At 45.8% G+C, this 72,089-nt stretch overlaps 1 protein-coding gene across 1 annotated transcript; it reads left to right on the top strand.

Annotated features, from left to right (window-relative positions):
- Positions 1-28,306: 28,306 nt before the first annotated feature.
- Positions 28,307-33,009, top strand: Lrrc55 (leucine rich repeat containing 55). Its single transcript, XM_076844566.2, has 2 exons — positions 28,307-29,006; positions 32,774-33,009. Exons 1-2 carry the CDS (start codon positions 28,307-28,309, stop codon positions 33,007-33,009), a joined length of 936 nt encoding a protein of 311 aa, XP_076700681.1.
- The last annotated feature ends 39,080 nt before the right edge of the window (positions 33,010-72,089 follow it).

The raw sequence follows: 72,089 nt of genomic DNA on the forward strand, positions 1-72,089 counted from the left end.
CTGTTTCTCCCCATATGGAGGGGAAGGATGGGGAGGAGGATCCAGTCCATCCAGCAGCCAGGGCTGGACTCAGAGTCAGGACACCAGCATCACCTCCTCCTCACCACACCCCAGGGTCAGGTCACTTCTCCTCGGGGGGCCTCTGTTTCCTTACCCACAAAAGGAAGAGAAGTGGGCTAGGGGCTCTGGAAGGAGCCAAATCAATTCGTGAAAATCGGCTCATGAATTAATAAACAGAAGAAGTTCATATCTCAAAGAGGGATGGAGGGGGAAGTAATTAGCAAGGCATCTCAGATGCTTTACCCTTCTACTGAAACTGTGTTAGAAAGAGAGAGAGAGGGAAGGAGAGAGAGAGGGAGGGAGGGAGGAAGGACAGGCTGACCCACGCACCTGTCACTTGCATTATTCTCCAGCTGCTCTATGAAGCAGGTACTCCTAAAATGCTCGTTTGTTCTTTGTTGTCGTTGTTGTTATTGGCTTGATTTATTGGTTCTTTTTAGTATACATAACAATAGAATCCATTTTGACATAATTATAAAAGCATGGAATATATCTTGTTCTAATTCAGATCCCAGTACCTCTCCTTCCCCTTCCCTGCCCCCACCCCCTGTGACCTTCCCTCTGTTGATCTTTCTGCCATTTAACCATGGTTATTTTTTTAATTAATTTCTTGTGGATGTACACAATGACGAGATTCACTGTGGTGTATTCATGTATGTACATAGGAAAGTTATATCAGGTTCATTCCAGTGTCTTTCCTTTCCCATCTCCCCCACTTTCCTTAATTCCCCTTTGTCGACACCATTGAACTTTTCTTTTTTTTTTTACCCTCACCCCTTATTGTGGGTGAGCTTCCCCAATACCCCAAACCATATCCCTTTGGTTTGGGGTATAGGATTATTTCACTTAGCATGATAGTCTCCAGTTCCATCCATTTATCAGCAAATGTCACAAAGTCATAGAATGTTCATTTCTAAATCAGGGAACTGAGGCTTAACCTGGTTAGTTGCCCATTGTTTTAATCAGCTTTTTAGCTGCGGACAAGAACAATTAGAAGAAGAAAAGCTTATTTGGGTTTTGGGTTTCAGAGATCTCAGTCCAGAGACAGCCAACTCCCCTGCTCTGGGCCCAAGATGAGGTAGAACATCGTGGAGGAAGGGTGTGGAGAAGGAAAGCAGCTCAGGACATGATACCAGCAAGCAGAGAAAGAGCTCCTCTTACCAAAGACAAAATATATACCTCAAAGGCACCCCCCAGTGACCCACCTCCTTAGCCACAACCGACCTTTTCATGGTTATCACCCAGTTAATCCCTATCAGGAAATTAATACATTGATTAGGTTAAGACCCTCATAGCCCAATCATTTCATCTCTAAGCTTTCTTGCATTATCTCACAGAAAGTGAGCTTTTGGGGGACACCTCCTATCTAAACCATAACACTCATAGTCATGATATTGGAGGAAGAGCTGTGATTTGAACCCAAGAGATCTGAGAGTATAGTTCCCACTACCAACTATTCCACTATACTAATCTGGCAAATGCCTAGACAATGAAAGAGAGCTTGGGCACATAGCTGGGAACCACTTCTCTCTCTCTCTCTTTCCCTTCCTCCCCCCTCTTCTTTTCTCTGCCCTTCTCACTGCACATCGGCTCCATTAACCAGGGGCAAATCATCCTGAGAGGTTGCTCAGGGCTCCTCAGTACCCCTAAACCTTAGGCAAACACACAGCTTTGGTTTATTGTGGTAGGAACTCTGACTTCAATTCTATGTAACTTCTCAGTTCAAAAATCTCTCCATCAACTAACCAGTTTAACCTCAGCATTGCTCAGTCCCACTCCTCCAGAGATGGGATGCTATTTGCCCAGCCCAGTCTGTGGACTAGCTCTTCTTAGATGGCCCCTCAGATGTCCATCCTATTGACCTGGGTTTGGACTGGAGACACAGGGACAAGGAAAACTAACAAGACAATTAGCAGCCACAGGCAAACCAGGAGGGATAGAGGCGTTGGAGGGGAGCAAAGGTTGGCTTCTTCAATAGTGGGGTTCACTCTTAAAGATAGTAACCTCAGTTCAGGGCCACCTTTGCTAAAAGGGAGGGTACAGTGTCCAAGCTTGAGCTCTGCTGAAGAGGGGAGTCATCATGGAAACAGAAGAAGTTCAACAGAAAGAGTAGGAGACTGCACCCTGAGTCCTTTCTGGAAAACATCTCCCCTGCCTAGCTAGTGCCTGAAGAACAGCCATTACAGATGCCTGCAGAGCCTGCATCAGGTCATTGTCCTTCCTCTGTATGAGCAGCATTAAGGGTGAGCCTGGACATTCTGCTCTGGTAAGAGATTAGGGAGATTACTGGTGATTGTGGGGCAAGTATGTGAATGTCGCAGCAGAATCTCTCCTATAAACAGACATTCTATCTGGATTCAGGGCCACCCAGCTAAGCACTGTCTTCCCCAACCTTTGCTGAAGCTCCCTATTGACCAAAGCCAATGAGTCAGGGGCCGAAGCCCTTGGTCAGCCCCTTGAAAGGGAAACAGAACCCTCTCCCTGCTCTGAGTTCCTGCTTACTGGAAGGACCCATGTGGCAGTGGGAATGAATCAGCCGCCTTCACCACAAAATGGGATGTACATCCTGAGGATGGCAGAGCAAGAGGACAAAGTCAGAGGCCCAGGGCCACAGAGCCATCATATCAGCCTGGACCACTCATGTGCACATTGTCACACAGGTGAGGCATAAACTTCCTTCCTAAAGGACAGTGGTATTTGGCTTTCAGCCATATGTTTCCCGGCCGGCCGCAGCTAAAGGTGCCTTTTGTGTTCATTCCCTGGTCATTCAGTAAGCACAGTCGGGTGACCTTCACAGAGAGGAAGAGGGAGCGCTGGGCCCAGGTAGCCTATGGACAGCTCAAACCCCAGCTCATGCTCAAAGCTCTGCTGCCTCTGCTGTGGAGACTTAATTTTCTGATCCCCAAATCAGGATCCTTACTCTGACAAAGGATTTAGAAGGCTCTTTCAGGAACAAGAAGCATTCCAAGGATATAGTCTTAATGACGAAACTTTGGTGTTTGCAGAATATTTCAAACAAGAATAATAACACCAGATTATACTCAAAACCTCAGAATCACAAAACAGTCTACGCTGGCCTAATCCTTCCTTTTGTCTTTTATTTCCTCTCATATTTAGGGTATTTATCTGGACCATAAAGGCATTAAGTTTGTAATCTCTAGCCTAAATGAATTAAAGTAGAAGGCAGCCTGAGGGAGAGATTAGGCTGCAGAAAACACAGCCCTGGCCTTGAGCTTGACTTCTCAGTTTAATTTTCAAAGACAAGTTCTCTAAACACCCCCATGCCTCCAGTCCCAGAGAAGAAGTATCTATTTGCTTAGGGTTAAACATATGCCTACTCATGGCTTTCCCTAAGACTGAAGGGGAAAAGATAGCTGTCCTCCTTGCCTTCCCCAGGAATAAGAGGTGAGCCCTGGGAATCATTTTCCTATCAAATCCCAGATATACAGTGGAGGAGGGCGAGTGTGCCATGAAGATTTTTGAAAATGATCTTTGCAAAGCAATGAATCTTCCAAGCAGCCAAGAAATGGACAAGCACCCACTAGACCTGCCTCACCCTCTCAAGAAGTAAAAAATGAAGTCAAATAAAACAAGGGCAGATGAATGAGGCCCCAGGGAGAAGCTCTGGAGCCAAGGGAATTTCCTTTCCCACAGAGATATTATCACCAGTAGCATAATTTGATATTCTAGCCTGCCTGTGATTCAGCAAATAAGGAGTCAACAGCATTAGAACACAAGTCACAGTGGGGATATCACCAGGATATGAACTCATCGCCATCCCCTGGAGGTGAACCTTGAAGTCCCAGGTGTCATGGCTGGGAAACAGAATTGGTACAGTGGTCTGTCTGTGCTATTTTCCCTAATTTCACACTCTCTGGCAAGATTCCACGGTGCTCTCCTTCCACCTGGATCCAATATGCTGTCTCTAGAAATGCAGTTTATCTTATTACACACCTGAATGCCACTCAGTAGTTCTTGTAGACAGAAGGACCCCTGTTTCTGTCATTACCATCTGGCCACCTATTATGCTTCTCAGCCTTGCTTCCTAAATATACCCCTCTCCAGTATTCCCTGCAAATTTGGCAGAATGAAAAGAGAAATCAAAGTGAATCTATCCATACTGACTTTCCATCAGGGAGTACTTTCATGATTCCCCACAGAGTAGGAAAGCAAAGGTTTTAGAGACATTATTATGATAAATATTTTTATTATTATAGCTAAGATGTATTATTACCAGGCTCTGGCCACTGTTCTATTCACTTTATGTAGATTATCTCATTTAATCTTCTTGATCCTCTGGGTAGGATCACATTAGTGTCCACATTTTTCAGATAAAGAAATGAGACATGAATAATTTGGCCAATATCCCTCAACAAGAAACAGCAGATCCAAGCCTACAATCTCTCTGCAGAACTGCCTCTGAATAAATATGCAGGCTTTTCCCATCCCTCCTATCCTTGGTCCAGACAGGCTCAGGCATAGGCGGAAAAGGGAAGAAAGACTAACGCAGTTTGACAGGACAAAAGATGAGAGACACAGCCTATCTGTGTTGAGGGCTGTCAGATGATAGAAAACTCAGGAACAGAGGCAGCCATCTGGGCAGCTGCAGGTATCCAGGGAAAGCCTATGAGGCAGCAGACTCTCCCCCAGACTACACGGCTCCAAGTATCACGGTTCTGGGTATCGTCAAGGACCAGGCAAAGTGGCAAGTTGTCAGGGATTCAGGAATGGCTCCAACACCAGCATCGGTAGATGGAAGGATGAATGAACAGAGAGAGATGGTACCAGACTGCTATATCAAATGCTTGGCCAATTATGAGGAGGGGGACACACAGGTGGCATGGGCTGGTACACTATTACCAGGCACCAGACCCCCTGCAGAGGGTAGGTCAAGGCAGCTGATAAACCACTTGCCCTGGTCAGAGTGTTCTCTAAACTTGGACTAGGCTGAACTTCTAGACAGGTGCATGGATGAATCAAGACAAGGAGAGGTTAGCTAATGTGAGGTTCCACCTTCTTGCCCCTTCTCAATTCTGCACTCTCTGTAGGGCTTCCAATAACCTGCCTGGTCTTACAAATTATCATTACTGTCATCATTCGCATTTATTGAGCATTAACTTTGTGGCAGGCATGGTCTGAAATGCCTTATTTTTTATTTCCATTAGACTATGACAATAGATATACACAGTCATATGTTGTTTGGGGTTCTCAGGTTGCAAATAACTAACCCATCACCTTGCGCCACTCTCTCCTCTTACCATAGAATCCATGAAGGCCACCTCTTTCAGACAAGGCAGGTAAAAAAAATAATAATAATAATGATCCAAACTCCTTTGCACTTAAAAAAAGTGAGAAATAGATTTTATGGTGTTAAGCCACTAAGTATGCAAGATTAATTTGTTACTGCAGCTTCTCCTAACTAATACACTTCTATTGTATATCTAGGTTTGTTGTAAGAATTAAATTATGCATGCAAATATTTATAATCCTGCCTGATATATAGTAAGCACTCCATAAATGTCATCTGCTGTCATTATCATTGCTAGATGACTGAATATTGAAGCTAATCCCCAGCAGGCTTGAGGCCTGACCAACACTGGCATTTATTGCCCCAGCATGTATATCCATTTGGCTACTGTTTATAACAGCACAGAGCTGGGGCTGGACTGCTTCATATTTACAAAAGGTTTTATTGCTTTCTTTAAGAATTATATAACAACCTCAGACTCTCAGAGTTGAAAAGGATCTTAAAGGTCACCCTGCCTATCCTCCACCTGGGGCTTAAATCTCCACATTCCTACCAAGGGCTTCTTTAGCCTAATCTGAACACCCAAGGGGTGCACCGGAAAGCTTTACTGCTGGAAAGTTTTGCCTTATGATTTTTCTGAATCTATCTCAGCAGCCCAGCTCTGGCCAATATATCTGCCTAGTGCATCCATCTTAAGTTCATCCACTAGCCACAAAATAACATGGGCCATCAGTCAATTCATTTGGTAAGCAGGTACTGAACCTCTGTCAGCCTCACTGCTACTGTGACCTCAGGAATAATTACTTTGAGTTTTCCATACCCTGTCAATGTAATGGGAGTAGTGATAGCACCTAATTCACAGAGTTATTAGATCAAGAAAGATGAATAGGGTTTTGCCTTTATACAGAGCCTAGCATACAGAGAGAGCTCAATAAATATGAGCTTATTAGTTTTCATTGCTACTGTTGTGGTTGCAGAGTATTAGAAAATACAGAAGTTGAGCAAGTATTTACAAGTCTGATATGTACTGCAAAAGAGAAAGGCCAGGATGCTATAGGAACACTGGATGGATTTGTATTGGATTTAAGTGTTTCACATCAAGTGACCTCTTTTCCAGTGTAAGGAGATGCAGTTGGTTATGAGGAGACTGTCAGAAAGGCCTGGGAAATCAAGATGAGAAAAGCACCTTAGAGAAGTTACTAGGTCCTCCTTGAAAGTCTCCAAACAGATAGTAGCAGGGAGCTACTTGTGGGAGTGATATCAGAACAGAGGTGGTCGCATTGGGACCAGGAGAGCAAGGGGCAGCTCAGGATGCAGAGCAAAGGGTGACCCAGCAAGAGGATGCAATGTGGGCCTGAGACCCACTTTTATGTGGCATGGAGCAGTTCCCAGAAACTTAGAGGAATTGGGTAGGTAAGCACAGTGCATAGAAAGCAGATAGGCAGAGATGCTTCGCATCACCTTGAGCCTCCTGACCTTGTCCCTCCTCCAGCACAAGCAAGGGGGACCAGGCCTCCTGGGTGCTATTTGCACACAGCTTCTGAACCACCTCTCCCCATCATGTTGAAGAGGTGGGTGGAGGTAAGGACCGAAGGAGTAGATGCTGGTGCTCAGTCCCACTCCCACCCCCCGCCATTGTGACCCAGCCTCACCATGCTGTCAGACCCACCAAATGGGGTTCATGGAACAGGAAATGATGGGCCTGTTTGCTGCTGTTGTTTTATGGATCTCTTGCATTTTCCTTCTGAGAAGAGCCTAGGACAAAGGCTGCCTGTTCCCTGTTTATTTTCTTGGCCTGCTGGTTCATTGATGGCCCCTCACATGCCCAGGCTGCAGCTGAGATGTGACCAGAAATGCAGGGAGCCCTGGGGTGAGTGGTAGAAGTTCCTCAGAGGGCATCTACCACGCTCCCCCCCGCCCCCCGCTTAATTTCCAATAAAATAGAAAGCACCGCCCTCTCTGGGAAATGGCAAAGAATCCTGATAACCCCTCTTTAAAATATTTGGGTTTTTTTGTGTTTGTTTTCTGTTTGGGATTTTGTCTTCATGATCAAGAAAGAACAATTCCCGTCAAGAGCTAAATCATGAGTGGAAGTTCCCTGACCTGCCAGAAGCCTCTAAGGACATTGGAAGGAGAAGGAATATTTGTGAACTGAGAAGTCTACCCATTGGGCTCCAAGAACTACAAACTGGCACCCCTTTCCAATTGGCCACTGTCCAGCATTCAGGCACAGGATAAGTCTCCATGAGCCTGTTACATGACAGACAACTGGCAGTCCCCATCTAGTAACCAGCATAGCTTGTGCCTCCACCAACTGGCTGGAGTTCTGGGAAAAGCCACTACCTGAGTTTGATTCCCAGCTCCACGAAGCACATCTTGTGACCTTCAGCAAGCCACTGCACCTTTCTGAGTCTCAGTTTTCTCATCTGTAAAGTGGAGTCAATAATAAGGATCTAATAGGATTCCGGGGAACATTAAGTAAGATGCACATATATAAAAGGCCTAAGTGCCAGGCCCACTTTAAGAACTCCAAATGAGCAACTATTTATAGCTCCAGCTATCATGAACCTGCGGCTGGCTATAAAAATAGGTTTGTCCCATCCAAAGGTCAGAAGGGACCCAGGTGTGTGTCACTCACCAGAGTATGATTACTCAGCTCCCAAAATTCCCTTAGGAGGATGACAGCTTTGCCTTTCCATGTTATTAGTTCCTTAGACTTATGATTCTCTGTCAAAATCACTTCGTGTTCCCTTTATCAGTAGAGCCTCAAAGCCTGATACACATCTCCAAAGAGGTGACCCTCTGGCAGGTGGTGCCCTTGCTTCCAGAAGCAGCAGAGAATGTGGGGAGTAAACCATTGTGGAGTGTGTGTGTGTGTGTGTGTGTGTGTGTGTGTGTGTGCATGCATGTGGGCTCTTTTACATATTCTGAAAGATTCAACGGAGAGGGTGTGCAGCATCTCAGCTGACATTTGCAAACAGCTAAAATGAGAGGTGCCACATTCATCAGCAAGGTCAGAGGACTCGTGCCTGCTAACCCAGAGAGGTGGGAATTGCAGGCAGCAAACAAAAAATCACACTGCTACTTGGAAAGCTGCCAACTGCTACAATCAGAGTGAAAATAAATGGAAAAGTAAGTCAGGTGTGAATCAGCTGCTCTGGCACCGTGGGGAGGTATGGAACGCTGTTGTCAGCCCCTCGTCTCTTCCTCCTGAGCCCCCCTCCTGCCCAGGCAGAATTCTCAGATATGGTTTCTGCCCAGGATTCTGCTGGTGTCCAGCCATCCCTACCCCCCGCCCTGGCTTCTCCTTCCTTCTTCTATGCACTAGGGCACGGTCCTGGCTTCTCCTCTCTAATATGTATTCCCTAGGGGGCTCCTGGTTTCTCAGGTGTACCTCCTCCCCCCCACACTCCCTCCAGCCTACCTAGGGATACTCATCAATCTAGAACAGAGGTCTCTCTCTGTCCCCGGTTTCCCATGGCTCACAGGCCACCTTTTCTTGGATACTCTCAGATGAGCCATTCATCCACCAGTTTATGCCAACAAATATCTGATGAGTGCCAACCATATGCCAGGCACTGAGTGAGATGCTAACGATAAAGAAGTGACACAAACCAATGGACATTCAATCGAAAAGAAAGAAAATTGATAGTAAAAATTTTTAAATTGAAATTGTGGTGTTTTTGTCAGCTTTTTCATCGTGGCAACCAAAGACCTGACCAGAACAATCAGAGGAGGAAAAGTTTATTTGGAGGTTCACAGTTTCAGAGGTCTCAGGCTGACTGCATTCCTTGGGGCTTGAGGTGAGGCAGAACATCATGGCAGAAGAGTGTGGTGGGTGGAAAGTAGCTCAAGACATCACACCAGGAAGCAGAGAGAGAGAGAGAGAGACTCTGCTCTCCAGGGACAAAATACATACCCTAAAGTCACACCTTCAATGACCCATCTGCTCAAGCCACCTGCTACCTGCCTATGGTTACCACCCAGTTAATCCCTATCAGAGGATTGATTCACTGGTTGGGTTAAGGCTCTCCTAACCCAGTCATTTCCCTCTAAGCCTTCTTGATTGTGTCACCCATGAGCTCTTAGGGGACACCTAATATCTAAACCATCACATGTAGAAAGCAAGAACCATATAACACAGCCTAAAGTGAACAAAATTGAAGATGAAGGAGGGAAAAAAATTGATTTCTCATAACGCAAGACCACTCTGCATCAGTAGTGTTGAAGCCAAGAACTGACAGGTGAGCAGGAATCGGGGTGGTGGGATCACTCAAAAAAATGGAGCATGAGGAAAGCTCTCAGCAACTTCTTTACAAAGTAATTTGTCTAGGTGGGGGACGTGCAATGGAAGGCCTCCATTTGGTTGATTATCAAGCAGAGGTAAAAGCAGACAGATAGTGGCACTGTGAAAAAAGGATCCATCGGCCAGATATCCAAATAATTATCTAAATTGTCCCAACCCTGACATTTATCACCAGCCCTTCCCTTAGAGGTACATAAGTAGAGAAATAATAAGAAGAAAGTTATTTTGTAATTACCCAGCATGAATTATGACTCTGAGAGGCTATTTCCAGGGGTACTTTAGGGTAATTTAGTTCGACATCACTGGAGTTCAATTTAGCACGACATTATCAGTGCAGTGAGACTCTAGAGCCAGGATTCTCATTGTGGCATTCCTACTGCCTGGCTGTGGACCCTGGGCTCACTGCCCCTCACTGCCGTCTCTGTGTAACAGGAGTGACAATTCCTGCTTTGGCTGCTTCTCAGAAGAGTGGAGAGAATTAAGGCAATCAGTGCAAAAATGCTTTGCAAACTGTCAAGAACGGTTCCCAGGAGGGATCAGTCTTCATGCCTGTCACTGAGGTTGAAGGATTTCTTTCGGTGGCACATGACAAAAGAAAGCATAATTCAAACTGGTTTAAGGGGGAAGTTTTACTAAATAAGAAAAAAAAAATCTAGTATTGATTAGCTTTAGGTGCTGATTGATTTAGCAGCTCACGTGGTACCATCCGTACCCCCAACCCTCACTTTTTTTTTCCTAGTACCCAGGGGTGCTTAACCACTGAGAAACATCCCCAGCCCTTTTTATATTTTATTTAGAGACAGGATCTTGCTTAGCTTCCAAGAACTGACAGGTGAGCAGGAATCGGGGTGGTGAGATCACTCAAAAAAATGGAGTGGTAAGTTGGTAAGTGGTAAACTTGGTAAGTTGCTGAGGATGACTTTGAACTTGGGATCCTCCTGCCTCAGCTGGCCGAGCCACTGGGATTACAGGGGTGCACCACCACACCAAACGCCATCTCTCACTGTCCTGCTGCCCATACTGGCTTTCTTCATAGGCTAATGTGGTGGCTGCCAGCAGCTTCTAGACCTGTACCATCCCGGGTTCAAACCCAGCAGAAAAGTGAGACTATTTATCCCTCAACAATTCAAGGAAGGTCCTGAACCGGAGTCTTACCAGCTGTCATCAAATTATGTGACCATCTGTGTCCAGAGGATGAGCCACATCTGGGTCACACGCTCAGCCCTTGAGTCCATGGGCTGAACGTTGGAGGAGGCGGGGGTTGAGGGGGATGGATCTCTAAAGAAGCCAAGAAAAAGGATGAAAGCAAGTTGGACAACGAAAACAGCAGATGTCCAATCCACCCCCGTATCCTAAATCCCTCCACGGACGACTCCCAGGTCAGTGCTCCGGGACTCGGGATCAGCAGTAACTGAAGGCAGATGTCATTACCGAGAGTGATACACAGCCCTGCTCAAGAATCAAGTCTGGAAGAACCTCGAGCCCACATGCAGAGCATTTCTTCTTTCCTTTCAGATCCAGCTTGCTTCTTCCCATGAGGACCTGGACTGTGAGTTCCATCCATTTCTACAGATCTGGAGTCTGTCCATCAGCCAGCAGTTCCAAGGCTTTTCTGTCCCCAACTTCTCTCACGCTTCATATCCTTTGCTTTTACTTTCCCCTTAGGTATCCTATAAAAGATGTGGGGGACCCAAAGTGAGATGAATGCTTGGTCTATTTGGGATGGCAGGGGTCAGGGTGATGGGGAGAACTTCACAGAGAAAAGTTAAACGGACCCTTAAGGAATGATTAGGAATTTGACAGAACAAGAGCCAAAGAAAGCCATTCCAGACTCGAATCCTTGCATCCCAAACCATTTTGATCTCTCTTTTGAAGAAAGAAAACTCTTTTCTCACCTCAGAAGTTACAAACCAGTGGCCCACAGACAGATCAGCCTGGCAGATGTGTTACACTTGGCCCACACAGCGTTTTGTAGAATTCCAGTTACTTGCCAACATTTAAAAATGGTGAGATTTTTACATAAGGATCTGGGTCTCCAGCTGCTCTGGAGAACAGGAGCTTTGGCAACTCTGGACCTGAGCTCCCAATGGGACAGCAATTGCCTGCATGGAGTAGCCACTGCCCTCTGAAGACAGCAGAGAGCCATGTGTCCTGTGGACCTTGTTCCCTGGTCCCCTGTGTTACCTGCCTGGCTCCTGTTGGCATCTGAGCTTGTAAGCCTGTCTCAACACAAACAACTGACCACTCATTCTTCAGCCCAATCCCACCACTGTTATGTATTACATTATGTTCTGCTGTCAAATTTTTGTATTATATTAAAATATATTATTACTTAACATTCTAATATATTTCCATTACCTCCTTACTTAGAAATCCCTAAGGATTATCCAAAGCAACAGAACCAAGTCTACATATCCAGGGCACTCTAGGTTGACCTCGCCCACCCCCTCTCTTCCATCTACCAGCTCCAGGTTCCCAAACCCTCTTCACTCAAGGTGTGCCATTGCCTAATCCCCTCCCTGCCCACAACAGTATGTTCTTAATACACATCTGCACGTTCTGAACATCTGGGTCCCTCCCGCTACTCACCACTGGTCAAACTTCCCTCCATCTGCAAAGTGCAGCTCAGAGGTCAGGTCCTCTGCATCGACCACCCTGACTCTTCTCCATAAAACCCTCCCTCCCTCCCCAGACCTCCCGCGGGTGGCACCCCGTCCCTGCCTCATTTCTGCACCTGCCGTGTCTCCCTCTAATTATCTGTTTACGTGGCTGCCTCCTCCACACCCACCCCAGGCTCAGATCCTTGAAAGCAGAAACCGTGACTGATTCATCTTTGTATATTCAGTGCCTTTCTGTATACCTTGGCAGATATCAGACAGTCAATAAATTCTTGTTAAATGAATGAAGAAAGGAACAAACACACAGGGAACAAAATTGGCACGTGTTCATGAAATGTCACACCTCGGCAATTGTAATGAAAGAAATCCTCCCGTTGACGCTCTTCTGTCTCCAAGGAGTTGTTCCCTCTCTCTGTATCTCTATAGAAAATTTATAATAGATCCTAAGTGAGTTATGAGAGGACACTCATTAAGGGGAGGTCATGCTCCTTTGGTATAGACAGGGAGAGAATTAAGAGTCAGCCTCGGTGTTGGTCTCTGAAATGTCTAGACCTTAGCACCTACAGGTACCAATTCCAGTAAAGCTGCAAGTCCAGTCTGGGCAGAGAGTGTTAGATAAGAGAGATCTAGGATAAGTTATTCCTTCTCACTTAGCTCCAGTCACAGTCAGTGCATTTGCTATTACTGAAGATCCCTAACTTCCTCCTACCTCAGGGCCTTTGTACTTTCTGTTCCCTCTGCCTAGAAACCCCTTCCCCTGTATATTTATAGGACACACTTAGTCCTAAGATCACATTAATCTTAGTAGGGAAGACTACTCTGAAAACCAAGGTAAAACTGTGAAAGTGTGCCCTGCACCTTGACACTCTCTACTTTTCTCTCTGCTTAAAGGAGGAGTTATAGGAATAAAGTCATTAGAGATCAGAGAGAGCCAGGACTCTCTCCCCTCTCCTCTCCATCTCCTATCTTTGTTTTTGCTTAGTTCCATTCTCTTCCTGCCAGACAGGGAAGGAAGGAGGAGCCATGACGCACATCCTTTTCACTGGTAACTTAAAGAAAAACCTTCCCCCATGAGAACGTGCAAAGAGAGATGATCCAATTGGTCTAACTGAGCCACCTGGGAAGTGCGCTCTTAGTGGTCATGTCTGGCTGGGTCCCGCCCCAGGACTGGCTCTAATGAGGCCTTTTGCATTTGATTCATCCTCATCTGTCACTGTGATCTGAGCAAGAAAGGCTCGGGTGACCAGGCATGGGTCACATGCAGACTTGGAGCAAACCCCATCGGAAACAAATGGTTAAGAATAAGAGTGGAAAATCAGGATGCAATCTGTCACCGAGAGAGGGAAACCAAATGGATCCCGGGAAGACCACATATTAGACAACCGACTAGAGCTTCGGGGAACTCAGAGCACTTGCTTCCATTCTTTATTTATCCCACTGAATTTTAACATCGGTTCTTGTAAATGACTAAGAGTCATATTCAAAATATCCAACTAGCATGGTGTGGTCTCCAGCCAGGCAGAGGGACCCCCACTGCAAACCACTGAGAAGACCACCTTGGTCAACAGCAGAACAATAGCCCGATTGTACCTGTCCTTCAGGTGACACTACTGAAGCCAACGGAGATGTTTAGATGTGTGCCCAGTCCCGAGGTGAGTTGGTAAAAGGACTTATGAGGACTGGCACCAACTCTCAGCCTCTTTACGGTGTCCCAAACCACCTGGGTGTCCTCACCATCAGGGAGGCGAAGTAAAGGAACAAGAGAAGAGTTGCTATTATGATTCCCGCCTCTTGGAGCAAGAAGCCAGGATGCTATAGTGTGCAAAGAGGGCTGCTTAGCCTGAGCCACAAAAACCTGGAAAGCAGTGCCTGCCAGACGGCAGGATAGGGAGCAGCCAATGGGAAGGGGAGCTTGCAGCCAGCATGACAGATACCAGAAGGGCTGCAGCTATTCTGGGATCCAGGCAGTAGCTGCTCCATCACCCCAGCCCTTCTAGATCCTACTTCTCTATGATAGTGGGGAGACCTCCACCCTCTCTCCAGCTCCTTATTGATGCAGGGTCTGGGACCTGAGACTTCTGAGCCAAGCAGTCAGACCAAAGGGAATCATCCCATTAAAGAACAGAAAAGGATTAAATATCATGTCAAAACATGGCAAATGCTTAGTCATTGTCCTTATTGGAACTCTACAGTCAACCCAACCATGCATAACCCATCTGGTCCAAATGCCCCGTGTTACTAGATAAAGAAACTAGAGACCTGGGAGGGGATGTGACTTGCCCAAGATCCGACAGAGAATTTAAAGGAGAGTCAAGTGCCGCCCGATTTCTCAGTTCAGGACCCCTACCCTGGGCTGCCCAGCATTGGGAGGTGTTGATTCTCATTCTTAGGGCCGCCATCCTTCAACCTCATGGGGCCGGTTGAGCTTGGTCCTCCCTGGATGGACCAATTCTTCACCTTTATCCCGTGTTGCCCCCATAAAGGCCACACTATAGCTGCAGGTGTGGCTTCCTGCTGCAGCCGCACTGAGGACAGCACAGTGCACCCTTGGGCAGCTGCTCTCCTCTGGATTCAGACCTAGGGCAGCCCAAAGACCCCAGCCCTCCCCCTCCTCCAGTCCACAATGGGCTGGCCCCTCTCCGCTCTCCAGGCCAAAAGTGTCTCTCAGGCAAAGACATCTTAGCCCCAGAGTCCCTCCCTGAGAGAAAGCCAAATAAAAGGATGGGCAAGAAATCAACTCCTTCCCTTCTGCTCCTAATAGGTCCCAACCTCCCTTCCACTGTCCCCAGCTTCTCTGCCTAGGTGGACAGCAGGGAGTGTTTTGTGCAGCTCCACTTTGCCCTCCCTGCAAGAGGTTTGTGATTAGGAGCCACATAGACCAGTCAGAATGTGGCTCTGCCATCAACAAAGTAGGAGACCTGGAAATACCCTACCTCGCCTGCCTGTTTTTGCGACTGTAAAATGTGGGGTAAGATGGGGCTTGAATGACATAAAGGATTTGGCTCCATGCCTAAGGTGCAGTAAACACCGGTGGCTTTCAGTGGTGGGACAATAGCAATGCCCACACAATATGGGGCAAAAGAGGACATCACTGTAGCCCCCCCCCCCCCCCCCCCCGTCTTCTCTGCTCCTCTCAGCCCCAGTCAGGTGTCTTCCCTAATTGCTTTCATATCCCCCCCACCCCCACTTTCTCTCTCTCCCTCCCTCCTGGGGATCTAACCCAGAAACACTTTACCACTGAGCCACATGCCCAGCACCCTTTGTTTTTTTTGTTTGTTTGTTTTTTGTTTTTTGTTTTTTTTTTTTTTGAGACAGGGTCTCACCAAGTTGCTGAGGCTGGCCTTAAACTTGTAATCCTCCTGCCTTAGCTTCCTGAGTTGCTAGAATGACAGGCATGCACCACCACACTCAGCTTATTGCAGACATTTTAAAAGGTGGCACAGGTTAAACACTGAACACAAGGTAAATGCTTGATGAGTGACAGTCATAAGCTTTTCCACCAGCTACCTATTTCCTTCAGCAAATTGCCCAATTTATCTGGAGCTCAGTGGCTTTTTTATAAAATTGTGATTTAAAAACAAAGGGAAAAGAAACATCATCCTCTGCAGGGCTGCCCTAAGAATAAGACAAAATATTCCACGTGCAGTACTTAACCTCATGTCTGGCTCAAAAAAGGAGCTCAATAAATATTAGCTATGCATCAACTTCCCAGGGGCAGGGAGCCAGAAAGTGACAGCTACAGCTCCAACCAAGAGCTTGTGGTTCCGATCCAGCAATGCCTGGCAAGAGAGATAATGACAGGAAAGGAACAAATCAGCAATGGTGGCCTCACAGCCACAGGCAGGAACAAGTCACCCCACATGGGACTGCTTTTCTGTGTCTAAGAGACAGACAGTGCACCTTTATCTATGTGAACAGGTAAGAGAGAGAGAGAGAGAGAGAGAGAGAGAAGGGCCTGGGTCACAGAGGTGAATATGACCTCATTTAGTGCCAGGGTATTTCCAGGCAAAGTTCCGATTGGCAAGACTTATTGAAATTCCTCCTATAAATAGGTCCCACTTCCCAACCGCCTCAGAAGGAAGCCTGCTGCTCTTCCCAATTCCTGCCTCTCACCTCCTCTTCTGTAGTCCCTGAAACTCTCCTTTGCCGAAAATCCCAGGGCAGGAGCTGGGCTCCCTCCCACCGTCCTCTTCCCACAGTCCTGAGCATGCCTGGAAGAAGGTGCCTGCACTAAGCAAATGACTGAGAGGCATGACTCAGAGCCCATGGCTGGGAACGGGACCAGGTCAGTGGTCTGCCCCTGGAGTCGAGGGACTGCTGGGCACCTCTGGACAGCATCAGAATCCTAAGTGGAAGCAGTGGAGAGGGCGCAGCCTAGTCAGACACCCACGAAAGAGCCAGACAAGAGGGGTTCTCTGTGAGATCAATGCACTTAGGACAGACACCACACCTCAGGGCCAAAGAGGAGCTCAGAGCAAATACACTCAGCAAACACCTGGCTTTCCTGGGGACATCTTCTCCCATCACTTTTATTTAGAGATTGTATGTACTCGTCGTGTATGACATGATGTTTTGCTACATTTACACACTGTGAAGTGATGAAATCAAGCTGGTTCACAAATCCATTATAAGGTAAGCTAATTTTTCCTGGCGAGAACACTGAAGATCTACTCCCTTAGCAATTCCAAGTGTACATTATTATTAATCATACTCACCATGCTGTACCATAGATCTCCAGAATCTATTCACTGTTATCTAGTTGAAACTTTATACACTTTGACCAACATCTTCCTGTCTACCGTCCTGACCCTTCTCCTCTCTGCTTCTGTAAACTTGACTTTTCCGCATGACACACATAACTGAGGTCACGCAGTATTCGTCTATGCTTGGCTCATTCCAATTAGCGTAATATCTTCCAGTTTCATCCATGTTGTTTCAAAGAATTTCCTTCTTTTTTTTTAAGGTTGAGTAGAATTCAGTGTGTGTGTGTGTGTGTGTGTGTGTGTGTGTGTGTGTGTTATGGCATTTTGTTTAGCCATTATTCTATTAATAGACTCTTAGGTTGGTTCCATATCTTGGTTATTTTGAATGATGCTATCATTCAAAACGTGGGAATACAGGTAAGCCTTCAACAAACTGATTTTATTTCCCATAGAATAGCCTTGCTTTCTCTTCCTATGTTGTCCTGTATTCTCCCTTTACAGCACTTTGTACCCTTGCAGTGACTTAAAATCTGTCTTCCTGCTTCCCTCCTCCCTGAGCAGAGACTTTATCTGCTTTGTTGTTGGCTGCATCTCCAAAGCTCAGCATGTTGTCTGGTGCACAGTAGGGGCTTAATAAATATTTAATAACTAACTTATGAAAAAGTCTCTTTCTGACTTCCCCTTAGGTAAGGATGCAAATGAGATGCATGGCCAGCTGCTCCGGGTCCCCCTACCAGAGCCTACATGTATACAGGTCAAGTAGTCAGCCTTCAAATTTAGCAAGTCCCAGTTCCACCTCTTATTAGCCATGAAATCTCAAGAAAATTATTTAACCTCTGCCCCCATACCCTGATTCATTTTTCTCCACAGCATTTATGATCTGTCAAATATTCGTGTGCTTACTTGTGTGTTTATTGTCTGCCTTCAAACAGAAATGAGCACCACTTTGTTTTGTTCATTGCTAAACAGGAGGGGTAATCAAAATATTTAACAACCCAGCATCAAGGATACTGGGCAATCAGAATAGATATTGGCCCTGTAATTCTGGACATTGTATATGTACCTCAGATGGGCTTGGCATATAATAGGTTCTCATTAAGTGTGTGTTAAACACAAGGATAATCCAGGCATGGTGGTGCACACCTGTAATTCCAGCAACTCGGGTGGCTGCCGCAGGAAGATCTTGAGTTCAAAGACAACCTCAGCAACTTAGTGAAGCCCTAGGTAACTTAGCAAGACCTTGTCTCAAAATAAAAAAGTAAAAATGGCTGGGGATGTGGCTCAGTGGTTAATCACCCCTAGGTTCAATCCCCAGTACCAAAAAAAAAAAAAGAATGAATTTGAATCATTCTCTCTTTATCCTCTTCCCTTTCTGCCCCATGATATTTCTGAGCAGCTAAGGAAGTGTCTGTTTTCTGTGGCCCCCAGTATCTCTCTCTACACATAGCAAGATGTCTGTGCTCCAGGACCTCAAAGTGACGGCATCTGCTGTTTCTACCTCCAACCATGCTAGAAGTGAGTGATAATACATAATAATCAGCAACTCGGATTTTATGCCAATGGAGACAATTCTAAGTCTAGTAACTACTTGGGGCTTGCAGGTCAACAGCAATGACTCTGAGAAAGATTTGACCAAGAGAATATTGGGTGACAAAGGAGGTTCCCTCCACCTACCTTTCATTTCTCTCCATACCTCCCAACAGGGAAGGCAGCCAAGATTGGGAAGAGAACAGGAGACCCCTGTCATTCGCATCATATATGAATGGATCTGATCTTGAGACAGGCAATCCTGAGATTTTCATCCACCTCTCTGCATGCTCCCTTGCACACACACACACAGTGTGAATACATTCACACATCCCCATGCACCCATGCACACTATGTGGCACTCAGGCATGCACACACACTTACAAACACATGTGCATACACACATGCATGCACACATGTGTCTCTGAAGTGCACAGGATGCATGCAGGATGTCACAGCCAATGCCAGAGGATTGATGTGGAGGATCGTCAAGCAGCGGCAGGAAGAAAACATCAGAAAGCTCAAGAACAGGACAAGGGATCTGGGAACCAAGGAGCAGAAAGAGAGTGGGAACTGACCACAAGAAAAAAGGACAACTTGCGATCATTGCCCAAAGAATAAGTGCTGTTATTTGAGTGGTAGCTCCATGCTTGCCTCTACCAACTCCCTCCCAAAGTAATAATAATAATAATAATAATAAAAAGAATTGACCTGTGCCAGATGCTATGCTAAACGCTTTGTGTGGTTAATAACCCCATGTCAGGTATTTTGTCACTATCACTATTATTATTGTTGCTCCAAAGACCGTGCTCATAACTAATGTGTTATGTAGCTTCCCGACATATAATCCTACCTCCCAAATTCACTCAAGACATTTAGAGTTTGAAACAGAAGGCATTCAATTCATTCTCATGTAATGACACTAATAGGAATGGCCAGGTCCTTGAGCTTTGATAAAGGACCAAGAACTGTACCAGATATTGCCTCTTTCAAAACTCTCAGTGGCCCTTGGAGGAACTGGTTAAGATCATGTCCATTTTTTTTCCTTTGGTCTTTTCAGATATACATGGCAATACAGTGTATTTTGACATATACATACATGGAGTATAACTTCCCATTCTTGTGCTTGTACATGATGTGGAACTACATTGGTTGTATACTCACATATGAACATAGGAAAGTTATGTCCAGTTCATTCTACTGTCTTTCCTATTCCCATATGTGTATATATACCACATTTTCTTTATCCATTCATCTGTTAAAGGACACCTAGATTGGTCCCACAGCTTACCTACTGTGAATTGTGTTGCTATAAACGTTGATGTGGCTGCATCACTATAGTATGCTGATTTTCAGTCCTTTGGGTATAAACCAAGGAGTGGGATAACTAGGTCAAAGATGGTTCAATCTCAGGTTTTCTGAGGAATCTCCGTACTGCTTTCCATAGTGATTGCATCACTTTGCAGTCTCACCAGCAATGTATGAGTGAACATTTTTCCCTACATCCTCACCAACATTTATTGTTACTTATATTCTTGATAATTGCCATTCTGACTAAAGTGAGAAGGAATCTCAGTGTAGTTATAATTTGCATTTCTCTAATTACTGGAGATGTTGACCATTCTTTCATGTATTTGTTGACCATTTGTATTTCTTCTTCTGTGAAGTGCCTGTTCAGTTCCTTTGCCCATTTATTGATTGTGTTATTTGTTTATTTGGTGTTAAGTTTTTTGAGTTCTTTATATATGCTGGTGAGTAAGACCCCTTTTAGAGATGAGGGACTTGAATGGAAAGGATTTCATGAGCCTGGGGGCACACAGCCAGTGCCTGGGAATGCATTTTTGCTCAGAGTTACTTTGTTACTGGGATTCTCAGGCTTCCTCACAATATCACTCACCAGGATGCTACTGTTAATGATGTTATCCTTGATATTTCTTTTATATTAATAAGATGTTTGCTTTGTACCCTCTGTTGCTGAATGCTGGGCATTTATATTATCTCCACCTTTTTGTCATCATAAATACCCATTCGATGAATATTTTATAGTGAACTAATCTCTAATTGCCAGGTCAAAGGAACAAGCAGTTTCCTAAGTAGGACTACACCAATTACTACATCCAAGGGTGTAGATGATCTGATTCTCCATACCCAGCTCAGGAAGTTTTACAGGTAGATTTTGTTACTAACTTAACATATTATGCTTTCTATTTTCTTTTTTAAATATTTTTTTAGTTGTAGAGGGACACAATGCCTCTATTTTTTTTTTAATGTGGTGCTGAGGATGGAACCCGGTGCCTTCCACATGCAAGGAAAGCACTCTACCACCGAGCTACAACCCCAACCCTGTGCTTTCTATTTTCATGGATTCAACTGCTAGCAACACTGTGCGCCTTTCCACGTGGCTGTATTAGCTCTCCCTTGTGTAAAAAAAAAATTACCACAAAGAATGGCTTAAAACAGCACCTATTTATTAGCTCATAGCTTTGCAGGTCAGAAGTCCTGGCCCGACATAGCTGGGTTTGATACCCAGGGTATCACAAGGCTGTGATCAAACTTTTGGCCTGCTGCATGCTTATCTGAAGCTTAGGCTTGGTCACCTTCTAAACATATCCAAGTTGTTGGCAGAGTTCAGATCCTTGCAGTTGTAGAAACAAGTTTCCCATTTTCTTACTAAACATTGACCAGGGATCATCAATCTTATCAAGTAGAGGTCACTCTTGAAAAGAACTTGAGTCCTTCCCATGTGCCCCCTTTTACTCTCAGAGCTAGCTAAGCAGGATATCCCTTGAGTCAAATGTCTTTTCAGAAAGGCCATGCCCTTTTTTTTTGAGGGGGGGAGTTCATTACTTCTATAATTAAAAAAGAAAAGTGTTTAATATCTACTCTGTTCCATGGACAGCTCAAATTGCTGGCTCTGGTTCTAATTAGCTGTTTTTCTTTTTCTTTCAAATTCTTTTTTTTTAATATTTTTATTTTTTTTAATTAGTTATACATGACAGTAGAATGTCCTTATATACTTTGTTATAATATAAATACACGGGATATAATTTCTCATTTTTCTGATTATACATATTGTAGAATCACATTGGTAGGCCATGCCCCTTTAGAGGCTCACCGAATTACATAAGGCCCACCTGGGTAGTTTCTCTTCCAACTAGCATGAAGGCAACTCACGTGTAACCTAATCAGAAGAGTGACACCCCATCATGGTCACAGGTTCTACCCAAACTCAACAAGCAGGTGGTCGTCTTGAGGACTGTATTAGATTCCTATTGCCACTGTCACACATAGCCACAAACTGAAACACTTTAACAATAAACTTACCATCTCACAGTTCTGGAGATCAGAAGCCTCGAATCCGTCACTAGGGCTGCATTCCTTCTGGAAGCTCTAGAAGAAGCTATTTCTGGGTTGTCCCAGTTCTAGAGATTGCCCACATGCCCTGTCCCCTGCCTCTGCCTCCAAATCCAGCAAAGTAACACCTTCAACCTCTGCTTCCATCTATACCTCTCCTCTTCTGACCCTTCTGGTAAGAATTACATTTGTGGCATTTCTCTATATATTTTGCGTGCATTATTTCAAATACTTAAATATAAATCCATTTTTGCATCGCCTTTCTTTCCTTCCTTTCTCTCTTAATTTATCACTTCTTGCCCAGTAAAACCCTGTTGTCTCTTAGTGTTGTGTTTGACAAGAGCCATCTAGAGATGTTGACCATTTCACACTGTCCATTTCACCAACATCGGGACGACATCTTCTCTGCCCTGCTTGGATGAATGCGCTGCTCTGTTCTCTGCCTGGTGAGTTTTCTATTATTGTTTCTTTCTTTCTTTGGACCGTTTGGAATTTTTACAATGTGGAGAAAATGAAATATGGAACTTAATAATGTGTCTTACTCCAAGATTACTTTCAATGTTGTTTTATTTCCCTTCTTTTTTTTTTTTTTTTTTTTCAAGTTCTGTCTTCTGAGAGGGGGAATGATGTGGGGAATGCACAGTGTATCCATGGTCATTTTTCAAAACCTAAGTATTGAATAAGGCCATTGAGTGATTTTTCAGACTGTGATACAGTTTGTAATCTTTTTGTTAGATGGTCAATCTACCATCTTTACTCTCCAGCATCTCCCAACAGAAGCAGCAGCAGCAGCAGCAGCAACAGCACCTTGTTAATACCAGCTACACATCCCTGGGTTTTCCCCAGATGGTTTTCACTACCAGTTCACCAGATTCTACTAAAGGCCTCATTAAGTTACGATAATGTGGAAAGAGAGTTATTTTTCCCATTATTAAACCTTCCCAATAAGAGTAGAGATCAGCTTTCCATTTCTTCCTCTATGTTCACTCAACTAAGGTTTCATAATTTTCCCTGAATAAATTTCTTCTGTGGCAGATTAAATTCATTCTCATGTCATCAAAGTATTCTGTCACTGTTACTACTAATTTACCATGCGTTCAGGAAAGCATAATAATGAAAATGATATTTCAACTCATTTCATTTTCTACAACTCGCTGATTACTTTATGTGCACATTCCCAATGTGGTATATCCTTGAAAGTTGCAGTTTCCTTAATTTGAAAGAGAACCTAAACACTGGGCGCAGTAGTGCATGCCTATAATTCCAGTGGCTGGGTAGGCTGAGGCAGGAGAACCACAAATTTGAGGCCAGTCTCAGCAACTTAGCAAGACCCTAAGCAACTTACAGAGAACTTGTCTTAAAATAAAAAATAAAAATGGATGGGGATGTAGCTCAATGTTAAAGCACCTCTAGGTTCAATTCCCAGTATGAAAGAAAGAAGGAAGGATGGATCCCTGAAAAGTCATGAAATCTCATAATTCATTACTTTTCTAGAAGCCACTTCACTGGAATTCAAAACCAATTCACTCCTTTTCATTCTCCTGCAAGACTACTGTATAGGAGGAGAAAGCCACTTTACGAAGGGAAGTGGCCAACCAGTCCAGTGTCTCAGTGTAGATTTGTTGATATTTACACATGTAATTATTCTCTTTGCTAAGTATTAAAAAATACTTCTTTGCTAAGTATTAAAAAAAAAAAAAATGACCTCTACAGTAGCCAACCAGTGCTACACTTAAGACGTTTAAGCAAGGGATAGTCTAAGCTGAGCTCAATATTTCCCAAACCATGGCCCACTAGAAACTATTCCCAATGTTAATGGTTCTGATAAACAGAAGCAAGAAGAGGAGAAGGAGTAAAATCAGGGGAAAGAAAAGGGAAAATGGGAAAAAGAAGAGAAGAAAGAAAAACAGAGATCCAAAATGAGCTTAGAAAAGCTGCGTTCTATTTCCTTCATTTCCCGATGCTCTCGTTAATGATTTGCTTTGTGACCATTCACACATTAAAGCCCCTGAGAAATCTTCCAAGGAGTAAGTTTGCTTTGTTTTGTTTAATTCACTGCTTCTCAAACTTATTTGAGAACATTCATCTTTCTCATGGCACATAGTATACCGTGAAACACCACTTTGGGATTCATAGAATCCTTCGATGAGTCATAGAATGATTAAAAGTAGAAAGTCATTTAAAACATTTCTACCTTGTTGAATCTCACTTTTACCGGGGATATTATATGCAATCATAATGTTCTTGAATCAGGGCTTCCTGTAGGTTTGGCAACTTATCTCGCATAAGAACGCATTAAAATCATCTGCAAATGTGATATTTTCCTTTTCTCATTCCCTTTTCTCCTCTCTGGCCATTTGGTACAATTTATTGGTTTTCCTTTATGCATAACTATTTCAGCAATTCTGTCCTCTGCTATTTATTTTACTTTTTTTATTTAGCAAACCTATCTGTAGTCCTCACTGTGTACTGTTCAGAGTAGCTTTATTAATAACTGCTTGTACCTAAAATAACCCCATGAGTTAGGTGCCATTATTACTATCCCATTACACAGGTATGAAAAAGGAAGTTTCACATGACAATGAGGTATTCTTGCCTAGATCCTATTCCTTAAGGAAACTGTCACTAATATATTTTTCTTCAGGCATATTATTGGTTTTAATTGTAAATATGAACTTAGTATCATGTAAAGGAAGAAAATTACCATCCTTTCTTATTTGTTTTAGTCAACATTAAAAATTGAATGGTACTGAACACTTTTCATAATTATCTTTCATAAATGCCTCCACTGAAGCAAGTGTTTTCTACCATTTTTCGGTTAGTAAAAGAAAGATGCTCACTTTGCTTTTCTGAGGCCAACAGTCTTCAATTACAATTGGATCCATTGTTTCAACGTGATGAAAGATTTTATTTCTAAATTCGATCCTTTCCTTTTTCTAATGGGGGAGGGGAAGCAAATGGCATTTTCCTCAGTCAATTCAGTAGGTGAATACTGATGCAGTGGCTACCAGGTTACTCTGCACTAGACACTGTAGAACATGAAAGATCAAAATACCCATAACATGAGAAAGAAGGGCCAGAGGAGCAGGTTTTCTAGAACCAAACAGGGAGAGGAATTTGAGAACGCTGGAAATGTCCAGAAACTGTGGAAATTCCTGCTTGTTATTCTATGACTCTATTTGGGCTCTCCCCACAATAAAGACTTAAGGTATTACTTAAATGACAGAGGCCCCAGGTCAGCTGACTGGCCACCAGAGGCAGTGTCAGTGCCATAACGGATTCGTCCACAGCCATCTTCTTAGCAGCTATAACCCCATCATCTGGCCAATTGCCCAACACACAGTAAGTGTTCACAAAAAAATGAGCCCACTCTTTGATCAAACCAACTAACCAGGCCAGTTTTTAAATACAGGACAGCAAAAGACTTGCTCAACAGATCGGAGGAAAAGAGGCATTTATGAAAATACCACCCTCATATGAGGCCAATCTGGAGATGGGGGAGGGGAAGAGGAAGCTTGGAGGGAGCAGGACAACAGAAGGAATCCCTGGGGACTGCAGAAAGAAGAAGGCACCATGAGGCTGTTGGTAGCCTTCAGTCCCCTAGAGACATGTCCAGGCACCCCCAACCTGAACCGGGCAGTTGGTCCTTTGCTTCTCAAGGATTCTGCAATCTCAAGTCAAGGGGAAATTGGTCTACGCCACACAAAGGTCATATCCCACAGAGAGCTCATGGGGTCAGGAATTAGGGACAATCAAGGAAAAAAATAGGGTTCCTCAAAAAAAAGCCTTCGGCCCATCACCTGATCCTGGAGACCACAATACATTCAGACCCAGAGAAACAGATGTCACATAGCGACTCCAGAGATAGCTCCCGTCCAGTGAACAAACATTGAGTACCACATACATTTCTCTACTTTCTTCCCATTCTTATTCATGTCTTCAATTTCAACCACCCTTTTGCTTTCCCCTGCTCCATTCCAAGCTCTCTCCATTGTCCCTTTGGGGTCTACCGCCTCCGTCTTGGATTCTGAATTCATCCGTGGCCCCTACTCTGACTTCTCCCACAGGGCCTTTTGTGTTCTCTCCCGGTCTGTTCCTCTCCCCTGCCCCTGTCCCCAGGCTGCCTACCCTCCGCTCCCTTTCTTCCCTTTGCCCTATCACTAGGATCCTGTGGGTGGCTGTGAATTCTGCCTGAGTACTTCGTTCTCTCCTCTCTCATCTTGGTGGGGTCTATAGCCAGTTCTCCTGTTGCTCAGAGATGTGGAGGCAGTTGCTAAGAGACAGTGAAACGTCATTACCTGGCCCTCGAGGAAAAAAAAGGGGAGCGAAAAAGGGAGAGAGGAGGGGGAGGGATGCAGGGAGGGGGAGAGAGGGAGGGAATGGGGAGGGAGGGGAAGACCTGTCTCTGGCGGAAGCCACAAACCCGGGCAGCCTCAGCACCAGCTGAGTTTCAGAAAGAAGCATTCAGATTCTGTGAACTTTCTTCTAAGCATCCTCTTTCAGATTCCCCTTGGGGGTAAAAGAAGGGGCACAGGGACCACAGGACGGGAAACCACAGAAGATGCTGGCCTGGGATCCAGGAGACCTGGAAGAGGAGAGCCGGGGGAGGGGCAGAGCCGAGTAGGCAATCTGTTCTGGAGCGAGCCAGCGAGCGAGCGGGGATTCCAGGATGAGGGAGGGAGACCCGTGTCTGCTGCAGATTGATGGCTGTGTCCTTGGAACAGAGTGAGTAGGCTCCCGAGGGCCTGTGGGAGTGTAGCGGGAGACCTTAGGGCTCAGACAAATGAGTCTGAATAAAGGGGCACCAGGGTGATTTCCCGGCGAGTGAAATTGAGACTGGAAACAGTGGGAAGAGAGGGTGGGGAGAGAGGCAGTGCCGGAAAGAAGGGTGAGGGGAGGACAAGTGAGGACAGATGGTGGGTGAGGAAGAAGCCGGGGCCACGGAGGGATGGGGTGGGCAGCTGGGCGAGGCCCGGGTCCGCCCTGCTTCTCCATCCCTCCGCCTGACCAAGTGAGGGTGTGGGCTCAAGCTGGGGGCAGGGAGCGGGAGAGTGGAGTGTTTGTAGAAAAGGATGCTGGGATTAGGGGTGGACATTGGGGGGGGGGTGAAAGGTGGTGGGGCACTCTGGGGAGGGGGCTCTGCAAGGGTGCGTGTGCAGAGGGAAGAGGGACAGAAAATTGGGGAGGCGTGAGCCTCGGCCACTGCAAAATATGAAGGAGTCACGGAAGAATTGTGTGTGTGTGTGTGTGTGTGAGAGAGAGAGAGAGAGAGAGAGAAAGGAGAAGGGTGATAAAAGTGTTTGAAAGGGGTGTGCAAACAACCACAATGTGGATGCATGTTTTCTCAGGGAGTTGTTCAAGGGTGAGGTGTTTGATGCTGATGAGGGCGGAGCTGTGAGCAGGAAAAGAAATGCATCCAGCCCAGGACAGGCAGGAGGGTGGCTGTAGGTCGGGTGGGGAAAGTTTGTGGGTGACACCAATGGGAGGCTGAGCTCTGAGTTCACCACCATCCACATCTGAAAGAGAGTAAATAGAGAACTTTATGGCTGGGGGTCAAAGAAGAGAGAAGGAGATGGGTGAGGTAGAACAAGGGCAAAGTAGGGGGGACTGACTTGGAGGGCCCTGTGTTTCTCTGCCTGAGTGCTTTCCTTGTTGACAGAGTGGATTCTGCCTCCACCTGCTGAATGCAGAGCCACGAGGAGGCACCAGCTTGAAGAAGGAGCCAAAGCTCTCCTAGCTGACCCCTAGTCTTGTACCTCTAGGACCCATGGCTCTTTCCAGCTCTGGTGACCTGGGCAATGGGTGTCATTTGGGATCCTCCTCACCATGAGGAACAAAGAGCATCCCTGGGGATTCCAGCAGCCACTGAGGCTAAAGATTCAAACTTTCAGAAGGCCCATGGAATCCTGCTTCCTCCCGGGCTCCCTTCCCGAAACTCCTACCCCAGGACCTCCTTGAACTCCACCCTGCTGGACCACAGAAGAAATGACCTCTGAGACATCAAATGCTGGAGGCCCAGGTGCAGCTCTGACTTCCTAATCAGTCTCAGACCCAGACAGGGCTGGGGTTTCCTTAGAAGAAGTGCCAGGACCTTTAAAGGGCACCTTTCATCTCTCCTCGCCCTCCCTCCCGCCTCTCAGACATAGCACCAAGAGGAAGCACCCCACAGACATGGGTGAGAGGGGCACAAAAGACCTGCAGGGACCCTCCCAGTACCTGCTGACAGCAGCTCCAGCTCCATCCTGGTCTCCTTTCTTTCTCCAGTTTTGATCATCTTTTCAGACCCTGGGGGACCTTGGCTGGGTTTCTTGCCCCCTAGGCTCCAAAGGGGACTTCCTGTGGCTCTTGGGAAGTCCTTTGGTGCTTAGAGGTCCCCAGAAGACCTTTGGGCCATGATACCATATGCTCAGACGCCCCACTCTCACGACCCAGGCCTCTGATGTAGCTGCCGTCCTGCACACTGACTGTGGGATCCACGGACACAAGCCTGATGGGCTCCCTTCAGCACTGCCGCTGCCAGCTACCCAAGATGGGTGACACCTGGGCCCAGCTTCCTTGGCCTGGACCTTCCCAACCAGCCATGCTGCTGGTCTCCCTCCTTTTGGCAACTGGGGTGATGCACTCAGATGCGGGATCCAGCTGCCCGGTCCTTTGCACGTGCCATAACCAGGTTGTGGACTGCAGCAGCCAGCGGCTATTCTCTGTGCCCCCAGATCTGCCGATGGACACGCGCAACCTGAGCCTGGCCCACAACCGGATCTCGGCCGTGCCGCCTGGCTATCTCACATGCTACATGGAGCTCCGGGTGCTGGATTTGCGTAACAACTCTCTGATGGAGCTGCCCCCGGGCCTCTTCCTCCATGCCAAGCGCTTGGCACACCTAGATCTGAGCTACAACAACCTCAGCCATGTGCCCGCTGACATGTTCCGGGAGGCCCACGGGCTGGTGCACATCGACCTGAGCCACAACCCATGGCTGCGCAGAGTCCACCCCCAGGCCTTCCAGGGCCTGGTGCAGCTCCGAGACCTGGACCTCAGCTACGGGGGCCTGGCCTTCCTCAGCCTCGAGGCTCTCGAGGGCCTGCCGGGGCTGGTGACCCTACAGATTGGGGGCAACCCCTGGGTGTGTGGCTGCACCATGGAGCCCTTGCTGAAGTGGCTGCGGAACCGGATCCAGCGCTGTACGGCCGGTAAGGGACTTGGCCAGACAGGGCCACCGTGGGGTGGGGAGGGGAGACTTGGAGCTCCCGAGTGTCTTGTGTGTGCTCTGTCCCTGCTTGCCTCTTGGGCACGTGCTCTTTCTGTCAACAAGTTTTTTGTTGAATTCTTGGAGAGCATGAGAAGTGCTGGGGACCCATCCCCTCATGAAATAGAAGGCCCCTTGCCTCTGTGGCAGCTACTACTTAATGAGGCAGACAGAGAGTAAACAAGCGGGCATAACTGACTGCAAATGACATTTAAGAGGTTTTCACCATGATTTAAGAATTTGGCCTATAGCATCTCTTCCAACCCCTTTTTTATGATCCCCATTTTACAGGTGAAGAAACTGATTTAGAACAATGAAGAGGCTTGCCCAGAGTGGCTCATTTAGAAAGTGGCAGGGCCCTAGATAAAACTTAGTTTTCCCCAACTTCTAAGCCTCATTCTACTCAACCCGGCTGCTTTTTAAGTTGGGAGTGCTGGGAAAATCCTAAGAAACAGCAATGGCCAACACTATTTATTTGAATACTTACTATCTGCCAGTCCCTATTCAAATGTGTTACATATTTGAGCTTCTCCTATCTTCCCATGAGCCCTAGTGAGGAAAGGAGGAAACCAAGGCACAGAGAGGTTCATTTGCTTGCTCAAAGTTACACAGTTCCTAAGTGTTGAAATCAGGATTCTGACACTGAAAGTCTAGCTGTCCTCTGGCCAGATCCCAAGAGTCAGATTCTGGACTAACAGAGCCCAAGTTCTGGACTGGTCAAGGGTCCTTCGTGGAGATTTGGGCATGAGGCCTGGGAGAAGAAGCTGAGATGTGGCAATTTAACCCATCAGTCCCAACTGGAGAGTGGATTGGAGCCTGGAAGGAGCCCAGGCATGCAGGTTTGATGGGTCCTGGTGTCACCCAGTGGTGTCCAAGCCTGGCCCAGAGGCAGGAAAAGTTCAACAGTGGTCTCAGCCTCCAGCTCTCCTGTGTGACAGCCCTGAGCCTAAGCCCAGGTGTCCAGCAGCAGGATGACAAGACTCACTGGGGGCCCCATCCCAGGATCCTTCCCAGAATCTGGGCTCTGCATATTTGGGGGAAGTGAAGCTAAATGAGGTAGGAGGAAGAGGAGGACTCCTCAAGAGCCTAAGACCAAAATAATATGGGGGCGGGGGTGCAGGTCACGATTCCAGTGTTTCCACAGAGCTGTGGGCGGAAGTTCTCCCAGATGGAAATAGCTGGGACTGAGAGCGGGTGCTGATGGGGGCAGGAGGGGCAGCTGCCTGGAGACATCTCCCCGTCAGCTCAACCTCTGCCTCACCTCTCTCTCCTGCAAACTAACGACAGAAGGGGCCCTTGGGGTGCTCAGCTTCCACCGGGCTGGGAACTCCTCTTTTACTGGGATCTCTGAAGCCCCTGTTGCCCTAAAGAAGTCCAAACTCCCAACAAGCAGGAGAGAGCTCCAAGATCTCCTCCGTGCCGCCCCACACAGTGGTACAGGTGAGGGACCTACGCTCCATAAAGGGACAGTGACACAGATCCACAGTGAGAAAATAAACAGGCCACGGCTTGAAACCCAGACCTCGTGATCCTCCATAGAACACACATACAGCATGCCACTCCCGCCAGGTTTCCTCCTGGGAGCAAAACCTTGCCAGGACAGGTAGAACCCGTGATATCTCCCTTTAAGTCTTTTTCTATTACTTTCTCCCTTTTTTCTTTATGGGATTTTCACTATTATTCATGTTTTTTTTTGTTTGGAAAAATTTAAACATAAGATGTAGGGGAGTTATTGGGATACAACCTGACTTCAAGATTGGTCCCTCGACTTAATAAAGAGCTCTGTCAGCCCCCAGCCCCCCTGACCTGCATCCTGAGTAGTTTACTGGTTACCCTGGGAGTCTTCTCCAGCTGGTCTTCCTCCCCCAGTTCTTCTTGTCTCGGTATTACTATACCATCATGGACCCAATAGACTTGGGGTTCAGCATCTTCCAGTTTCCAGGAAAGAGCTTCTTGCAGATCAACTCCAGACCCAATCCTGACCTGGGCAACATCTGGAGTCCCATGCAAACAGTCTACAGGAATGACTCAATCTGGGGCATGGGGAAGCTTTCCTTCTCCACCCAGACCTCATCTCCCATTCCTAAGGACAATGGTGCACATCCATTTGTCAGAAGGATCAATCTGAGTCCATCATTTTGTTCTCTGCCCTCAAAAACTGCAGGATGAATCCAAAACATTTATACACCCTATAATTTAAACACCCTATAATTTAAAAAAAAAAAAACTTTTTCACATTGACTCTCTTAGAAAAAATCGAGGAAATTTCATGCCTCTTATAGACGTGAAAGCCAGAAAAGGGGGAAAAACTTGCCCAAGGTAAGAAATCAGCTAATCTTTATCCCCTGAACAAAAGCATGACCAGCTGCTCTGAAGCTGGGGCTGAGCACTGCACAGCACCACAGACCCTGCCTGCCACTCTTACTTCCAAGGCAGAGTGAGATAAGACTATTGACAATCATCATGCGTTTATAAAAGTGACCCTGGAAGGAGGAGGCAGGACCTTCAAGGCTGGAGAGAACAGCAATCCCACAGAAGGAGCAGCCGCTTCTGAGTGCAGAATATGACCCCCAGGACCCATAAGAGACACCAACCTTCAATCATTTAAAAAGCTCGCACTTTCATAGAGCTCACTGTGTACAAGGAATGTACCGTTTGTCTATGCTAATTCACTGAATCCTCACTTACAACCCCAGGAGGTAGATACCTTTAATATCCTCTCTTGACAATTGAAACCAGGATACAGAGGGGTTAAGTAACTTACCACCATCACACAACTGATGAGAGGTGAAGAGGGGATTTGAAGCCAGGCTGACATCTCCAGAGCCTGTACTCCTAACCATGTATTCTGTGTATCTGGAAAAGCCACAGGGATTAGTAGAAGGACCCAAGGCCTTGCAATTGGACTGAGCCCTGCCGTCATTTCACAAAGATTTATTGAGCACTTCCTATGGTGGGGACACTATTCAGAAGCTGAGGACACTACAGGAGGGGCTTATATTCAAGGAGGAGGGAAAGGCAATAAGCAAGCTGTCAGACAGTGAAAAATACCCTGGGAAAAAAATCAAGAGGTGTGACAGAGAGTCTAGGGGAATATAGAGTTGCTGTTTATACAGAACCCTAAGGCCACACCACTAAGGTGGTATCAAGCAGAGTCCCAGAGGAAGCGAGGGACTGAGCTGAGTCAAGCCCCTGGAGAAAAGTCCCTTACAGAGACAAATACAAAGTTAAGGGGACATGCTTGGGGTTGTGGAATAACAACCAGAGGCACATGCAGCCCGAGCAGAGTGAATAAGAAGCAGAATAGAAGCTCTGTGCGAAGCTGGGAAGCCAGGAGAAGGAAGGTTTAGGCAGAGAGTGACATGACCAAGTTCAGGTTTGAAAGCATCACTCCTCTGAGTGTGTAGAGACAGAGATGAGCGGAGGCTGCTGTAAGAGACCAGCTACCCCACAAAAGCCCAGCTCTGCATCAAGAGCACCTACAGCACTTTTGACAAATTACTAAACTCCCCAAGCAGTGGTCTTTCACATCAATACAAATAGGTATGAAAATGTCTTGAGGATTGTGACGGAGACCAAAGAAGATACGCAGATTTTTATTTGGCATATGGAAGAAATGCAATGGCTTCCTTTGTCCTGAGAGGGGTGGGGTCTCTGTAATCCATTCTCCCTCCCGCAGGAGCCTCACCCTCCCTCGGTTCTGTGTTGCAGATTCTCAGCTGGCTGAGTGTCGGGGCCCCCCTGAAGTGGAGGGTGCCCCCCTGTTCTCACTCACCGAGGAGAGCTTCAAGGCTTGCCACCTGACTCTGACCCTGGACGATTACCTCTTCATCGCATTTGTGGGCTTCGTGGTCTCCATCGCTTCCGTGGCCACCAACTTCCTCCTGGGCATCACAGCCAACTGCTGCCACCGTTGGAGCAAGGCCAGCGAAGAGGAAGAGATTTGACGTAGGTGCCTGTCATCCCTCCATGCTGCCGACTGCCACTGCTGCTGACCACTGGTCACCCTCCCCAGCTGCCCACTCTGGTTCCCTTGTGCCCTGTCCACCTCAGCCATGGTTCAGACAAGTTCTGGGAAACTTCATGTGAGCATGTCTGTCCACTTTGGGCCAGGCACTGTACTAGGAAGTGGGAATGTAAGATGACTCCAACCCAGTCCCTGCCCTTGAGGCATGAGCTTTTAGCAGAGGTGAGAAATTCAGAAACTATCCCTTTATGACAATACAACAGTCCTCTGTGCACATAGTTATGGAAGTCCAGAGGACAAGTCAACCGAGCCCAGGAAGAATTGCAAGAGTGGACCGATTTGTGAGATGGGTCATCAAAAAAATATCCACTGTGTCAAGTAGACCAAGAAGGGTGGACATAAGCAGATGACAGAGGTCAGGATACTTGTGGAATGCTGAGAGCAGTGGACTATTCCTTGTGGTGTTAGCGTATACAGGGGTGTGGCACAGGACCCAAACTTTCCCTCTGACACCCAATCTGTCTGCTCTCACTGCTGCCAACCATTGCCCCTGGGGAGCAAGAATGCCTCATGCCAGCCCCTTGGCCTGCTCCTACCAGCAGCTACCGGGTGAGACCACTTCCCAGGGACTGCCCCCAACATTATGCCACCAACTATAGCCCGCTAGTGAGGCCTGGGCAATAGGCTGAGGATGGACACCCCCAGTGTCTGTCCTCCTACACCTGTCTTCTGCCTCTCACTCAGTCTTGGTTTCAGAAGAGGAAGGCAGGATGCCCTAGAACTGGGCAGCAAGAATCCCGTCACCCTGAGACCCCAATTCTGTGACTGTTCTTGCCGTGGTGCTCACACCAAGGGATCCCACCAGGAAATTTCACAGTGAACTACAGACCCATAGCATGACAGTCCCCAGGGCTGAAGGAGGACAAAGGCACCACAGTCGTGACCACAGGAGGGTTTGTATTTTCTTCTAAGCAACTCGTCCATTGAAGCATTAGGGTAGGAAAGCTATTAGTTACTGAGCCCTCGCCAGTGTTAGGCACTGTGATGTGGTCTCTCCACAAACAGCTCCCTTTAGCACATGCAATGGTCTTTTGAGGAGAACATCCTTGTTCCCATTTTACAGATGAGGAAATGCACGCTCAGAGAGGTTAAAGTCGTGTGCTACTTCATGATCAAAATAAAGTCTGTGCTCCTGTTGCTGCCCCATCCAAGTTGGGGAATAGCACAATTCTCTCTAAAGCTACATGAATTCGAACTCAAGCTGTGCTGACAACATGGCTAAAAAGGGCCAGGCAATCCTCCGGGAACTTTTATATCTATTGACTCATTTATTTCAGTTCTCAATAGCAGCACTGCCTGGTGGGTGTCATTATTTCCATTCTTCTGATGAATCCCTTGTCGATTGCTGAGTCACTTACCGTCGGTTATCGGATAAGCCTTAGAAGAAAGATGATAGCCAACCCCGTTCAGGGAAACTAGATCTAATCAGTCAATCAAAAAATCAAGTGACTGTGCAAAGCACAACTCACGTCGTCATTGTCGCCATCTCCATCCAATCACCAGTTTCATCGGCTTCAGCATGATCTCCCCCGGATAGTTCAGCACTGGATAGTTCAGGAAGCGCTTTTGCATCTTTCTCCTTGACTTTTCACAACCCTGTGCAGGAAGCAAACCAAACACCAATAATCCCATATCACAGATTGGAAAACAGAAGCTCAAGATGGGTAGGACTTGCCTAAATGGCAAGGTTGGACTCAACTCCAATATGGTTCTCTTTCCAGTGCTTTCCCAGGTACTCGGGAAAGAGAACACCTTGGAGGTCTGGAAGGTGAGGCCCTGGGGTTCAGCAGTCATGAACGTGCTAGTATTTGTGGGCTTCGTGGTCTCCATCACTAGTAAATCAAGTCAAATAAAGGGAGGAGAACCCTGTGCACAGATCAAGATATGCTCACAGTGAAGCACATCGCAGCCTTTTATATATACAGGTAGCACAGGTAACACTTGAACAGGAGATACCTGCTTTACAAAGTGCCAATAAAACATTAGATCTGTCATGTAAAAAGTACAGTCTTTGGAAAGCAGGAAAACAAGCTGGACTATCCACTCCTAATGAAATCCTGGTGTATTGTATATCAGGAGGTACCAAGAGAGCCGCAAAAACTATAGGTGGGAACCTTTGCAGAATGGGGAAAATTTAAAGCACAATCCAACATGTGGGCACAGCTGGCCAGGGTGAAAATGAACACAGGAGCTTTCTACCTTGCCCCTAGTCCCAGCAGGTTTTCATCATCCCAAACTCCTGGTAGCCCTGAAATGGATTAAGGAGAACATATCATCTTCCAAGAAGTCTCCCACCATGCATCTGCCCTGAGCTAGTCAAATCAAAATAGTCCCTATGAACTTGAACCTGTGTCATCTGGGTCTCACTTATACCATCTGAGGGAGTCCTGCCCCTCTGACATCTGAAGCAAAACTGCGTCCTGTTCTCTCCTTCCACTATGGCCAAGGATGGTGGACTTAAGTTGTTCCCCGGTCAAGAACAGCTGAAAAGTATTTGGAGAAGAACTTTTAGAAGTAATGGTCATGACAAAATAGTTAAGCTTCTCATAGAGGAACACCGTAGTCATCTATAATAATCTCCTGGGGACTGTGGTTTGCTGAAATATAGTTAATATATTTTAAGATATGTACTTTTTTCTCTTTTTTTGTATAGTACTAATGGTGTCTTTCGCAAGACAACAAATGTCCCTTGAGAAAAAAATGTCCTTTCTAATGGGACAATTTGATCTCCATTAGTGGCAAAGATTTCTGAGCTGCCTACATGCTACTCCATCTGCTGGGAGGTCCCCAGCAAACTAAAGTGCGATGAGGAAAATAATCAACCTCCCTACTCGCAAGGAATTCACCCACCACCACCATCATCTCGTTCTAGCTGTCAGAACTAAACTTGCAGAGATAATCTACAAGTTCTGGTTGGAATTATTCCCACACCCCTGATGACCTCAAACGTTATTGTGTCCCCATAAGGTTTGATGCGATCTGTTCCACTCTGGCTGACAGGTAGAAGATCTGTGTCTGTATGTCTTTCTATACAGTCCTACATATGCTTGTGGTCCTTCTGGAATTGGGGTTTAACTCTCTGACACAGCTTGCCCACCCATCTGGCTGCTACATTGTTCAGTATGCAAAGAGGAGAGCCAACCAACTTTGAAGTGGGTCTGGCTGCTCCAAAAACATACTAGAAAACTCTGGTAGAGGTATCCTTAGAACCTAACTCCTCTGTCCCCGCTTCCCTCTGTCTCTTCTATCCCGCAGAGGCTTGTCCTTGTCACAGACCTACATGAAGGGTCATGCTGGGCCTGAGGACATCAAAGCTTAATGAACCAATTATGATGGTCAAGGTTTGGCCAAGAAAATTGTTCCTCTGTAAAGGTCCCACATCCGTACCATGCCACTCTAACTCTGTCACCTCCAATTACCCTCAAACTAACTCTCACCTCCTTTTCCATTCTTGCCAGAGTTCCCAAGGAAGCTTACCAAAATCGATCCCCAGAGATGCTCTAGAGTTTCAGGACCTCTTTCAAGGAGCTAAGTACATACAATTTAAACAGACGGAGACAGGCATTTCTCCTCAACCATCAGACCGACAGCCCCCATGTTCTCTGTAGGCATCATTCCTGACATTCCAGTGGTAGAAGAGCAGGAGCCGCCATTGTTCATTCCTTGAAAGGACATCTTCCCAAAGCTAGGGAAACTTGTCTGCTCTTCCCACCCCAGAAAGAGGTGAAAGGGAAGTAAATGAGGCAAGTCGCAAGGTCCTTTTGTAAATCACCATCACATTTGCCACAGCACTGGTCGGAGAGTGGGAACCACAGAGCTCCCGGTTTTCCTAAGTGCTGATATCTGGAGGTGGGAGGGATCGGGAGGGTACGGGTTCCAGGGAAGATACCAACCTTTGTATGGAGATGATTTTATAACCATGCACTTTTGTAACTGTGAAGAATTTTTCATAAATGTACATTAATAATAAAGAGTGTATAGTTTAACAAATTGTCTAAAAAGTTGTGAAGAGGAGGGAGAGGGAGGGAGGCAGCAAGAGAGACAGATAGGAACTAGGTGGAACCCAAAGAATGAGTGCCAAAATATACACCCAAAAGGTCTATGGGGAGGGAGTAGATGAGAATAATTAGGAGATGTGCCAACCACGAAGGGGCCTGTGTGGGAGTAAAAGAAACATTACAGAAGCATATTTCTACCAGGCAAAAAAAGAATATGCATGTGTCTGTATGCACGTTACCCCTGTGTGTAGGCATATTTTGGTATCTGAAATTACACAAAGAAGAGAGCATATGTTTTATACATGTTGGTGTTTGCAGTTTGGGTCATCTATAAAACACGCCAAGGCAAGTGGGTGTGCCAGCCTAATTAGCACCATTGAGGAGTGTGTGCCAGGAAAATGGCCCATGCCATCAGCCTGGGCAAAAGGACACTAACTCAGGTGTACAGGTCAACCAGGCATCTAAATGCCTGGTGTGGGGGATGGACAAGCCCATCATTGGTGTGAATTAAGTCTCTATCCTCATAAACTAATAATGAATGGAAAGGATTCTAAATCTCCTGAGCCTTGCAAATGTTGCCCACACACCATCAGAAACGAGATGGTTTAGCAGTGTCCTTGGGAACAGGGACAGAATAAAGGAGGCAAGTATACTTCAGCAAGTACAGTGGCAGCCATGTTTACCCCAGCACTCTAGAAACGACTCTCAACAGGAAGTCACTCCAAGCAGGAGGTGGCCAGGGGCAGGAAGAGGTTCCCTCCTCCAAGAGAGATGTCAATGTCACTCTATTCCTCCCACTCCAATTGCCACAGGTACCAAGGAATACTGCAGTCACAGAGAAAAGCCACTAAAGAGGACACAGATGCTAACTCAGAACACTCAAGTAAACAGAGAAAATCCCCAACTATAATCAGCATTTTCTAGAATAGGTTGAGAGGGAGGCAAAGCCCTTCCCTTAAAGATAAATGTTTAATATAGACTATACTGAAAAGTTCAAAATCAAAAAAAAAAAAATAAATAAGAGTCCTGAAATAAGCAGACATCTCACAGCAAACTAGACCTTGGATAGCTCATTCACTGTCTCCTCCAATGTCAAGCATATACCTAGCACCTGATGATGATGTTGAGGATGATAACATTCATTGAGCACTTACTGTTTGCCAACTGCCATGGTAAACACTAAGCATGGAGTAATTCACTTAATTCTCTCTCAAAAAAAAGTGCTATTGTTGTAACCAGGGTACAGACAAAACAAGTGAAGTGCAGACAGGTTAATATGCACAGAGGTCACATAACTAGTAAGTAGGAGTTCTGGGGTTGGAGAGTCAGTAATACTGGTTGTGATGGACTTCAGGAGATAAGAACAACACAGGACATTTTTTTAAGTTCCAGACTCAAGTAGAAATAAACTTCTTGCCACAAAGTTCTTCTACAACTACAGTTTCCCTTCAGTATCCATTGGAATTGATTGCAGAACTCCCGCTTGATGCCAAAATCCCTGAGTGCTCAAGTCCCTAAGATAACATGGTGCAGTATTTACACATAAGGCATACACATCCTTCTTCATACTTTAAATCATCTCTAGATTACTTATAACACTTAATGCAATATACATGTTATCTAAAGAGCTATTATACTGTATTGTTTGGGGAATAATGACAAGGGAAAAAGTCCATGTGCACCCAGTACAAGCGCAATCTATTTTTTAATATTTCCAATTCACAGTTGCTTGAATCCATGAATGTGGTATCTTCAGATAAGGAAAGTCAAGTGTACTTGGTGAAAGAAAATTGAAGGGTAATAGATATAACAAAAATATGTTTCATTGAACGTAAGACTCTTTGGGTCAAAATAGACTAATTGTGATAGTAGATGAAAGAAAAATCTCAACAGAATAAATATGTGTTTGCTAGATTATTTAACACACAATAAAGGCTTGTTTCCTGTTCATATCACTCTCTATTCCCCATGGTCATTCAGGGATCCAGGATCCTTCCATCCTAGTGACTTTGCCGTTCCTGGAGTCCACAGAGTTGTCCCCTGGATTCCCTGCAGTGTGGAGGATATTAAGGGAGACTTAGAAGGATCAAAGCTGAAAGCACTGTACATCAATTCCAGACATATTTCATTGGCCACAATTCAGTCTCATGATTCCTTTCAACTTCAAATAACAGACTAGCACCGCACCTAGGAGGCAAAGAAAAGACTGATGAACCCCACCAGTTTTTAACAGTCTGCAGTAAACAAATGCTCTTTTCACTTTTCTTCCACATTTTTCCTACCCGGTCACAACCTCCAGGGTCAAAGCTCAAGATCGCCAATTCAATACTTTCTATTAGATCTCCTGGCAAGCCAGTGACCTATGAACTGAAAAGAAAAGCTATTGGGCTGAGGTTGTGGCTCAGAGTAGAGCACTCACCTAGCATGTGCGAGGCCCTGGGTTCGATCCTCGGCACCTATTAAAAATAAATAAAATAAAGGTATTGTGTCCAACTACAACTAAAAAATAAATATTTAAAAAAAAAAAAAAAAAAAGCTATTTGCCTCCACACACTCCCACCCACTCAACCCAAAACAAGATGGTAACACAGGGACAAAGTAGCAGCAAATTAAAACCCTGATTTGGAACTGGGGAACCACATATAGTCCATAGCAATTCTGAAATTGCTACAAGAACATTTTAAAGGCCTTAGGTTACCCAGTTGGGATTACCCAGTTTGGTTACTCAGTTTTTACAGTCAGCCCAAAATTTGCTTTAGGACACAATACTTAAAAGTTTTTTGAATCCCAGCTTCACAGTTTCTTAGCAATTTACTTCTCTACAACCCATAAAAAATTTCTGTTCTATTTACTTTCTCTAAGTTCCATATCTCAGAACACATAAACAAATTATTTCCAAAACAAGTGTCTGTAAGTCTACTTTGACTCTGCTTTCTTTTCAACCTTCTAGATTCCACAGCAATCTTGCAATGATCTGAAACAATAGACAAGGCCATGGTCTTATTTTTGGCTCTTTCCACTTGGCTAACTTGCTTTAACTGACCATTTTTAGGGAAACTCCTTGTTCAAAGCCTATTTTAATTTTATCTCTTATCATTTGAGTCTAAAAAACAGTCTTTCAAATTTTTTATATCAATTTTTTATTTTCTCTCTTTTCCTTTTAATTTCTACTTTTCTGTTGGGGTGTGGGTACTGGGAATTGAACTTGGGGGCACTTTGCCACTGAGAGATATCCCCAGTTCATGTTTGTTTGTTTGTTTGTTGTTTGTTTGTTTTGTTTTGAGATAGAGTCTCCCAAAGTTGCTGAGGCTCACCCCAAACTTGTGATCCTCCTGCCTCAGCCTCCCAAGTTGCTGGGATTCCAGGTATATGCCACATGCCCAGCTCCTTCATTTCTACTTTTAAGCTGCTTTAAAACTAACTAAATTGGATCCATTTGAGCTAACACCAAAAGTGTTTGAAAAACAAACAGTTATGCAACATGAATGGCATTAGCATCAAGGGAATGAATTCCTTTTATTGAAAATGGTCATTGTGATAAGAGAGGAGGGAAAACTATCAAGCTGAAGAGTTAACCCAGAACATTCAGATTCCAGAAAGCAAGACTGCAGAGATCTGCCATTGGAGGTATTCTTAAGAGGATGGTGGTGAAGAGACTACCTGAAAAAATATATATAGTGTTATATTGTTTTGCTGGCCATTACCCTCAACCCACTTGACATGGATGGTAGAGATCATAGATCAAAAATGTCACAGAGTTGCAAGAAGAATACTGAAGTGTGTCCTCTCAGCTTTACCCATGAAACTATTCAGGAGTGCACATAATAATGGGACTGATTTTTACAAAACTGAGGATTCTATTTCTACAGCTGGTTCAGTATCCAAAAGAGGTCCTGTATGTGTAAATTAAAACCTAAAGCTATTTAAATGGTTGATGCAGGAAGATAAGCTAACCAAGAGTTAGATTCTAGTATGCTACAGTTTGGATATGAGGTGTCCACCCCTCCCCCATATTTCCTGTGAGTGCAGGAATATTCAGAGTTGAATTGATGAGATTGTGAGAGCTGTAACTAATGAGTCATTCCTAGTTTGAATGGACTGACTAGGTGGCAACTATAGCGACGTGGGGCAAGGCTGAAGGAGGTGGGTCACTGAGGGAATGCCCCCAGAAGGGTGTTTCTTCCCTGTGGCCCCTCTCCCTGCTCTCTCTGCTTCTTGACCTTGACCCTGCTTTCTTCCACTGGGCCCTTCCACCATGATGTACTGCTTCACCTTGGGCCAAGAGCAGAGCAGTCGGCCTTCTATGGATGGAGACCTCTGAAACCTTGAGCTCCAAGTAAACTTTTCTTCCTCTAAGTTGTTCTTGTGAGATATTTTGGTCACAGTGAAGCAAAAACTAGCTAACACAACATATAAAAAAGCAGTTAATGCCTTCACTTATTCAGGCACATAACCAAGCATTGGGTATCTGGTGGTGAGCAAGATAATGTTTCTGCACTTTCGAGCCCACTTTCTATGTAAGGATTGGGGTAAGAGGGTAGGGAGTAGGGATATATCAGACAATAAAATTTTTTAAAAAATCATAATTCCAGACATTTATAGATGCTGCAAAGGAAGAAAGAGGGTTGGGGGTGAAGTTGAAAGAATAGGTCCAATTCAAGGGAGTCTTTTGTGGGATCTGATCAGACATTATATTTTGGGTAAAAGAAACCCACGTGTTTTAGTCAGTGTTTCTGCTGCTCTGACCAAAAGACCAGACAAGAACAATGTTAGAAGAGGAATTTGATTTGGCGCTTATGGTTTCAGAGTTGTCCCATTACTCTGGGCCCAGGAAGAGGAAGAACATCAAGACAGAGGGATATGGTGGAGGAAAGCAGCTCAGACATGACATTCAGAAAGTAAAGAGAGAGCGAGAGATCTCTGCAGACTCAGGACAAAATATATACCCCAAAGGCATACCCCATACGTCCAGCCACACTGTACCTGATGACAGTTACCAACTAATCCTTATCAGTAGGTTAATGCGCTGCTTAGGATAAGGCTCTTATAACCCAGTCATTTCACCTCTGAACTTTCTTGCATTGTCTCACACATGAGCCATTGGGAGATCTCATAACGAAACCCGAACCCCATGGGAGGGTTTTCAGCAAGGGAATGACATGATCTGATCATATTTCTCAAAGACCATTCTGGATGTTTTAAGGAAAATGTTGAAAAGGTGGGAAAGAATGTAAATTTGGGTCCCAGGGGGGAGCCCTAGGCATGAGCTCTGGGGGAAGATGTTTTGAAAGGATACCAGTGTTGACATAAATAAGGAGAACTTGAGGCTATATTCTGAAGGCGTGAGCAAGGGACCTGCTGAAACATGGGATATCAAGGGAGAAGAACAAAGAAGTAATCAAAAATAACTCCCCATTCTCCTTTTCTTTATATCAGCTGCAACTGTGCTCAGCCAGACCCACAAAGGGAAAAAAAAAAAAAAAAAAGTATGTTAATTCTATGGAAAAAAAAATAATGCCAACAGACAGTCAACAATCAGTAAGTCAGAAAACCCTGATGAGTAAGTTGGAAGGCAGAGGGAGGAAGCAGATAAAAAACATAATGTCAGGAAACAGGCCAAATCGGAGGACTCGGAGACGGGAGTAGTAAAATCTGAACATACAGCCTTGGTTTAAAGAGTCTGCAGTACCATCCCTGATGTCCCAGTGGGTGTTAAACAGAGCAATGAAGCCCCAGGAACTGGAATCTGAGGCAAGTAATCAGCAGCATTTCCAGCAGAGATAGCACATCCTCTGTGATGTGCTGCAGGCAGGTCATCAATCCAGAGCCATGTGTCATAGAAGGAAGGTACAGTATCCCTCAGCTGTGGCCCAGGAAGCAAACCCAGGAAATAAATTATATTCAAGATGAGCCCAAGTAGGTTTGAAGTAGGAATATTGTATAGAACCGTATTAAAGAAAATGGGAATGAATGGCTTGTCCTCCTCTGAGCTGAGGAATGGCAGGTGATGATGACAGGCTGGGCCTCTCAGGGTGATGCTAATACTGTGAATATACAAAACCACCGCGATGACTGTGCACTTCTATTGCCCCACACACTGCTCCAAGCACTTTGCTTGCAATATCTCATGGATGTCTCACCACCACCCTGGGGGACGGCTACCACGGAGAAGTACAGAACGTACTTACAGGCATGCACTAGGAATCCACATGGCCTGGCTTCAAGTCCCAGCACTGCCACTTGCTAGCCAGATGACCTTGGCCAGGTGACGGCATCTATGTGTCTGAGGCTTTTCCTGATGGTAAATTTGAGTGGATCCAGGAAGTATTTCACAGGGCCTCCCAGAAGAGGAAGTGAGGTCCCGTGTGGACAGTGCTTAGGACAATGCCTGGCACAGAGCGATATTTGATGAGTGATAGTGACTGTTACGGTCATCCCTCTCTTATAAGGAAAAAACTAGAAGTGGAGAGATGTTTACATAAAGCCTAACATCACAGAGCTGAAATACGACAAAGCCAGGGCTATAATCCTCCTCTGTCCTCCAGATCCAGTGTGCTAAGCCACTGTCCTATACCAGATAGCCCACATTGGTGAGCTGTCTCCACACCTGGGACCAACTGAATCTTGCCTCTAGTATTCATATCTCTTGAGCAGTCTATGGTCGCACTGAATGTGGCTGGCCCTGTGACTCAATTTGACCAAACAATGGTGGCAGAAATGAAGGTAGGCCAGTGCCGGACCTAGTCCTTAAGAAGGCCTGGCAGTTTCTGCTCTGTGCTCATGAGAGCCCTGAGCCATTGTGGAGGAAGTTCGATCCACAAAGAGTGTTGGAGGGTCCACCTGGAGAGAAAAGAGACTCAGCCATTCAACTGTGCCAGTTGAGACCAGCTTCCTAGCCATCCCCTCAGGCACCAGAAATATTAATGGATATAGCATGAAGATTCCAGCCCTAGCCACCCTTGACTTCTTCCCATGGAAGACCCCAAACAAGACCAGCAAAAGAACTGTCCAGCTAAGCTATAGTAGGGTCAATTTATTTATTGTTTTAAGCCTCTATGTAGGGCTCTTTGTTCACCAAAAAATACATGGTTTAAACACTAGTCCACAAGGAAAAGATTTATTGGGGACAAACATGTGTGAGCAACATCAGGATGAAATGCAGAGTGACCATCCTATTCTAGAAGCAAGCTGTAATAGGGTAGTCATCCATGCTCTGGAGTACCATCATGCAAGTTCAAGTCCAGACATTACCACCCACTAGCTAAATATGATGCTCATTATCTCAATATCATTGGGGATGCTACCTATCTCCCAGTACTGTAGCAGTAACTTAATGATATAATCCTCACTAATGAGCATGGAATAGCACCTGGCACATAATAAGAAATCAACAAAAAACTAGCTACTATTTTTTTATTATTATTAGGAATATTCTTATTCTAAATGCAGTGCAATTGGCCAATGCAAGGAACAGGTGAAATCCCTAGGTCCTGATTCTGACTTCCCCAAGAAGGTTGCTGCTGGAATTCTGCATGATTTTCTTTTTGCGTTAGGCAATACCAGTGCCTGATATTGTGAAGATTATTAAAAGAGTTTGACAAAGGCAACAAAAATTAATGAAGAAGAGAAGATCACAACATTTCTCATACTGGTCTCGGAAAACACAGGAGTCTCAAGCAGTCTCTGCACAATAGCATTTGTCATAGAGAAATGTCTTATAGCAGGCTTGCTTTTTTTTTCCCCCAAAGTGAAAGTCATTTTCAATGCAGGCACGCGCGGAAGTAGTATGTGACTTCTTGCATGCAAAGAGGTTTAAAATTCTGTCTCACCCTTCAATAGTGGAAGCAATTGAGCTCCCAGAAATAATGAACTCCCATAAATAACACAGCAACCAAGGAAAGCACAGAAGCAAGACCGAGCCTGTGAATTACAGAGAGGAGAGCAACTATACCACGGTCACTGTTTTGATGACTAGATGAAGAAGTAAGGCTTCCCTTAGACAAAAAGGTAAAGGTTCCTTTAAGGAAATGACAAATCAATAATCAATCCCTTCGAGGAAGAAATAGACACTCTTAAGAGATCAGATCTCAGGACAGAAGACAATCCAGGCTGGACAGAACAGAGCCACCAGCCACCAAGATGGAAACTCTCACCAGACCCTCAGTGAGGTGAAACTAGGCACCCTCCTTCCAGCCTGTTGTTTATCCTGTAATGCTTCATCAAAGATGTGTACTCCACTGGGAATCTATCATTCTTGATTCCAGCAGAGACTCTCCCTGTGGACCACTGTGATATGCAAATTTCCAAATTGCATGAGACCCTATCTGAGTCTGAGGATTCTGCTGCCTCAGAATTGGCACAACCGAGGTCTGTCTGTAAGTGCTACAAGTTGCTCAAGTAGGCTGGTAATTAAAGAAGGCAGCTGCAGTGGTGTGGAAAAAGCCCTAGGTCAGAATTCCAGAGAGGTACCCATTCGCTCCACCTTCAGCAAACACTTGCCAAGGCCCTGTTGTAAGGCAGGGAGATGTTTAGGTACATGAAGGATCACTAAAAACCAAAGAAATGGAGTTCTCAGTTTCGAATTTTATCCAGAGTGCCTAGCACAGGACCGGGCATGCATCTGGTTTTCCACAAATGTCTGTTAAATCAAATTAAACTCGCCACCAGCTTACAAATCAATTTCCCTCTCTGGGGTTCATATGCTACCTCTTTTTTTTTAAGTGGATTAGAGCCCTAAGTCTCAAACTTTAACATGCATAACAATTCCCTGGGGATCTTGTTAAGGTTTGGGTCTGAATCAGTCTGCTGGGGAAGCCTGGAAGTTGCATTGCTAACAAACCTCCTGCATCCGCACTTTGAAAAGAAAGGAATCAGATGATCTCTCAGGGAGTGATCTGGGACACAACGGAGGGGTCTTCCAACTCAGTGGAGACTCCAACTCTGGAAGGGAGCAGAAGATAAGGGAAGGGGGCTGGGCATGCTACCTGGCAGGAATCCAGGAAGTTGGTAGAGGCTTCTCCCTGAAGCCAGCAGGAAAAGCCCACTCCTTTGTCACAATGCTCAAACAAAGCATGTGGTGTCTGTAAAAAGAATCAGTAATAATTTTGCTGGCTCTGAAGTCTCTGTCTCTTAATGATTCTTCCTGTTTTTCTCAGTCCGATCCAAGAAAATGAGAAAACAGTCCTAGTGAAGGTCAGCTGAGGTCAGAGAGGTCCCTGGAGAGAGCTGCTTTCAGCCCACGCTGGAGGACCGGAGGTCTTGGAAGACCCGCTGCCCATCCTGCCTAGTTCCAGCCCGGCTCTGTGAGTGGTCCAGCTCGATGCCAACACACTAGTACTTTGCACAAAGTGAATTCCATGCAATTCCACAAATATGCAAGACAACTGCTGTGTGAGCCCATGTACCGGACAGCCCAGACGATGCCGGGGTAGAACATGCTGAGGGCCATCTAGTTGTTCTAGTTGTCTAATAGGGATATACATCAAGCTGTCACGGAGACAGGTTACCCCGCAGAATCCAATCAAGGACAGAAGAAAGACATTCATGAGAACTGACTGCAATTTAGAGGGAGAAGAGACAAAATTCCCTTAAGGGCCTAAGGAAAACTTTGGGAAGAAAGGAGACATCAGAAACTCGAAGATGGATATGGGCTCCTCAAGTGAAATGGAATTGGGGTCATTCTAAGTAGAGGGAGAATCAGAGAGAAGACACAGAACAGAAGGAAGAGTGAGTGTTCAGAGTGGACTCCAGGGTGACCGAACAAGAGGTACGCGTGGGGGAAGAGCCTGCAGGGGGCACTGAGATGACCAAGGAGGAGCTTCATTCTTGGGGTCTTGGGTCTGCCTTTCCCATCTGCGCTCGCACACACACACACACACACACACACACTCACACACACAGAAGCGCACACACACGTAGGCACACACTTCCCTGGCCATCTTGAAAATCATAACTTCAAAAATGGTATCAAGATCATCCTCAGCAAGTCATTGATACAATTTTCTGCTGAGTCTGTGCCATTTGAGGCACTGGAAATAGAGCAGGAGATAAGATAAACAGGCCCCTGAAAGCTGGTGTCTTATTTTTTGCGCAGCTGTGACAGAATACTGGATAATTTATAATGAACAAGATTTCCTTTCTCATGCTTCTGGAGAAAGAAAAGTCCAGGAAGCCCAAGATCCGGGGTCTGACGCCTGGTGAGGTCTTTCTCACGGCATGATCTCACGGCAGAAGGTGAAAGCTCAAGAGACCCACACGAGAGAGCGAGCATCCAGCCACTGGGGAGGACAGAGTCCCCCTGAGCTAATCACCTCTTAAAGGACTCACCTCTCAGCACCGTTGCATTGGAGATTAGATTTCCAACACCTGGCTTTGGGGGACACTTTCAAACTATAGCAGCTGGTTAAACAATCAGTAAAATGAGAGGCAGTGGAAAGAACAGAAGAATGGTGGCATCTTGGATACAAACCCTAGCTGCATGCTGTGGACAGAAGAGTCCCTGTCTCAGGTCCCCAGTCGTCCCCTCCTTGGTGGGGATAATTATACCTATTCCTCAGCGTTGTTGTGGAAATTGACCCATAGGGAAAGAGCTTCAGACTGTGTTGGGCACACAGCAGGCATTCATTATCCATTTGTTCTTTCTTCAGCCATAAAAGAGAAGGGCCTGGAATAACTAATCTCCATGGTCCCTTTCAGCTCCAATATTCAGCTCAGGCCGTTCTAAGACTCTGTGGCACCTGTAACTGTGCCCAACCACCAGAGTCCTGGCACGTCCCAGGGAGTGAGGCTCCATCCCTCCCTGGGCAAGAACTGTCCCCCAGGGTGGCCTGAGACAAGGCCAGTGAGATCAGGCATCCATTAATCAGCAGTCACCTCCCTAGATGCGGCGCCGGTAGACCAAGCTGTGTTCTGGCGGCTTGGCTTCCCCTATCAGCTTCTGCACCACTCCATCAACCCGTTGCCATGACAGTGAAGCCCAAGAGACACCTAGGAATGGCCAGAGCTGAAGAGAAAAGTTCTGTCCATCTCAATCAATCTGACTCAGTCTTGGTTGATTTCAGGATCCCGGAGTGAGAGAGAACGACAATTTCAATTTATGGAGAGCTTTTTGTCTCTGCTAGATGATATGTTAAGTGCTTTTTCATCAATTATCTCATCCATCGGTTATCTCATTTCACACCCACAGTGACACTGTGAAATCAGGAGCCTCATTCCTACCTAACAAAAGAGGAAACTGAGGTCCAGAGAGGTGAGCACCAATGTCATACGACAGAAAATCGTAAAGCAGGACGCAGTTCCTCCCCGACCCCAGCACCTATCCCCAGGGTTGTGATTTCAAAGACTCTGAGCTTTCCCACATGCCAGTCTTCCCAGTCACTTGAGCTTTCAAAACTGGTGTCCTTCTCCCCCTTGCCTGAATATTCCTGAGGGCTCATGGGGCCAGCTCTAGGGAGCTGAGTCTCCAAGGGATTCCTCAGGCACAAAGCCATGTCACCCTGACAATGGCTGCCAAAAAATATATATATATGTCCTGGAATTTCCTAATGCAATCCCAATTCCAAATATTCTGCCTGTTTTTCTTACCAAAAAAAAATACAACTCCAGTCTGTTGGCCTCCAAACTAACACATCTCCCAAGTGATCTCTTCCATCTGCAGGCAGAACAATATTTGATAACATCTGTCAAACCCTGTCGCAACAATTGTTTCTAAAAGCACGAGGTAGCAATCGGCAGGTTCTGGCTTTGGCTACAAGGCTGTGCCCACCTAGAAAGGGGATATGCAGGGTGCCAAAGGAAATCAACCCGTTCCATAAACTCAGCTGCTGGAGAACTCACCAAAAGGATCACTCAGCATTTCTTTATGGCCACCCGCCCCCTCCCACGTGGCTGCTGATCTTTTGAGAGCAAACACTGGGAACCCATGATGTGGGAAAATTCAGCTGGCTTAAGTGGCCTCAGACATCTGGATTCCCTAACCCCAGGCAGCCAGCCCAGAGAGGAGCCAGTCAGCCCAAGGATTCTGGGAAAGCATCTGGAGGGACCTCAGCCAAGTTATCTCCCCTCCTGAACAAACACATGTCCCACTATCTAAGGGTCAACAGAGCCATGTTTATATATGCTTAGACCATTGGACTGATTAATTAATTAACTCTCTGGGTGGCCTTTGGCCACTAAAGCCTTCGCCCCTCGGAGCCTCTGTTTCCTTATCTATAAAATGTAAATAATTGGGCTAGATGGTGTCTAGGTTATGCCTTTCTGACTCTATAATTCTAGGATCCCACCATAGAAGAACAGATGAACACAGGGTTTGACTCTGATACTGGCCCTACTCTACCAGCATGGAAAAGCCCCTCCTTATTTCTGAGCCTCAGTTTCCTTTCTGTAGTAGTTAGATGAGGGAGTAAAAAAATCTAGATAATCTCTAAGACCTCCACAACTCTGTCATCTCAGAAACCAGGAGACATCTTTGGCATGCCCTCTCCCTCAGCACCTGCACACACTCTATAACCAGATCCTCTCCTTTAAAAGCTGAGCCCAACCATGTGCAATGATGCACACCTGTAATCCCAGCGGCTAGGGAGGCTGAGGCAGGAGGATCACGAGTTCAAAGCCAGCCTCAGCAAAAGTGAGGCACTAAGCAACTCAGCGAGACCCTGTCTCTAAATAAAATGCAAATTAGGGCTGGGGTTGTGGCTCGGTGGTTGAGTGCCCCTAAATTAAATCCCCCCCAAAAAAAATAACTGGGCCCACCTCAGCATCTGCATTTCCACCCATTGATGGAATCCACCTTGATCTCCCATCTGGGCCATGACAATATCCTCCTAACTGGTCCAGCAACATCTGCTACCTCCTTCCCATCCACTGTCCTGGAGACACCCAAGGTGATATTTCTTTTTAGAACATAGATTAGCCCCCTTCTGGTATGGGTTTCCATTGCTTTGGGGGTAAAGAACAAAACCCTTAGTGACAACTTTAAAACTCAGGACTAACCTGGACCAACCCTTCCACATCATGTCGCATCACCCTCCTTTTCTGTACATCTTGGACATCTTTTACCTCCTTAATAGACAAGGGTCCCCAGCCCCAGAGCCTTTGTTTATGCTATTCCTGTGTCTAGAATGCTGATCTTCTCCCTGTCTATCCGACACCATTCTTCAGTTTGTGGATTTCCTCCCTTCCTTTAGGTCTCACCTCCAGCATTCCTGCTTTTGGATTCCCCTGGGAACTTGCCAGACTAGCAGATCCCCTGGCCAGAATCTCCCATGACAGAGTCGCCTCTCCTGCAGAGCATTCCCATCCATTTCTAAGTATGCATTCTGTCTTGCAGGGGGTTGTTTTCTCTCACTCCTACTCACCCTGTAGTCTACACTCAATAAATATTCCCAAGATGGGCAGATGGAGCTGGATGTTCTGCCCTTAGGAAAACCCTGAGGGAAGGATGGCATCTCTTCCAACAAACTCTGGCAGACACCAAGGCTAAGATAGCTCTGATCTAAGCCTTTGTGGCTCCAGAGGAGACATCCTGCTGATTGCTGAAAAAATTCTGCCCAAGGCAAGCTTGTGACTTGAAGTCAACTGTGGGCTATGTTCAAAGTTCATTCCAGCAGAGGATGCCCCGGAGACCTCAGCAGCTGGCTACCATCCCAGCCTGCAGGCAGCACAGAGGATCCTCTCCAGAGCATCAAACTGGGAGGCGGGCCAGGTTTATGCTATGGAAAGGCAAGATCACTAGGTAGATTCATCCTTGGAGGTGTCCAAAATACCTTTGCCCCACCTTCTGCCAGCTCACTTACATGGATCATTCGAATGCAAAGGTAGCCTCCTCTTCCAGGAAGCCTTCTGCACCTCCCTGGCTGCACCAAGAGCCTGTGTGTGCCTCTACACCCAGGGCATCCCTCTAGCACTGTATTCTAAGACTGTACGTTTCTACACCCTTCTCCCCCAATAGGCTGCAAGTTGCCCAACGGAAGTGAAATAGTCTTCTTCATCTTTCATAAACAGCACCAAATGCCTAGAAAGCAACTCTCACTTGGGAAAAGGGAAAGCCCTGTCATTTCATAGATGAGAAAACAAGTCTCAAAGAGGAAGAATTACATGACCCTGAAGGTCTCAGGCATGTCATTCACTGGCAGACCCAGGAATGTAACCCTAGTCTCTTACTTCAAATAGACATCTTTTCCCCATTGTTTTTCCTGCCTTCAGAGAGGTGGTCCCTATTTATGACTCTAGGGACCAGGACCTCCAAGGACCCTCTGGGGATGGCTAATCACCTCCTTTTTAAGGAAGGTCTCCAAAGGAAGATCCCTGAACTTTTCCAGGAGAGAGCTGATATAGCCTCCCATGTCTCCTTCCCACCAACTGGAGAGAGTGATTCTTTTTGGTACCAGGATTGATAAGAAATTCAATTTCCATTGCAGCAGGAAGAAAGGACATGGAGAGTCATGGCTCCTCTGCATATACCCTAACCCCAATATGTGCTTTCTAAGGTCAACCAGCATTTATTAAACATGTTCTTGCTGGGCATGGTGGCACACGCCTGTAATCCCAGGGTCTTAGGAGGTTGAGGCAGGAGGATTATGAGTTCAAAGCCAGCCTCAGCAACAGTGAGGCATTTAGCAACTCAGTGAGACCCTGTCTCTAAATAAAATATAAAATAGGGCTGGGATGTGGCTCAGTGGTTGAGTGCCCCTGAGTTCAATCCCTGGTACAAAAAAAAAAAAAAAAAAAACATGCTGTTATTTGGTCATTCAACTCCAGACCATAAGCTTCTTGCAGATAGAGCAATATCTTAAGTTTAAATTATAAAATACGTTATCTGAAAGGGCCTTTTAGATTCACCTGGTTCCAGCTTCTCTACTTACACCTGGGAAATGGGGTCTAGAGGGTGCCCAGGTCACCAGATGAGTGACCAGCAGAGCCAGCATCCAAGCCCTGCTTTCCTGTATCCCATGCAAATCTTTGTGCTCCATTTCACTGGCCTCTGGCCCTAATAAGAAGCCTCCTCAGAAGCCTCTGGGCTGGAGAGCAGAGCAGATCCTTGTGTCGGCTTATTCGCTGATGGAAGGAGGCCTGTCAAGATTCAAACCACAAATCAGATCCCTTTCCTGCTTCACCCTGCCCTGCAGATGAAGTTCATCCTGCTGCAGTCCTTAAGCCCCTGATCCTGGCTTTTTCTCCAGCCACAGACTCCCAGAGCTCAGAGCCACAGTCTCCTGCTCAGCACCTCCCGGCAACTCCGACTTGTCTTCCTCACTCAGGAAGACCCCTGTGCCCTTGCTCAACTCCTGATGCTCCTTCAGATGAATGTCCATCCTCCTCCTCCCCGAATCTTTCCTGGTGGTCTCCCACTCCCCAGACAACCTCCCAAGCTCCCTGGACTTCTGGACTTTCATTCAGCTCTCTGAATCTGCTTATCATCTCTCTAGTCACTCAACTGTCAAGTCCCCTGGGGCCAGCATGGACTTTCTCCGTCATCATTGTATTTCCACCACCAAGCTCTGTCATCAGCACTCAGAGAAGTGTCAATAAATATTGTGGGAGGTTTGATTGGCAGGTAGGGTCCACTCCTTTTCCCCTGCCCCTGGACTCAGTGGAACCACCACGGCTGCTAAACACAGGCCCAGAAGACAGCCGAGGGAGAGGGCTCTAACAATCTGTCCAAGAAGCTGGTATTGCAGGCTCCATATCAGGGCAGGGTGCTTATGGAGGGGAAGTCTTCATCTCCCTCTGATCCTGGCTGCTGCTTCCTGAGCCTCCTTGGGGCTAAGGGCTGGTGGGCAGGCGCAGGGCTGCCACACGCTCCCACCCCCAGCACATATCCTGTCACTGCCTCTTCTGACAGGATGTTATTGCAGAGTCCAGGGCTGTTATTGTCAGGAGATGGGCTTTCCTGAGCTCATTTAAGGGCCTCTGTCCTTTCTCCAAGACCAACCTTCCTTTTCCTCTGTCCCCAAATCAACACGAAGAGAAAGAGAGCCTGGAGCAACTCCAGTTGGAAAAAGACAGTTGTTACCCTTTCCGCCCTCTGCTTCTCTACTTGACTGGCGGTTCACTGTGATTGCAGATGCAACAGCTGCCCCCTGAATGCCTTTGTGCATCTGGGCATTGATAGCCATTGACTAATTCAGCCCTCACAACAGTCTTAATTGGAAGCAAAGCAATCTGAGGCTCAGAGAGGTTGAAAGACATGCCCAAAGTCACACAGCAAGAAGGAAAGCAGAACAAGGATGCCAACACGGGTCTACTTGACACCGATATTTCTTCTCCTGCACCATCCGCTCTCTGCTTCCCTAGCCACCAGCCAGTTTTCATCCTGTTTAAATGGAGAACTGCAGTGAACCAAGGGGAAGAGGGCTTCCCAAGAGTCAACATTTCCCTAGAGGGAATGGAGAGGTCACAGGATCTTCCCTGTTCCTGGGAAAAACACTAGAACTAAGATGGACTAGTGAGATAACTCCCATCTTATGTTTGCTCAGGCCTTAACCAAATCCAAGAACTTCCACTCCAGATGAGGGAGTCAGTCAGCTCCTCATCATTTATGGGTCTAGGCAGAAGGATGAGGTGAGTCAAAAACTGGAAAAAAACAACAAGTAGAAATGCTCTGAGAGACATTGTGTTAGACGCAAGAGAAATCCAAAGAGCATTCCTAGTATATCACACCTTCCAGGGGCCTCGTTTTCCCATCCAAGAATTGGGGATCATAATCCACACTTCACAGGGTATATCATACAAATATGGTAATTTCGTATGCATAAAAGTGCCTTATATAATGAAATGTCAAAAAAAAAAAAAAAACTTTCCATTCTCTGGGTTCTCTCTCTCTCTCTCTTTCTCTCTCTCTCTCTCTCTCTCTCTCTCTCTCTCTCTCAGGTGACAGCCTACGGTGACAGCTTGGATCAATCCTCAGTTTGGCTAGTTACTAGTTATGCAACCACAGATGACTATTTTCACAACACTCAGCTTCTGTTTCTTGGTGGGAAAAAAGAGAGGCACCTGGCCTCCTAGGTTTGCTGAAAGGACCAATACAGAAGCACTTAGCCCAGGGCCTGGGATTCTGCTCTCAGTAAATGGCAGCTGCTACAATGTTGCAAATTATTGTGATTATGTTTCCAGTTACTATTTCTAGTCTTCTGCTGAGGTTGTGTTTGTAGTCCTTCAGCAAAGCAGACAGGACAGGGGTGAGGAGGCTGCCTGGGTCCACTTTGTCAACAGAAAGAGCCCTCCTGACTCCCACACCCAGTGGCTTGAGCCACACACATACCCAAGGAGCAGAACAAACACCTCCCTAGCTCAGAATAAAACAGAGAAACAGACAGAAGCTTCTCTAGGGATAAAAATGTGATGGAAAAGCAGGCCTGCCTGCAGTGGCATTCAAAGTCTATTAGACACTTGTCTGATATCTGTAGCACCATGCAGGGTCCCTTAGCAACATCAGTCAATCCAACACTATCACATCTCCAGGCGGAAGGTACTGTTATGATTCCCACTGTGCAGAGGAGATCAACTGTGAGAGGCTTAGTGACTAGACCAAGTTTATATGCTTAATGGTATGACTTGAATGTCCCAATAAATCCAGAACCTACCTTCTTAAGCATCAGGCTAGGTCTGAAGATCAGCGTCTGCACTTACTGCCTGAACAGCTGGGGGCAAGGACATGACTTTTCTTGAATTTCCCTTTCCCTTGTCTATAAATAAGGATAAAGAAAGTCCACCTTGTAAAATTGTCATGGACATGTAGGCATATGACCACAGCCCCAGCACAATGTCTGACAAGTGCCTGGTTCCTCCTGTCTGCATTTCCCCCCAAAACCTACTTGACCATAAGGATTAGTTGGCATGCTTATAAAAACAGATTCCTGAGACCTGCCTCAGATCTGCTGAACTAGAAACTATAGGAAAATGTTCCTAGGAATCTCTGTTTTAGAAGTCCCATGTGATTCTTATCTTTCTAATGAGATAACTTTGGATCTTGGTGGGCCAGTGCTGGTTGCACATTAGAATCAGCTGAGTAAACTTCTAAACTATCGTAATGCCAGAACCCCACCACCAGAGCCATCAATTTAGAGTCTCCAGCCAGGCATCGGGACTTGTCATAAGCACCCAGGTGACTCCAATGTGCAGTTAAGGTGGAGACCACTGCTCTAAAGCACTCTCAAAACTAATGTTCTAGCAGGTGCCATGGTGCACACCTGTAATCCCAGCAACTCAGGAGGCTGAGGGAGGAGGACTGCAAGTTCAAAGCTAGTCTCAGCAACTTAGAGAGGCCTTCAGCAATTTAGCAAGACCCTGCCTCAAAATAAAATAATATAAAGGGCTGGGAATATGTGTCAGGGGTCAAGAGCCCCTGGTTTCAAAAATAAATAAATAAATAATAAACACTCTGCAGTGAAGAAAATGTTCCTATATTGGCACTAGTGAAGGAGAGACTAGCCATGTGGCAAGTAAGCACTTAAAATATGCCCTGTGCTGCTGAAGTATTAAAATTTTAATGTTTTTAATATTGAATAATATACATTTGAATATGCATAGCCACATGAGGCTAGGGGCTACCATGAGGATGGTGCAGACCTAGACCTGGGAGAGGTTACCACCCCTCTGGACAGCAGGCAGGAACTGAAGAAGGAAAACGACAGGGGCCCTCTTTGCTTCATAAAAGGGGTGGGGGAGCTCTCTGAGACATTGCTTAGGAAATCAAAATGTTTTCATGAGCTCCAAGACAATTGGTCCTGGCATTCTGTTCCATTTGGTAAATATCCCACCTGGCCCCTTTCTTGGCTCAACTGAACAAGGAAAACACGCATCTCCAGGCTTCCATAGGGAGCCTTGAAGTTGCAGGAAAGGCCAGGGGGCAGGCTGAGGAGGCGAGCTTCTATTTTAAAGATGATTTCCTCTTTGGAATAAGCTCCATCCTCCAACGGTGCAGACAGGGCAAAGGTTGTGACTGACATTGTGTTGCTGGACATTAAACAGCTTCTGAGGTCACCTGGCAGCTGGTGGGCATGTCCTGACAGAAGGCTCTTAATCAGACTCACTCTTGCCCCTGGGAACCTGGAGGCCCTGGGGGGAGGGGCAAGGGAGGCCAGCTGGTGAGGTGACCAGTGGATCTCCCCTCCCCCCTCCGTACTCCCTGCTCCAGCACATCTCCCCACCTCTTGCCACGAGATGATGGATGTTTGGGAGTTAAATGGACAGACAGGGGGTGCAGAGTGCAGACCACCCGGATAACAACACAGGAAGCTCCATCGGGTTTCACCTCCCTGGTGTGAGCTCACCCCTGGAGGACAAGCTGTGATTTCCAACCAAATGTTTTCTTACAGCCACCACACCTATTGGTTTTCTCTCCCTTGGGGGGTACCCAGTGGGACTCTCAAAGGGCCATCTGACTTAGCTCCGGTAGGGGGATGAGACCTCAGACCTTGAACCAGGGCCAGGGGGTAAGATGGAGCTATACAGGGAGACATGGGCAAGGAAAAACTCGGGGCCTTGTCACTTCAACCTTAAAATAGGGGTAGAGACACCCACAGGACAAGGTGGTTGTGACCAGAGGATGATTAATGGTGGGATGTGTTGGCAGGCAGCAGGTTCCCAAGCCTAAGCCTCCCTAACCACATTCCTTTGCAGTTTACAATCTTACCTTGATCTTTTCCCCTAAATGTCTCCTAATAATTGCAGTGCCCTGGGCTGTAACCTCTAATCCCTATGGATTTGTTACCCCCAAAATCTCTCCAATTCCCTCACAATTCCCAAGTCCCAGAGGGCCACACACTGTGAGACCGGATTCTCCTTGGGGACCCACTCAGCTGATGAGTGTGTGTATCTGCCTTAGTGACCAAGCACTTGTGCCTAGGGTGGGTCAGAGTGAAGGCCATAAAATCAGTAAGACTTGATCCCTCTCTCAAAGAACTCCCAACAGTGACAATAGCTCACATTAATATGATCCGGGCTTCCAGGCTGTGGTTAAGTGCAGACACAGGTGTTCAGAGAAGCCAGATATTGTTCTGATTATGAGCTCTTATAATCTTCAAAACAGCTTGATGAAGAAAAACAGAGACTTTGGAGATTAATGTTATTCTTATTCCCATTTTCCAGATGAGGAAACCAAAGTTCAGAAGGTAGAAATGTCTTGTTCAAGTTTACAAATCATAGCTGCAGAGCCAAGCCTCAGCACCAGATTGTTTTTTTACTCCAAATGACACTTTGCTTGCAAAACACTCATAATAGGATCTGAATTACTGATGAGTATTATTGTTTATCCAAACTCCATGCCCTTTCCAACAGGAGGGAAGAGCCTGCGCTTTACAAACAAACAGGCTGTGATTAAGTACAGAAACAGGTGTTCAGAGAAGCCAGATATTAATATGCACTTGCAAGCCAAGGAACTGTATTCATCCTTTGAAGATCTTGATAATGAATGTAAGCTGGGAAAACTTCAGGGTCTGGAGACAATAGGTGAAAAGGGGTAGGACTTGCATGGGGAGGAGAGAATCAGGGGCTTCTTCTCCAGGCCCATTATTCTATAATCAATTCCAGACTAGAGGCTCAGTCTATGCAGAGTCTGTGGGCACCAGAGTTAGGATGGACATGGGACCGATTTATATAGCTCAGCTACTGGGCCACTGGAGTTGCCAGAATAAATAAGATTGGGTCACTGCCCTGGAGGAACTTTTAGTAACGAGAATAATGCTGTTCTGTAAAACTGTCAGGAAGGAAATCTAGGAAAATGGACAGGTCTGGTGGAATCAGATACTGGAAGAGCCTTGAATGGTGGTCCTGGGAATCTGGGGTCTACCCTGCAGGCAATGGGTCAGGGAAAGGCCTCTTCCTTCAGTCCTTTTGTCTTTGAATCATGCTCAGGCCCAGGACCACAGCCTCAGGATCCCCCTTCAGCCTTCTTCTCCAGTCCTCTTATTCTGTAATCAATGCAGAGAGCCACAGACAAGGCCAATAAATCTCACCCTTGGTGATGCCCCGTTCCCTCTCCCTCAAGCCTTTGTTCCTCCTCTTTGTCTGAAGATGAAGCCTCTCCCCCCCCCAACCAGGACCCCTCTGCTCTCCCCGCCTGCAAGTGGTCTTTATAGTTTCCATGGAAACCACAGAGGCCTAGCAGTCAGGGGTCTCACAAAAACACTGTGCCACCATTTGGGACTGAGAAGACGGGTGTGAAAGTGAGAAAATAGCCTATAAATGCTCTGCCTGTCATGGCCTGGATGTGGTTCGTGGGGAAGAAGGGAGTGAGCTTTCTGATTTCTACTTCAAAGAGGCCTTGCTGAGTTAAGTCCACACCCAGCCTGGCAGCCCTGAAGGAACACTTAAACACACACACACACACACACACACACACACACGCAAAATATATAGTCACACACACTCAAACATACCCATTCACACACTTACACAGTGAATGTGCTCACGTGCATACACAGGCACACTCAGACACACAAAACACATACACACAAATACATACTACATGCACACATATACACATTCACACACACACACACACACACACACACTCACACACTCACCAGCCCCACCTCCCCCAAAACAGCTGAGCTAGTCCTCTAAGAAAACAAAGTTCTGACAACTTGGCCCTGCACCTAGAACACCCCTGCCTGTTCCCAGGACGCAAACACTGGTGGTGCCCTTGTGACTCTGCTGTGTCCTCAGGACCCCAACCCCCAGCACGTTGTCCCTCAAGCCCCCTGGCCTCAGGACTCGCAGACTGAAAACTTGCTCTGGCCTCTTTAAACGCCTGGCAAAAGACAACGAGTGAGAGAAGCTGCAGATTGGAAGCCCTCACGCCACCCAGCAGAAGCCATCATTCCTGCTCAAATGGACAAGGGACCGTGGGCACGAGATCATTGAGAGCTGGAGAGAAACACTTCCTTTCCCACTTTGATGGGTCCCAGCTTAAAGACCCAACGCCCTGGTAGTATATGCAGCGTGAGAGGGGTCCTCCATGTATCAGTAATATTTCAAAAATCATATGGACGCCGAACAAGTCAGGGCAGCACAGTAACAGGGCACAGCCTCTGCCCCAGGAAGGGGGACAGCACCCAGATGACCCCCTGCAGCCAGGACAGGGAATCTGAAATTCTGCTGGGCAACTCCACTGTTTCTGTTTAATATTTTAGTAAATGAGGTAATTTAAAGATTCATTCTCATTCAGCACAGTCTGCTTAGCCCAGATATTTCTGAGCACCGAGGTCCTTGGTGAAGAAACCCAGGGCTCATTGGCCCAAGCCTGGATCCAGTGCCTTGTGTTGGAGGCACCCAAAGTCCTCATGAGCTCACTGTTTGCCTCTTATTTGCACTAATTCTCTACCCTTCGGGAAAGACAAATAAGAGGCCCCTCCTCTTCCTCTGCCTGGGTCTCACCCAGCATGTGTAGTGGGAGGTAAATCTGGTCCTCCCTCTATTTAAATCACTTATCCAACACCTAAAAGGGAACTTGGTCTTGGGATCTAACCGGTCTGGGCTCTTAACCTGACTCTTTCCATTATGGTGTTGTCCTGGGAAAATTAGTTTAACTCTAAATTTAAAATGAACATAATCATATAATACTTCCCCCAGAGACAGCCACGATGATTATGAGATAATGGGGATCACAATGCTGCCACAAGAAGATTCAATCCCCATAACTCTGCTTAGTGTGCAGGATAGAGGTGAAACAACACGATCTCTCTTGCCATAGTGTTAATCTAAAGGCAACAACTGAGCTTGTATGTGCATCTTTTTTTTTTAATATTTTTTTTTTTTTTAGTTTTCGGCAGACACAACATCTTTATTTGTATGTGATGCTGAGGATCGAACCCAGGCCGCACGCAGGCCAGGCAAGCGTGCTACTGTTTGAGTCACATCCCCAGCCCTTGTATGTGCATCTTAACGTCTAGTCTCTCTAAACCAGTCTCTCTGTACTTATGAAAATTAACTTTAAATCAATCAATTCTGGGTGCTTACTGCGTAATCTAGCACCAACACTCAGGCAGAACTATAAAATGGAAAAAAAAAATTTTCTTTTCATTGTCATGTTAAAATAATGTGCTGAACAATTCAACCCCTACATACCAATCTTGTAGACAAAGGAACAAAATGCCATCACCAGCAGAAACATTGTGCTGGAGAAATCCTCAGACCCTGGGTCCTGTCCACCCACATTCAAACCCCAGCCGTCCTTTTCTGTCTGTCGTTTACTGTTGGGAATGTCATTTAATCCTTCTGAGCCTCAGTTTTCTCATCTGTAAAGTGGAGCTGATCAGCATAGCACCCACACCTCCCAGGATTAAATGATGTCAAGTCCATGGAAACCTCCTGTTCGGGAAGTCTCTAGCTTACAAAGAGCTCAACTAACTTTAACTGCTGCTACTGTTGGTATTAGCAATAGCAGTCTTATCTGTGCTTGGAAGAATCAGATCACAAAATACCACTGTCGGACCAGCGTGGGATGGTGATAAGAGTGACTGAGCCTGGAAAACTCATTTGCCTTTTCTGGATCTTTATAACATAAAAAAAAAAAAAAAAAATGAGATGAGACTCAAGGATTCTTCATTACTCAATGACTTCAAGACAGAGACAAGAACCGAGGGCCACACGCAAGCAAGAGAGACAACAGCAACAATGAAACCCACCAAGGAGCTTACAGAGGTTCATGGTGCCCTTGGGGTCCCCCCACTCCACTCATCTCGGTTCCCTAAATGTCACTTTTTTTTTTTTTTTTTTTTGGAACTCTCCAACTGCTCCTCCCTGGGTCTTCCCCTCCTCCCTCCCACCTTCCTCCTCCCAGGGAAGCAGAAGTTCCTGAGGGCCAGAGAGAAGGTCAGAGGTCTCACCGGCCTGGCCAGGAGCCACCAGAACAGCTTCCTGCCAGGAATCTTCTGTGAGCTGCCACCCACCACAGGGAAACCCAAATAAAGTCACCTTTCTACTTGAAAGCCTTTTCCCCTTTAAGGGAAGGTTGTGTTCAGAGCCGGAACGTATTTGTGGCTTCATGAAGATTTCTTCTAACCTTTTACAGACACAGTCAGCCTCCAAGAGGCTCACGGTGGCCCGTCTGCTGGGCAGACCTGGGGCTGGATCACTGAACTTTACTTCGGATAAGACCCCCCACCATTTTCTTTTCCCTTTCAACATTTTTTATTGGTCCATTAGAGTTGTAGGTAATGATGGGATTTCTTATTACACATTCATAAAAATATACACAACATAAAAATATGATTTGGCCAATGTCACTCCCCAGCACTCCCCCCTCCCTCCGCCCCTCCCACCCCTTTGTCTCTTTCCTCCACTGATCTCCCTTTGATTTCCATGAGATTCCCACCCCCACACCTGTCTTTTCCTCTCTAGCTTCCACATGTGAGAAAAAACACAGTACCCTTGACCTTCTAATCGTGGGTTATTTATGATCTGGGCTTACATAATGATTTCTAGTTCCAACGATTTTTCTGCCAATGACATAATTTCATTCTTCTTTATGGCTTTATAAAACTCCATTGTGTGTATCTACCACATTTTCTTTGTTCCTTCATCCACCGTTGGACACCTAGGCTGGGTTCCATAGTTTGGCTATCATGAATTATGCTGCTGTAAACATGGGGACGCATGTGTCACTGTAGTAAGATGGCTTTAATGCTTCAGGGGAAATACCAAGAGTGATCTAGCTGGGTCAAATGGTGGTTTCATGCCTTGTCTTTTAAGGAACCTCTATGACCAATTTCCATAATGGTTGTACTAATTTGCAGACCCACCAGTATAAATGTGTTCCTTTTTCTCCACATCCCCTCTAGCATTTATTATTGTTTGTATTCTTGGCCGATGACATTCTAACTGGTATGAGATGAAATCTCAGTGTAGTTTTGATTTGCATTTCCCTAATTGCTACTGATGTTGAACTTTTATATATATATATATATATTTGTTGGCCATTTGTATTTCTTCTTTTGAGAGTGTCTGTTTAATTCATTTGCCCATTTATTGACTTATTTCATTTTGGGGTGTTAAGTCTTTTAGTTCTTTTATATTCTAGATATTAATCTTCTCAGAAGAATAGCTAGCAAAGATGTTTCTCCCATCCTGTGGGTTCTCTCTTCACCTTCCTAATTGTTTCCTATTGATAAGGCCTTTTTGCTCTTCTTTCCCTTCTTCAATCCCTGTCATGGCTAAGCACCAAGTTACAATCTAACTCCATCTGTCTTTTCAAAGGTAAGGCTCAAGGTAATTATTCAAAATGACTATCTAATATGGCTTATTAAAAGGGAGATACTAAGGAATGAAAATGGCTAAATTATGTTGTGTGCATGTATAAGTAGGTAACAATGAATCCCACTAATCATGTGTAATTATAATGCAATAATACATTTTTTAAATAATAATCTGGCTTAATACATTTCTACCCCAACAAAGATTTTAGAGGGGACACCTGATAATCACCTGAGTGCCTGGAATTTTAGAGACATCTCACTGTAGTCTCACAACAGCTAGTTAATAGGTACGATTGCCGTCCCTACAGTGGAGGTCCAGAAGCATTCTGTAACTTACCCAAGGCCCCGGCCACAGTGGGGGTGGGCTCACATTTCAACTTAGGCCTCTACAAATGCAAAGCTGCACGTGTCTCACCACACCTCAGCCCAACAGACCAAACCACAGAGAAGCTTCTGGAACTGCTGGGTGATCGAAGGGGTCAGCAGGGAGAGGCCAGAGTTCAAGGAATCTCTATCGCACCCTGTAAGGTAGCTCCCACAATTGCCTTCTCCTAGGACCCAGTCTGGGTCTAGGTATGATTGAAGTGACAGGTAGGACTCCCTCATCCCAGGACACTTTGTATGATAAAAGTTAACCACACTTCAGCTCCCACTCGGAAAGAAGAAGAACTTCCCATAGATCTGGAGATTTTGAGATACAAGAGGTAAATTTCTGCCATCCCAGGGATGGATAGACAGGCAGAGCAACAACTAGATAATGGATGAATGGAAACCAGTATGGATATGGAACTAGAAAAAGATGTACAAAGATATATAGAGGCATAGAGATAGGTTTCACGACACCAGTTTCATGTAAGGCAGAAATAATCTAGTGAGACTCAGGAGTGTGATGCAGTGGGACCAGCACAGATTTCACAGTCAGGCAAACCGGACCTGGAATACCAGCATCACCAGGTTCTGGTTACATGACCCTATGGGACCCTGAGCAATTTGCCTAACATTTTCTGAGTTTCTATTTCCTCTTCTGCAAAATGAAGATTATACTGTCTGTCTTTGCAGACTCATTCAAAGGATTTGCAATTCTTTAGGAAACACCTAACTTTCCACATTGGTTGCACCAATTTGCAGTCCTACCAGCAATGTATGAGTGTGCCTTTTCCCCTACATCCTCACCAACACTTACTGTTGTTTGTATTCTTGATAACTGCAATTCTGACTGAAGTGAGATGAATTTTTAAGAGTAATTTTGATTTGCATTTCTCTAGAAATACAATGAGATGTTGAACATTTTTTCATATATTTGTTGATCGATTGTATATCTTCTTCTGAGAAGTGTCTGTTCAGCCCCTTGGCTCATTTTTGATTAGGTTGTTTTTTTTTTTTTTTTTTGGTATTAAGTCTTTTGAGTTCTTTATATATCTTGGAGATTAGTACTCTATCTGACAGGCATGTGGCAATAAATAAATAAATAAATATAGATTTTCAACAGATGGGATTATTATGGTCTTTACAGTCTTCATTTGGAATAGTGACGGTGTTAAGATGCTCTTCACAACATCCAACCATACATTTCCCCAGGCTGAACATGGGCCAAGGGACAGTCCACCCCTTTAACCCCTACCTGTCATCTATAAAACACTCCAGAATCCAGGGTAGTTCCAAATCAGAGACCCATGTTTTCACCAAAGAACAGCTTCTCTGATCTTTCTGGAATAACCACCCACCTTTCAGTCTACTGTCAACCCCCCATGGGGAGTTAAGAGGTGACAAAGTTCAGGCCATCAACATGGCTCACAGAGCCTCCAACTCTTCCCTCAGCCTCCTCCTCTAGCCTCACCTCCTGCTCCCCTCAAAACACAGCATTACGTGACTGTGATCATCTTGTTTCTACCGCCTGAAGCATCTTCCTTCCCTTCCACCTGAAGAATCTATGTCATCCTGTAGTAGCCCAGCCTGAAATCAGCAAGCAGAACTAACCCCTAGGTTCTCTATGGTCTCATCATATTTCACATTGAATGGAGCAGGGAGAATGAAGGAGTGTGGGTGTCAGAAGCACAACACTGCTAGGCACCTGCTGTATGCCAGGCACCAGCAACCCTTACACTCTGTGCTACTTATTCTTTCAAACCACTGCATGAACCAAGTCTTAAATGGCCTGTCTTCTGTGCTAGACTGAGGGTCCTATAAACAGAGTCTGTATTTTAGCCATCTGGGAAACTCCCAGCCCGCTTTGTTCAGGCCTGAGCCCTGTCCCTGACACCCTGCGCGTGCTCAATGAATCCTTCTCAACATTCTCACAGCTGCTGGGTCATCCTTCTGTTTAGCACAGAGACTAGAGGGAAGGGATTCTGAATCATCGAGGAATAGCATTTCCAGGTAGAACATCTCGGCTTCCTCCATGGACATTCACTGGTGGGAGGTTTAGATCTTACAGTCACCCATTTTAAGGAGCTTAAAGAAATGACCTCCTGTTTCTCTTTTAACGGTATTCATATTCAATGTAATTCTACATTTACAATATGGAAGTCTTAAAGCTGCCAATCATGCTTTATAAAGATATGCCATTGAACCAGAAAGGACCATGGTGCAGCCACAGCTGTGCTCCAAGGGTGACTTCCCCCAATTCTATAGGTAAGGGCCTAAGGAAGCCAACAGCTTTGTCACCAAACTTAGTCACATCTGTGGCACCCAGGCTTTATCATGAACAGCTTGTATATCTTCCCACAATACAGTACCAACTCGCAAGTTACAAGCTGGAATCCATTTTCCGGGTCTCCTGTGCAGCTAGTATTAGCATGAGACCTGGGCTCCACTCTCCCTGCACACATGAGCATTCTCTGGGAAAGAAAATGAACTGGGGACCCAGGAAAATGGGGAGTCTGCTTTTCTGGCTGAAGGAGAAGAAGAGCAGAGAATATTAAGGTCTCAGAGATAGCTGCAGTGGAAGCTCTTGGGGTGGGGGGGGGGCTAGTCCCAGGCAGAACTTCATGGGGCAAACAGAATAGTCCCTGTTGGAGCCAGATATCATTCAAGGATGGCTCTTTCCTGAGCTGCATTCTCCAGGAATTATGTGAGTTAATGACCTTTATCAGGTTCATTTTCTGCATAAATAGCTGGAATAGATTCGGTTATCTGCACCTAAGATGGCTAAAGGATACACATCCCCTGCCTGCCAGACAAGCAAAGCAAAATCTGATTAGACTGAATATGCCTCACAGCATTATCTGATTCCCACCTGGACAGGGGACCTCTAGGGCCTGCAACCACTGAGCAGAAAATAAATACGTACTGAAATAAAAGGAAGAGATGTCGCAAGAGTCCTCATTCCTTTGCTGCACCTTGAGCTCTGGAACCCAGCACTAGAGAAAGAAAAGAGTGGTTCCCACCCTGTGTATGAAATAAGGCTTGACAGTGCAGTGGGCTGACTTTGTGACTCAGAAGCTGGCTCCGAAGATCATTTATCTGAAGGAGTTTCCAGAAATGGCTGGAACAATGGCAGCATCACTAGAAAGAAGTCTGTCACCTCCCACAGGAGTGACTTTGAGGGACAACATATTTTTGAATTTGCAATTTTGGAAAGTTTGCTAAAACATCGCTTCCATAATGGGGTGTAGCAGAAAGCACTGAGTCAGGAAAGGCAAGATTTAGTTCCAGATCTGCCACCAACCTCCCACGTGTTTGAGTAATTTCCCTTCTCTGGGCCTCAGTTTCCCTGCTTGTAAAATTAGAGGGTCGATTCGCTCCCCTTGCCTCTTTCAGGCTATTTCTCCTGCAAGACATAGTGTCTTCAGTACCGTTACCATTCAACCAAGGCACAGGGCATGACTGCCCAGGAGAGGTAGGTAGGTTGTGTCCTGGCCAAGGATGCTCCCGGAGGAGTGGGTAAAATGCAGCCTGCAACCCCAAACTATGCATCCTGGGGACAATATTCTTCTACCAAAGGAAGGCACCAAATGGACCAGCCCTGTCCCTCATTGCAACTCTTTCACACCTTTGCCAACCTTGGCCCTGGGGCATTCTACCCACTCTCAGCCCTTCCTCCTCTTAGATCTCTGCATGCATTAGTTCCTGGTTACAATTGTATTTACTGCTTTCTTCCTATAATAATTTGCGACTCGTCCAGACACTTGGCCCATTTCCTTGACCTCCTTCATCCCAGCCACCTTCACTTTAGTGCAAGTCACACCATAGGTCAAAAAGTGACCAGAAATCTCCATCCCCATATTCTCCTTGCTACTGCCCATCCTTCCTGATCACTTGCTCCCCTACCCCTACTTCCACATTTCTCGCCTTTATCTTGACCACTGACCCATTGATGCCACCACAAGTCCACCATCCAGCAGCCACTTCCTGTCCTTCTGTACCTAAATTGGCCTTCTTTATAATTCTTCTCACAAACCACTCCCCAACACCTTTGGGTCACATCTTCTGCCACAACCACCTTGACATACTTCAACATTTGCTGAGCACCTCCTCTGTGTCCATGCTACCACCCATAAATGCCACCAGAGATCAATCACACCGCCTGGCTAATCCACGGACCCAAATCTCCCTGGAACATCAGCACTGGGTACTTCCCTAGGAAATTTGGTGTTTCCATCACCCAAGAAAACAGGTTTTTTCTTTCAAACACCATTCACTACCTCCAGTTCAGCCGCTGACCACATAGTTATAATTCACTCAGAAGCTATAAAGTCATGGTTCGAAGTCACAACTCCCTCATCATCCCACCGCCCAAATCGACCAACATGCTATCTGTGACGTGCCCTGGCGTGCGTCCCCTCTGTCCTTCTCAAAGGCTTTTGTCTCCAGTTGTCTCTTCTCCGTCAAGGCGTCCTCCTTTTGCTCTGGCTCTCACCCTCTTGCAGAGTCTATTAGCACACAAACACGACCTTATGGCTCCAGCTTTCTAAAGGCTTCTTCTTCACCTCACCACCGTCTCTAGCTATTGCCATTTCTCCGTTTACCCTCCCAGCAAAACTTTTGAAAGGAGTCGTTTCCACAAGCATTCTCCCATGCTCCTATCCACCCTCCAATTCACTGTCGTCCAGCACAATCTATTGTAACCACCTGACCCATGTCCCAACCACTCCTATGGAATTAATCTTGGGACAACTCTTCACAAGCCCAAATATGATGTTTAGATTTCTTTTAATATACCAGTTCCATTGTGCAATGTTTGGAGGAATCTCCACATTGTTTTCCATAAAGGGTCTACCAATTTACATTTCCACCAGCAATGTTCAAGGTTCTTTGTTCCTCCACATCCTTAGAGAATATTTCATGACAAAATCCCTGACTTTGAGCTACTCCTCAATATGGTAATCCTTCTGTGAATGAATATATAGTAAACATCAATAATAGACCAGGCCCTGTTCTAGGCTCTGGGGACAGAGCAATTTGATGTTTAAATTTTTACTCACAGTTTAGACCATTTTTTGGAATCCACACCAGCCTGCCCTCTTGACATCTTTTCTTTGACATCTTATTTATTAACTTCTCAGTTGTGATATGTAAAAACAGAGCTCTTCATCTCCCCCTCTATGCATGCGCGCGCGCGCGCACACACACACACACACACACACACATACCAAAAACTATTCTTCCTCAATCTTTTCCCTATCTCACCAATTGGTATGACTCTCTCCCAAGTTACTCAAGTTAGATAATATTCTCGTCTCTCAAACCTGTCCGGGCCATTTGAAGTTCTATTTATTCTTCATCAAAAAATATGGCTCTAATCTGCCTCTCTTCTGCATCCCTGTGAGCAACACCTCTATATGACCCACCATCTCCTCGCATATGGCTTCTGAAGTAGACTCTGGTCTCTGCTTTCCCTCCTACTCTCCATTAATGCATTCTCTTCGCAGCAACCCGAGGGATAATTTTACATGCAAATAAGATCGTGTCATTTTTCTGATGGCTTCTCTTTTCATTTAGAATAAAGCCAACCTTCTTCCTATGGTCTTCAAAGTTGTCTGCAATCTGTCCCCTGCCTATCTCCTTTGTCTCATGCCACCCTCTCCTTGGCTTCCAGCCCACCAGTCTTCCAATTGACCTAACAATAATTCTCATAACCTACTGAGATCTTTCCTATGTCAGTCTCTGCACCTGCTGGCTCCTGGATCTGGAACTCTGTCAGCCAGTTCTTTGCCTAGCAAGCCAAATCTCATCCCTCAGATGTCCACTGAAAGGTCACCTTCCAAGATGGTCTTCCCTGAGCACCTTGTCTGAAACGGTCCTCAATATTATTTTGAATGGCAAATGCTATTTCCTTTACATTCTCTGTAACTGGCCATTTAACATGCTGTGTCTGTGCCTGGGTGTTATCTCTCTCTCCCTGCAGACCTGATAAGTAGCCTAGGGGAAGAACCAGGACCCTGTCATCCTCGGCTTTAATCCCATCCCTGAGCTGAGAAACCTGCATAAATATCCAATAAAAATGTGTTGACTAGGGAGTGAGTCACCATGATTTGTCCTGTCTACTGAACCCTCTTTTATCTCACACTCCCTTGTACGTACCCCCTGTGCACAAGCTAGCCAGACCCGCTCCCCAAATTTCTCACATCCTTCCTTGCTCTCTTGCCTTTGCTTACACGGTCCCCTCAGTCTGGATGCCACTTGCCAAAATCCTAGTCATCCTTCAAGGGCCATCTTTGAGCCTAATGTCTGGGATTCTACCATTAGGGACTCTTAGAATGACAGAATGTCAGTCCTTAGGGATCGAACTTCAAAATTGCATTTGCAACTCCGAATGCCCAATGTGCACCGCTGACACTGATGCTGAGGTCCAGGGCCATAGCCAAACACGAAAGGTCATCTTCTCTGGTCTGGATCTTGAACGACCCTCAAAGGCCCATGTGTTAAAAGACTTGGTCTCCAAGATGGGTCTATTGGGAGTGGCGGAACCCTTGGAAGGTGGAACTTGTAGAAGGTCCTTAGGCTACTAAGGATGTGCCCTTGAAGGGGACACAGACCCATCCTCGTTTCCCCTTGCTCCCTGGCCTGTGATATAAGTGGCTTTTCTCTGCCATGTATTCCCACCATGACATGCTACGATGCCATAGGCTCGAAGAAACGGGATGCATGGGTCATGAACTGGAACCTCCAAACTGTGAGCCAAAATAGACCTTTTCTCTTTCTTATTTAAGAGGAAGGGGGTAGCTGTCTGATCTTGTTTAATCTGTTCATGTTCCAGATGGGGAAACAGGTTCAGGCAGGTGGAATGGCTTTCTGGGGGACATATTTAGTTGGAGGCAATGCTGAGAAAAGAATTTTCCCCGCTGGACCACCAGTGTGGAATTATGTCAGGCTGCCTTTTCTCTGCCCCCCAGAGAGAGAAGCCGAGACTCACACAGACTTGAAAGACTGTGGAGATTGTGAATTTTAAATTTTGAAACTATTTATGCAGCATGCTATTTTTGATCTCTCTTGCCTAGCAAACTTCTGACCAGATTAATTTTATATGCAAACTTCTGTCAAATTTTCCTAGTTTTATTTTGTTGTTACCACCAAGATAAAAAATATTTTAAATACAAGGACTACCTCCACACTCCCCAAGTTGAGCACCCACTTCTTTCCTGTGCCCTCTTTTTAAAGGCAGAGATTCTGCAATCCCTCTGTAGTGAAAAGGAGCACATCGATTCAATTTCCCTTTGAACAGGACTGGACTAGGGAGGTAGCTCAGTGACAGAGCCACTTGCCTAACATGTGCATGACCCTGGGTTTGATCCCCAGTATGAAAAAGAAATTTAATACCTATTTATCACCTCTAATAAGCCAGCGATCAGCTGTCCTCGCAAACATGACTTCCTGTAACTTTTAAAACAATCCCGGGTGCTTATGGGGTAAGTACTCTTATTAATCTATTTGACAGATGAGAAAGCAGCTCATTTATGGGTGTTGTGCCCCAGATCTTTGCTGCTCTGAGTCTGGTCCTTGGGCCAACAACTTCTAACATTGATAGAGGTCCTTTAGACTCAAGATGCTGAGGATACTCCCCAGATCCATTGAATCAGATTCTGTGTTTTATTAAATCCCTCAGTGATGCTTCTGCACACAAAAGTTGGGTGACTAGAGGACACAGACAAACATGAGATGAGTAAGGATTCAAGTTGGATGTCCCTGATTGTACTCTTAACAGGGTAAGACAGGTAAGACAGCAGAGACACAGCATCAAGGTTCTGAAGAAGACAAGTTTTCACTAACCCAAATCGCACACGCCAGCACCATGTTGATCTCCTGTCTGCTCTGAGGAGTGACCTTTCCAAAGCCATCCACCCTTCAGAAAAGAAGAAGCTTGGTAGTGGGGGAAGTGTTGTAGTTGGCTTTTTTGCTGCTGTGATCAGAAAACCTGACAACAACAATTAGAGGAGGAAAAGCTTATTTGGGGGCTCACAGTTTCAGAGGTCTCAGTCCATAGATAGCTGGCTCCATTCCTCAGTCCTCTAAGGTAAGGCAGAGCATCATGGCAGAAGGGTGTGTTTAAAAAAAAAAAAAAAAAAAAAAAAGTAGGTCAGGACATGGCCACCAAAAAGGCAGAGAGAAAGAGCTCTCCTCACCAGGACAAAATATGTACTCCAAAGGCATGCCCCATATATACCCACCTTCTCCAGCCACACCCTACCTGCCTACAGTTACCACCAAGTTACTCCCTATCAGGGAATTAATGCACTGATTAGGTTAAACCTTCTATAACCCAATCATTTCATCTCTAAACTTTCTTGCATTGCCTCACAAGTGAGCTTTTGGGGGACACCTCTTATCTAAGCTGTAACAGAAAGCAGGCAGGCAGGCCTGGGAATCATGAGCACCAAGCCAACCAACGTGGCCACGACTTAGCAATGGCACTCAGGAAGTCACTTCCCTCCCAGGGCCTCATTCTCTTTGTTCACGAAGTAGGAGGGCAGGGACGATCCTTTCCAGCTCAATTTGCCACGTTTTCCATGCCGGTATTTTGTGCTGCCCGATCCCCTGACACCATCAGAGTGGAAACCACTTCCTTCTCCACCCTGTAACTTTAATTGATTCCTCTGGTCATTGTTGTATGGCTTTTCTCAAACACAAAGAATGACATTATTAGCACAGCACGTTCCTGTGGCCCTGTTAGCCTGACAGCACCCCCAAAACAGAGCTTACAGCCAGCTGGAACCCCAGGATACTTGAGGACTTCCAGGTCTCATATAGGAAATCAACTATCCACCATATTGGTGTGTCCAGGATGTAATCCCTGCCCTTCAATCCTGGGACCTGGAGATGATAATACCCAGACTCTGGGTCACTGCTGTCCCAGCTACTAAAGTCCTCTCTGCCAATGAGACCAGACACAGCCCATCTACAGCAAAACACCAGTCCCCTTCTTCTCCTCCAGGAAGACCTCTTGAACTTATGGACGTATTCCAGGCCCAGAAGAAAGTCTGCCAAATCTTCTTGGATGCCCTCAATTCTGGCCCAATATTTTCAGGGACTGGAAGAGATGTTTTCCCGGAGTATTTTTCACAGAGGGGGAAGTCCAAGATTTCATTTTCCGTTCAATCGGTACATCCCCACCATCATGAGAGTGCTTCATCCATGAATAGAGAATGTCCAAACCCGAGTTCCCAGAAACGGACTCCGCACCAGTTCCTTTTGGCACCAATACCATCCCCAGGAAACCAAACAGCCTGGACACCATCATGACCGAGAGACTTGAAGATATCATTTCCAGCATGAATCCTGAAATGGTCCCTGCAAAGCCACAATCTGAGGAATTCCACTTAGAGGACTCTCAGAAATGCTCTTGCAACATGGCCCAGCCTGTTCCTTGT

The sequence above is a fragment of the Callospermophilus lateralis genome, chromosome 2, assembly GCF_048772815.1.
Source record: "Callospermophilus lateralis isolate mCalLat2 chromosome 2, mCalLat2.hap1, whole genome shotgun sequence".
Classification (NCBI taxonomy): Eukaryota; Metazoa; Chordata; class Mammalia; order Rodentia; family Sciuridae; genus Callospermophilus; species Callospermophilus lateralis.

Excerpts from the sequence above, each read along its gene's own strand:
- Lrrc55 (XM_076844566.2), top strand. The coding sequence starts at position 28,307 with ATGGGCTCCCTTCAGCACTGCCGCTGCCAGCTACCCAAGATGGGTGAC. Across the intron at positions 29,007-32,773 it reads GATCCAGCGCTGTACGGCCG|ATTCTCAGCTGGCTGAGTGT; the intron begins GTAAGGGACTTG and ends TCTGTGTTGCAG.